The sequence below is a fragment of the Lepidothrix coronata genome, unplaced genomic scaffold (genome assembly GCF_001604755.1).
Source record: "Lepidothrix coronata isolate B3197 unplaced genomic scaffold, Lepidothrix_coronata-1.0 Scaffold113, whole genome shotgun sequence".
NCBI lineage: Eukaryota > Metazoa > Chordata > Aves > Passeriformes > Pipridae > Lepidothrix > Lepidothrix coronata.
In genome coordinates this window covers 595787-667875 of record NW_016690293.1, presented here as the reverse complement: position 1 = coordinate 667875, position 72089 = coordinate 595787, and positions in this window count along the sequence as shown.

Genomic DNA, 72089 nt, shown 5'->3' with positions numbered 1-72089 from the left:
CCCACTGCAAATCTGAGTAACTGTGCCACATTTGCCTGCCTTCCCTCTTTCTCTTTTCTGGACATTGTTGGATATGCACAGTAATTTTATCATATCTAGAGGACATAATTATTCCAAAAGCATGGATTGTCAGTAATAGACCTAATACCTTGACCAAAAACACTGAGCACTCTTTTGGATAAAACAGTTTAAAATAGATTTCCCATTTTATTGTGGTTTTATCATTTTTGTGGTGCAATTTTGTTAATTGTCACTAATGACTGGAAAACCCATGACAAATTACTGAACTGCAAAGCAGCAATAAAGTGGATAAATGTAATAAAAATGAGGTAATGGATCACAAAATGTACTTTGTGTATTTATTTGGACAACTGTAGTTTAGTTTAATTTTTTAATGATACTCTATTGTATCCAGTAAATGCTTCTAAGATCTGGTTTGTGAGCAATAATAAAACTTTGGTAGCACAAGTTCTCAAGGCATTCCTTCCTAAGGGAGGAGGCAGATGGATCGCATTTTTTGTCATGGCTGTTCTGTTTCATTTTGTATAGAGTAGCAAACACAGCACTTTGAAGGAAAATGGAAAAAAAACAAAGAATGATTTTTTCTTACACTGAGGTCCACTTACATTATCCCAGCAGTGTGAAGTGTTCTTATAAACTAAATGCAAAGAGACCTTAATTTATTATCAAATCCAGTGTAATTATTATGAGATGCCTATGAATGAACCCAAAATGCAGGGAAAATTACAAGTGTAAAACACAGAAAAAATTTAAATGGATTTGGGGTCGTAGGGAAGGGGGAGAGCCAGCTAGTACATGGCATGTAAAATGACAGGGACAGGAGAAAGAAAATTCTCATCGGCTCTGGGCAGAAGTTCTGTTTTGAGGTCGATTCCTACTGTCTTTAATTCCTGAGGCAAAGACGACTGCTGTTAAGGAGCGCAGGGTTGGTTCCCTTTTGAAGAACATTATGAAATATTTAATGTTCACAGAGTGCATCACTGGCCCCAGGAGAAAAGGTCTGAAAAAGGGGCCTGAAAATTCAGCAGTTTCTTTAAGGTCAGCCTGTTCAAGGTGAGGGGTTTCCTGCCAGTGCTGCGGGCAGGCAATGAGTCTCCACATCCATCAGAGAAATCCCCAGAAAAAAGAATTTCATGGATCTGAGAATATCCATGGGGGGCTCAGTCTTTTAATCTAAACTGTTTTTCTTTTAGAATTTTCCTGTTTTTTCCTGACAACCGAGGTATTATGTAAGTGCAGTAAACATGTAAGAATGTGAAGTTATGCTTTCCATATGAATGTAATAAAAACATTGAAATTTCTTACTAAAATCTTCAGATATCCTTTGAATGTTGTATGGGAAATATGCAGCCCTGGGAAAGAAATGTGATTAAAATGTACTTACTGCTGGGTTCTGATAAGATAACACACAACTTAGTGTTCATCCCATTGCAGTATGCATGATTGTATTACTTAGTCTATTATGTTTTGCCTAGCATTTATGCACAGTTACATATAGTTTTATACACACACACATCTCTACACACAAATATATGTATATATGTGCATGAATTAGAAACACGCTCTTTGGAATTATGGAGAACTCTACCAAGAGATCAGTCTCCTGCTTCCGTCCCCAAGCCCATGTATATCCACACAGCTTTATGAACAGAAGTTATCTTGCTGACTTATTCTGTGTAAAGCCATGCTTAAATGGAACCACAGCTAAGAAGTGAGAGGGTCTGAGAGGAATGCAAGACTGTTTTCTTTTAGTTTATCACATTAATGATATAATGGGAGCATATTTAGAAAGATTTTGAGTTTTACGATCAAAACTAGAGTTAAAAAAACTTTTTTTTTTTTTAATAAAAGAGGTATAATCACAATCCTGGTATTTTGGAAGAAATATTTGCTGTTAATGGGGCATGTTAACTCTCTCTCCAACAAGAGATGTAAATTTTATACTAAATTGTGCCTTTTGTCTGGGAACATAGAAAGAAGAAGGTTTTCTTGTTTTCTGGTTCATGATATTTGCACTGGACAATATCTACCCTTTTTTTCTTTTTTTTTAAACTCAGAATGGCATTATTTATGCAGGTTAGGACAGGTGAGAGGAGCAGAGATTTGCAATTCCAGCACCATACCCAAAAAAAAGACTGTTAAGCAGGATGAGATGAATGATTTCCAGTGATATATCCAAATCATGTGCAGGTCATGGCTGGCTTTCTAAATTAAGAGATTCCTGAGGGAGAAAATGATTACCTGTAAACCCACTTAACCTCCTGGGCTGGAAAACCACAGCTACATCCTGTTATATTGTTTGGGCTGAGAACCATTTTATCACAAAAGCTTTTAAAAATTTAGTTGCAACTAGCATGAAACTGTTCTGGTCACTTTAAAACTATGTAAAACACCAAATGTCCAGACAGAGGGCCAAGACCATGATTGCTGTCCATTACATTATTTCCTCTTGCTCAAATAACCAAACCTCTGGCATGCATCCAGCAGAAAATGTGACCCTCAGAAAGTGAAGCCAAATAAAAAATATACTCCTGTACTAAGAAAATTTGGGAAACATGAGGAATGGATATCTGATGGAAACATGCCTTAGAAATGTATTACAATACCTCCATTTCTTTACTGGATAAAGAAGACATATAACTAGATCACACGCTAGGAAAATATGCTATGACGAAAACTGGACTCACAAGGGTAGCATAAAACAATTAGTCATGTATAACAAAAGAGCAACACTAAAATTTAAAGAATTTTATATGAAAATAAACATAGTCTGTTTATTTTCTCTGAGAATACGATTATCCATTGAGAGTGGGATTAGACATTTATGAGACTGAATGATGAAAGCTATTGCACCATCTTGGAATAGTCTCTTTTTTTTATCTTTAATGACATATTTTTGCAACATTCTTGAAGTAGTAAATTGCTCTTGTAAATGCTCCTTTTGATTTCATGTTGCTCCAGTAAACTCCCACACAAAATTTTTGCATTTTAAAAAAGAAGTGGTCATCTCCTGGTTGATAAAAATCTGTGATACACTTATCTATTTCTAACATGATCTGTTTTCTAACCCTGTCACTGACACAGAGGTCAAATCTGGGGGTTTACTGACAGTAACAAGACAACAAGGACCTCTCCGTTGTCCAAAAGGCAATGACATGTTTGAACAGTTTGTTTGGTGGGATGTAGCATTAAAAAAAACGCGATGGACCAAGGAGAAAGCAGAGGGCATATATCAAATACCCTCCTTGAGCCTGAAGGATTTCAGAAATATCCACTAGCAACCTGATTTTGAAAAATTAGGCTTGGTCTGAGTGTGGAATAACTGCTGGCAGGAATAATAGGGAAAAGAGAAAGCAAAGATCTGAGACTGCAATTTAATCCTGTGGGAATGGCAGTGGAGGAAAGCTTTCAGAAAACACCCCAGGCAAAATCCATGCTTTTTGGGACACACTCCCACTCCCTCTGAGCCCCCACGTTGCAGGGCACCAAAGGGAGAGGTGCACAGGTGAGGACAGTATGTGAGGTTCTATGTTTACATCTGTGGTGCCTGTTCAGTGGGGATTTTAGCCCTTTCTCGAGACCAGACTTACACACCAAAAAGCTGTTAAAGCACAAAAAAGCTGCTAACCTTCAAGTCTGCACCATGTGAACACCAGCCATCCAACACACAATACCTGCTGGTGGTTCCCCAGGCCCTTTGGTCAGTTCACCTTTGTTCAAGCAGCTTGAACATTTCAGCTCAGGCTGAAGCTGAAGAAATAGCCAGAGGACTGGACAAATAATGCACAGATCACCCAGCTCAGAATACTCAGGCTTGTTCTCAAGACTACTCCTCACATTTCAGTGTTTTAGCTTGCCTTTTATCTCTTAGGGACCAGCCTGTAAAAGTGCAAAATGACTTCTATTATCCTACAGAAGTCAATATAAAAGGACGATCATCGATATGTTTGAAGTTACACTGAAGTACCTAGACCATTATTAAGTGACACATTATTCCCTTTTTATTCACGTTTTCTTAAACTCACTGTTGTTATTTGGGTTTATGATGCAAGTAAATATCTTAGGCAATATAAGCTTCCTAGTGATGCTGTTAAAAGGTAATAGTTTGGGAAAGATTCACACAGCCTAACTATCCTAAACTAGGAAGCTAATTCCTCTAAACTAATGAAACATAGACCCCAAAGGGACCTCTAAAGGAGCCTAGGTGTCTCATTGGTCTATAAGAAGCCTGGAATGGATGCCTGAAGTCAGGCAGTGTGAATCACCTCCTCATCTCTACCCCCCTCTCATTCTTTCTCAAGATGCCTCAATCTGTCCTTTTAGCACTGGGAAGCTTCTCACAGTGCTTTTTTTTCTTTGCTTTTATTTCTGTAATTTAGTTCTCAGTGTACTTCAAGACGAGCACTGTCTCCTCTGACAGAAAGGGAGAGGGACTTTTGTTCATAAGAGATCAGCATGCAGTGCTCTCTTGCAAAACGTGATGTTTTGTTTAAGTATCACTGCTGGACCTTGCACAGCTTGCAAATATTTCCCGCTGTCTATGCAGCTCAGATTTCACTGTTGTCTCAGGATTGCCCTTCGTGCTGAACCTAATGGGAGCACTTAGACTAATAGGGGAAAGCAAGCATATACACTCAATATCATCAGATACAGAGCAATGGGTAGTCTTCCTTTGATTTCTCAGGTAGGAAAATTGGTCAAATTTTATCTGTATTCAGTAGGTGAAGAGTCTATCTTGNTCATTGTACCCTGGGATAGGTATGGTTGACTTGCTTATCTGTAACTGGTGGTTGTTTTCTTTCTCCAATCTGTAGATTAATCTTGCTATACATGCAAACCCTGAAACTGGCTTATTGGCATCTACAAAAATGATGCTGTGTGAACCTTGACCTCCTTACCCCACAAATAGCTCTGAGGTCTAGATTCATAGAACATATATGTATGTATATGTGTTTTTTAGTTTTTCTTTACAAAGCGTGGAGATGTCTTAAGTGAAACAGGAGTTCCATGAATGTCTTGTCATGATGGTAGCAAAAACACAAGAGAAGCAAGATTAAGAGACATCCAAGTGGCTTCACATGGGTGTTCTTCACTAGAACAGAGGCAGTTGCTCACTTTTTTGGCTTTCTCAGGCCTAGTTGATCAGACTAAATGTCAAAAGTTAGGCAACATAAGATGCTCTGGTGACCTGAAAATAGAAGCTGTTAAAGTATTGTATTATTGGCATGGTTGACTTAGTAAAGTTGAATTTTAGCTAAACATTATTTGTATTACAAATAAAAATGTCAAGCAAAACAAGAGACAAATACGTGAATATATACAGAGAGAGACTCACTGCAGAGAATTTATGAGAACAGATAAACGATGAAAAAATAGGCAAAAATGCATCACAGACTAAGTGCCTTGCCAGAAACTTCAGGGGAAACCATTTTTAGGGTGAAAACTTCCACAGAGCTGGGAACTGACCCCACATCCCTTGAGTTTTAGCCTAGAGCCTTCACTGCAGTGTTGTGTACACAGAGGTAAAGGCCATGTACAGCTATGGCTTTTGGCAGTTCAAATATGTGCAGAATCCCGGCCCAGCTAAAGTCAAGAAGTGTTTTACTCCTGACCACAGTGAGGTCAGAGTCCCTCTGACCCAGAGGAGCCTGAGGTGTCAAAGAGGTGTCAAAGCTTGCTGTTGGTGGCCACCACTGTCTGCTGACAGGCTCTTCACATACCCTTAAAAGCTCCCAGTGCCCCGAGGTATCATAGTGGGTTAAAGACCCAACAGCCTTGCTCCTTCAATTCTCCCGGCCTTCATCAAGGACATAAAAATAATGAGGATATAGCCAACTCACAACTCACACTTTTTCTGGTTTTTTTTAATCCTTATATAGAAGTTTTATAGGAAGCACACTTCAGTCACAGAGAAGGAATGTGTCAAGCTTTTCAAGGAAAACAGAAACATCCATGACTTTTGTTCTTGACACTGACTATATGAAACTCTCTTCTTGATCATGCACAGTGACCTCAGCATTCAACTGGCTGTGAGAGATGCCATTTCAGCTCTTTCTCTAGTCTTTTGGACATCTGAACTCATGGCTCTTGTCTCCCACCAGAAAACTGAAAATAAGGAGGCTAAAAAGAATGGAAATCTGTGAGTCAAGGAAATTCTCTCATTTTTTACTTCACAGGTTTTTCATAGGACAAAAAGATATTATAGGCTGATATGCAATCACAAAATTTAATGGTTTGAGGGCTCACCACATTTCCTTCATTCATGCCAAGGATGTGTCTATATTTTACGTAATTCTTTAAATCAAGGATTGACTTTAAGATCTCCCTTTAACACTATGAAATCCCTTATCACTACACTCAAAGTCACGTTTATGCTTTGTCATCCTTACTAAACCTTGAACCATCTCAGAGTATCAGAAATGCTTTAAACTAGAGAGGGTGGAGAATAATGGCTGAGGAACTTCTGGAATTCCCCAAAATTTTCTCAAAAGCAAAAGCTTGGTTAGGAATTTTAAAAGTTGTTTAGAGAAAGCAGCTCATGTCAACACAGAGCTCATGATTCAGTTTTTAAGTTTATTCAGAACTACTAAACTTTTATCTGATGAAGTCAGTGGCTCACAGTATGTGCAAAGCATGCTGCTGGCCTTCAAAGCTCTGGTCAGTTGGCAAGCTGATCTGATCACTGCAGGACAGCCTCACTCTTGCATCAAAGCAAGAATTTTATTTTTTTTTTTTTTTAGAACTTTCTCAACTCTTCTACAGAAATTTTTCTTACCTTAACATAGGCAGGACTTGCACCTTTAATAAATATGGGTATTGAATACTGAATTCAATTCAAGAAGGCAGTTACTGATAACAAATTGAAATAGATGACCCATATTTTCATGCTTGCATGATCATTTGTCTGAAAAGATCACATGTGACAATTTGAACCTGACTTTACAGCCAGGTTGAGGCTTTCATACACACTGTGGCAAACACACACTCTGTTCTGTTTCACTCATCTCGCTTCCTGAGTCTGAAGATCTAAATTATTCTTTTCAATTGTACCACAGAGTAACTTTTAGAAGCTTATTGTCAGACTACTCATTAATGGATTACTTTTAAAATATGGAGGCCATAGTAACTATTGTTGGTGACAAGACACTGCCTGCTAGAATAGCTCATACATGAATTGTATGGCAGATCTACAGAACAAAAAGGCCAGCTTATTAGTAAATCCACATACTTTCTTTGAGTAATTCTTCTAAATCTGGACACACATAAATAACAAGTATTGGAGTAACATAAAGTGAAAACAATATTTTGGTTCTACTACCACTCACCAATGAAAATTGAGCTAGGCTTTAAAGAAGTTGTTCTGGTGTTGAAACAATTATGTTAGGAATTGTTGAGCTCTAGCTCTAATTTATCTGAAACCAGGAGTCACTGACTTAATTTTGAAACATTTTGTTTGAAAATAGTAGCAGTATAAGAACAGCTGCACCTACACACACAAAAACTCATCCTGTGTTTAAAGTCTCTAATGCTTGCCATGCGTTGAGCTGGCATCTCTATTTAAACAGCCAGTTAAATACCGACAGCTGTTTTGACCAGTGGTTTATGTGGATGGATAGAGAACAAGATAGTGAAATTATTAACAATGGTACAATAGACAAGAAACAGATTCATCAGATCTTATAGATATTACATTAGCAAATTATCACTATGAATCCTATGTATCAGGAAGATATTAAAAATAAAAGAAAATATCAAGGTTTTAATTCTAAATCAGGAAAGACTTTCTAGTCAAGAGTGGAAGGAAAAAGCCAGAAGTACTGGTACTGGAAGAAAAAACTCCCTTACTTCAGGAAAAAAGGCCAAACATTTCTGTTAGAAGACAAAAGTGAACAGATTTTTACTGCTCTGAGAGAATATATCATTCTCCATTTCCTAACACTATGTTGAAGTAATGGGTCAATGCTTATTGAGGAAAGTAATGCCCCTTTTTGAATTATTAGACCTAGTTTTGAAGTACATAACTTCTCTTATATAGATACTATGTTCATGCCAATCTGATTTAGCTCTGTTTAGCTGTGGAGCTCAAAATGGTGTTGTTCCATGAAATCAAAGTTTCCTTTCTTATCCCCTGGGAGGGCAGATTCACTAGCAGTAAGGGAAACAAAAGAAAAACCACCAAAATTCATTCAATTGAGGTAAAACTGGACCTATACTTAGTCTTATGCTTCCCTGGAACTTACAATATTGTAAAATAGGAAAGTTTAACATTTATTGTTGCAAACGTCCAAGTGGATCAAATTGGAAACAATCACTGGGTATCAAACTCCAAGTAAGTATAGTTTGACTGCCAGATCTAATGACCTTACACCAACTTGGAGCTAAGATCATAAAGTTTTATTTTATCCTGTATTTCGGCCACAAACAGTCTTCATTAGCAAAGGCATGGAAATAAAAACGTGGCTGTAAAACCTTGGAATGAAACATGAAATTTAAGTCTAAAAACAAAGATAAATGTAGTAAATAGTGTTGTAAATGATGCCAGTTTTCCTGATTACCTAATCCTATGTAGTATATTATTAATTAATAGCCAAACAATTAGAGATGAATGCAATGGGAGAAGAAAAGCACAGAGTTAGCAGAGAAATATAAATCTCCTGTTGCATATCAGGCGGAAAAGGGGTAAATATATGCAGCTGCATGTACTTCAAAGGCATGTCAGCTGCATGCTTATTCAGGGAACAAGAGGCCCATAAAGTGACGTTTCCATAGCTTTGCAGAGACAAAATCCAGCTCAACCACCTAACAGTTACTAATCCCAGGTCCCAGGCAGAGCAGCGACAGGCAGAGCTGACCTGCGCCGGGCTCTGCGTTCCATCTGCTCTCCAGTGCTCCCTCGACTTTCCTCTGAGGAAAGGATGGGTGTGTCCACACCTTTGGCATGTTTCGTCATCAATGTGAGAACTCTACACCTGCATAGCAGAACTTTTCCATTTGAAATATGACTTGTGCCTAGAAAAATTGTGGCTGTCCCATCCCTGGAAGTGTTCAAGGCCAGGTTAGAGGGGACTTTCAGCAACCTGGTCTAGTGAAAGGTGTCCCTGCCCACGGCAGCGGGTTTGGAACAAGTTGACCTTTAAGGTTCCTTCCAACCCAAACCATTCTGTGATTCTATGATTTGGTAATTTTTATGGAGACAATTAGACCAGTGTTCTGCAGAGTATTTTTATGTCATTCTTAACCATGGTGGTATAGATAGAAGTGTAAGAGAAGGCCTGCACTCCCTCTTGTTCCTGTATCACAGGACCAGTGAATAGGACTCAGCTCACCTTTAGACATCAGTGACTCAGATATATACCTCTGGACTAGTCATCCAGCTCCCTTTTTAGCCAGCAGAGAGAAGTGGCCGCTACTGGCACTCTGTGCTATTCTCAATGCCAGCTTTGGGATTAGGTGCGCTATTCTATAAAAATGCCTGTTTTTTCTTTCCCTCTCCCACAAACCCTCTCTTCATTCAACAACAGCTGCCCCCATCAACAAAACAAGGAACAAAACATAAGAAAGGAATATTATAAATAAACTTTTATGTGAAATTTTACTTCAGTGTCACCCATCTTTAATAACACAATATACAGAGATGTGAGAGCCTAAAACAAATTGATGAAAACCTTTTTTGCATTATGTAAGGAACATTACATCATTTTAAAAAGAATTAAAGTATTTCCAAGTCAAATATTTTAAAACTTCTAATTTTTAAGAAAGCTTTTTGGTAGCATAAAAAAGGAAAAATATTCCCATTCTCTAACAGCTCTTCTTAATGCAATTTCAGTACATTGCACCTCAAAAAAGCAAAAGGTGGGGGAAAATCCATTCCAACAGTTGTGTCAATTTATTTATTTGGGGAGTGTTTGAAAAGAAAAATAAAACCAGCTGTAATATGTCTTCCGATCACTTTACCTTAAGCTGTTTTGAAGAACTGAATTTGTACCTTAATACTGAACCCAGGTCAGCTCATTCATAGATATGATCATCCTTGTTCTCCTTGTCTGTGTATACTCCAGACATTCTCTTCTCTTTCTTAGATCAGAACAACATGCTATTATCAAGATGTGGGAATATGATTTTAGGCTATCACTTTTTTCTACTTTATTCTTAGATAATTTCTAAAAAATTTTCTCTGCACATTGCATTTTTTAAGTTCTACTGAGGTAAAAGTGGGTATTGACAGAACTAACTTTAAGATCTCTTTCTTCAAAGCTGCTACTAGTATCTCGTCTAGAGCATGAGTAGCATAAGCAAAGTTAGGGTTGTACAGTTAGGTGATAATCAGTATCTGCCACACTTAATTATTTTAATAACTAATTTATTTTCAACTAACTCCACATTCCTTAAGCTCTCCTTCTTTAAAAGAAATGTAATTATACTAAGCTTTTGAGTGGTTTGATTGTTTTTGGTTTGGGGGTTTTTTTTTGTTGTTTTGTTTTGTTGCGGTTTTTTGTTGCAAAAATGCTAAATAAAAGTTCTAAAAATCTATTAGTTATTAGGACAGAAAAGCACAGTTAATCTGAGATCTGTATCATCTTTTGCTAGGGCTCATCTGTCTCTGTTTATTACAAAGGTAGTTTAAGAAAGCTAAAATCCTAATGCAGAAATGTCAAAGAAGTTATTAAACTTAGAGTGAATTGAACTAATACATTGTTATATGTCAGTCTGACCATCTTTAGAATTAGTTGATTAACAAAGATGCTGTTGTGATGGATGTTTTAAAATGAAAAATTTTTTAAAAGAAATTATAAATCTCTTTTCTAGATTTTTTTTGTGGTTTCCATTCCTAAAAGAAGCACAAGAGGAACATAATAAGCCATCAAAAAAAGTGAAGGAAGGTGAAGAAAATTCACTCTTGGGAGTTTATTTTTTCTCTTTGGAAATTGATTTTTTTTCCTATCCCATTTTTTCCTTTTTTCAGTTAACAAAACTACAACCGTGTGAATGAATGTCTATACTTTTTGATTTGAAAATGTGAAGAATTTTTTTAATCTTAGACCTTAATAAATAAACCTTTTCATGCATTTTGTCAAAAAAAACAAAAAAAAGAAACAGTGAATTTTTAATTTTTTTTAATGTTTCCTATGATTCTTTCTGTTTATTTCTTTATGTCTCTAATTATTCCACTGAAGTTGGGGAGCTAGGAAGGTGCATAAGTAAGAAGGAATGTAGAAAAGCAGGAAACCATGAAGAAAGGAAAAGGTTTGATTTTTTTTAAGCTGAAGAATTTCAAAATGTCAATATTTCAGTCTTTTCTAAAAGATAAAACATCTTTCTAGACGTTTCAATTTTATATACCTATACAGATTTTTCTTAACTTTTTTTCTGAGAGCAAACCTCCGGCCTAAATTTGGCTCTTTCTCACTTGCTGTAGAAGCTTCTGTACATTCATAAATGTATGTGCATGTGTGTGTGTGTAAAACCAACCGTGGAGCACTGATGCATTTACAGTACTTTTATAATTAAGTCCATGTTCCTGCACGCTAAGAAATCACCCTATTAAATATTGTCATACAAGCAGTAGGTGGGCTTAAAGTTTATATTTTCTTCCTTATTTAAATGTATGTATTAATGTTTGGAAATTCCCATTCGGCATACGTAGTGCATTGAGACCAAGGCCAGGAGCATAAAACCACTGCCAACAAAAACTGAATATGTAAAACAGGTTCAGTTAATTCTACATCAAAGTTTTCTGTCGCTTCGTAAAAGAAATCTACAACAATAGCAGGAAATTGTAACAAATATGTAATGGGGGAGGGGATAGCTTGTAAACCTAATCTCATTCCCATTTAAATTAATATATATTGTAATAGTCTAGGGGCACTTGCATATCATTAGTCACATGTTTCAGAACAGAGCAGCCTTCCTTCCAAAACCAGAAGGGAAAGCAGTGAGGGCCACCTGCGGAGGATCAAGAGGGGCAGCTTGTCTCAGTGGTCTCCGTGGGAAGAAGAGGGAGGGGATTTCACAGATGACAGCACATTTTGCCATCTATAGGCTAAGTGCAATGAATTCCAAAAACATTATGAAAATGTGTGAAGTTTTAGGCTGTTTGGAAGACCTTGACTGTCCCACGACTGAGTTTCGTGGTGCAAATGGCCATATCCAAGACTCCCACGCGTGCATTGATCCTTAATGAACAGTCCTGCAACACTGTTGCCATTCATGACCTACATGTAAATACTTGTAGAGTAGTTCTAGGACTTTTCATTAATAAAAGGTATGTTACACTTCTGGAAATCGTGGGCAAACCAAGTAGCTTTTCGAAAACCACCCACACGCGATTTGTAGATTGAACTAAAAAAAAGTGACACTAAATGTACTGGGACAGGAATAGACTAGCGCTAAAGGAGCATTTGGTGTTTATGATCAGCAGAGAGGAAGATATAAAAATGAAACCTTGAGGAAGTGTTGGCCTTCCAAGGTTCAGATTGGTGCTGGGGGATACTATCTGACTCCTCCATGATGCCAATGACAAATAAGATATCACTGTATCTCCTGGTGTGAACATTACTATTAAACCTTTTGGACAAGGGTGAAATACCCTTGAAATACACTGCTCTTTTGTGTTTCCACTTCTGGGATGGGAACTTCATGTTGACACTCTTCCTCTCTCTCATCTTGCAGACTTACAAGTTAGTTGCACACTAATAAACTAAATGCAGACAGGGATCACTCCCAGGCACTGGCACATAATCATCTGTACTGTTAAATTGTGAAGTGCCCTTGGAACATTTTGTGCACTTGCCAACTAGTGTTCTTACAAACAATACCCAAACACGGTTTAGAAGTTAGCATGATCCAGGGACCTTTCCCAGAAAGGAATAAACACATGAGCACAGCTGGCTCATGTTCAACTTGTTGTCCATCAGGACCCCCAAGTCCTTTTCTGCAAAGCTGCTTTTTCTCCAGTTGGCCTCCACCCTGCACTGCTGCATGGGGTGAACTCATCCTAAATGCAGGATTTTCATTTGCCTTTTTTTAACTTCTAACATTCTCTGTTGAAGTCCTTCTGACCAGCAGCTCTGCCCACCAGTGTATTGATTGCTCCTCCCAACTAGGTATGGACTGCAAATTTCCTGAGGATGTACCCCATCACAGCAATCAGCTCAATAATGAAGATATCAAATGTTTCTGGGCCCAATATCAATCCCTGTGGGACATCACTAGTAACCACCACCAGCTGGACTTCATTCCACTAATCACAACCCCTTGAGCAGTGGTACAACCAATCTTTCACCTGCATGACCATCCATTTATACAGTCCATATTTGACAAGTTTGGTTATTGTGATGCTGTGGAAATCTGTGTCAAAGTCACTCCTGGATTCAAGCTAAACAACATCCATTTTTCTGTCCTTGTCCACCAAGTCACTGGAGGCAATTAGGGCTGTCAGGTATAATTCCCCCCTTTGTAAATTCCCACTACTACTGTTCTTCTGTGCTGTTGGAACAAAAATATCACCAGAGAGCATTGCCCTAGCTCTAGAGAGAAGAACAGATATGAAGGTGAGTGCTGGAGCTACATGTCCAGGCAGCAAAGAGAGGGAGGGACTGAGATAGGAAGAGCACAGCAATGTAAAAATGCAGTATCAAGAGAAGTATGAGTAAACAAGAAGCAGATTCGTAGAACAGTGTAGGTTTGAAACAACCCTTAAGAACATTGAATCCAACTGTAAACCTGAAACTGCCAAGTCCACCTCACAACCATGTCCCTAAGCATCACGTCTACATGTCTTTCAAATACCTCCAGGGTTGGTGACTCCGTCACTTCCCTGAGCAGCCTGTTCCAGTGCTTGGCAATCATTTCAGTGAAGAAATTTTTCCTAATATCCAAACTAAACCTCCCTTCATGCAAGTTGAGTCCTATCACTTGTTGCTTGGGAGAAGAGGCCAACCCCCACCCCAGGGAGTTGTAGAAAGCAGTAAGGTCTCCCTGGAGACCCCTTTTCTCCAGACTGAACAATCCTAGATCCCTTAGTCTCCCCTCACAAGACTGGTTCTCTAGGCACAAGTAGCTGCATTATCTCTTCATACAATGTAAAATTAGAACCATAACACTGCAGTGATGTGACTATGTTGTCTGTCATTAGCTCAGAAACACAGAACATCTTGGTACCTCTGACTTTCATTGTAAACTGCATAGCTAAGATAGAAATCCTGGTCACAGACTCAGACCCTGGTGATTGTAGCTCCAGATCTTGCACAAAGAATCCTATGAATACAAGAAATGACAGTAACTATATTCTATTGGCTTTTAGTGGAGACAAGACACTATGTGTTTACCATTTCATGCAGTATTAGAGCATGAGTGTCCTTGAGAGACAAGCAAAAGAGATAAGAAATCATTTTTAATGGAATTTAAATGTCACAGTAAGTATAAAGGTTTCACATGTACAAGCATGACTTGGAAGCACAAATCTGATATATGCGTGTCATTTAGGCACAAAGGAGTCCAAGTCTTACTGTTTTCACTGGGGTTGTCAGTTGACATGGCAATCTAAGACTGTTACATTGGTGGGGCTGGGGAGAAAAATCTTTGTCTAAACTGCAGAAGTTACTCTTTCCAAACAGGTGAAAGACAAAGGGAAAAAGTACAGGAAGAAGAGAAGATTTTTAAGGAATTCAGAAAACAAACATTCATTCTGCACCTTCATGCAGTCAACTGAGAGAAGGAAAATAATCTAATGGCATACTAAAAAGGGGCTCATCTTTCCAAAAAGAAGCTGCTTTTTGTAACATGACCTTTGAGTGACCCATAATATCCCAGTCTGTGGTCTCTATAATAAAATAAAAAGATAGGGGATGCTACATAAAGCTGTGACATATCCCTGCTGGCTCAGAGACGCTACATTGTGCTGATTATGTTGATGCTTCCTTCGTATTGCTGTACTTGGCTCAGGATCACAATGAGAGGCTGAAGCACTATTTTTTGCTGGCATAGAGCCACAGCAATAGTAAGGAATAGGACAGAGGAATGCTCTGAGATATCTGTAGTCCTTTTAAAGAAGAAAAGAATAGAACAATGCCTAAATGTTGCAAATCCCCCTCTTTCCGCCCAAGGAAATTAACCTCATTAGGACTGCAAGGTCACTAGGGCAAGTATTCTGCTTTAAACACTAGCAAACGTCACCAGCAAAATGAGCATCTGATAGGTTACTGCCTTCCCTCAGCACTGCTAGAGCAGTATGTCCTAGCTCCTGCAAGCCTTTGCCTCTAGGGTAAAGAGATTTTGTCCCCCACCTATGCATGCAATGCCGTATGTTTCAAGTACTGTTGCAAGCATGGTTTTGGAGTTGTGTTTTACAGCTCTGCTTCTTGGACTGGGAGCTGGTGTTCTTTTCTCCTTTGCTTCGTGCTGCACAGCACCATTGGGAAAGCAGAGTTCTTGTGGTTGAGGGATTTGAACTTATATCCTTCTCATCAGAGGTTTTGCTTTACGTTGGTCTCAAGACTGCAAGGTCTGAGGTGAGGTAGCTCAAAGTGAACTTTTGCAAACTCTCCAGAGGTTGAGAGCTGCTGTTCCACAGCTGAGATTTCCTATGAAGTCATTCCATCAGATTGAAACATGGCGTTTTGTTTGTTTGGATTTTTTTCTAAGAAGCAGAGCTGAACTTTCTCCAAAGCACATGTGTATGGTTCCCTGGGTACTCTCAGAGCGACTACCAGTATGTTATAAAGGGAAAGGATTATATGTTCAGGTTCCTGTAACACTCAGAGGGTCACTAAGAGGTCCCTTGCAGCCTGATGTCCTTATTTATTATGGTCTATGTTTTTATCACTTTTTCTGCAGCACATAAAAGTTTTCCATCAGTTAAAATTCACCAATAAGAATAATTATTTTTATTATGATACCACCCACTAGCTTGTCATAGCTACAGCCCAATTAAAATTAGTTTTAAAGAGTTAAGATTTTGCACTAGGACCTTGTGAAACTTGAAGGGCATATAGTGATAAGACAAGTGGAAATGGCTTTAAACTGAAAGGTGGTAGGTTTAAATTGGATATTAGAAATAAATTCTTTACTCGGGAGGTGGTGAAGCCTGTAACAGGTTGCCCAGGGAAGTTGCGGATGCCACATCCTTGGAAGAGTTCCAGGCTGTGTTGGATGGGTCTTTAAGCAACCTGGTCTAGTGAAAGGTTCCTGTCCATGTCAGGGGGCCTGGAACTAGATGACCTTTTAGGTCTGTCTAACCCAAACCATTCTATGATTCAATGAAAACTGGATGGAATATTCAATGCAATAAATCTGGTGTGTCAAATGCATGTTACTCAGTAACTTGTTTCAAAACACTTTTTCCACTTCTTTTAAAGCCAAATGGAGTCCTCAAGGACAGGACTGCAATGTTTGTCTGGTTCATACAGGGGCATAATGCAAATCGGTCATGATCTATACCCATCATGTCTTTGAGGAACAGCAGTATTGAAAATAAACAACAGTATTAAGGAGAAATTATAAGCAACATCTTCTCTCAATGTTAATAGTTACCACATATGAAAAAACACGCAATAGTGAATATCAGCTAATCAGGATATGTTTTTCAGCTGGTTTGAAGTTTTAGAAAAGTTATGTGTCAGTATGAAGCACAAATACCTGAACAGTGTAAACATTGAAAAAGGTTGCATTAAAAGTCATTGGTTCCCTATATGGTGCTATTCCTGTTCAGAAAAGGATGAGCTCACATCAAACTCGCAGTGGGAATATTTAGGTTTCCACATCCCTGTAGTTCTTGTATCTTTTCTTTGAAACAAAATTTAGCTCTACTGTAGACCATGAATACTGTGGCATGATACTTATACATATCACATAGAATCACCTCCCTTCCCAAAAAATAATATCAGTGGTAAATTTCTTTCTTTATATTTCCTTTACGCAAGGCAATCTCAAAGGGTTCATTTGCTATTTCTGATTATATACCTGTCTGTTATTGGTGATAAGCACTCAAAATATGTTATTTTTTCCTCTCTAATATTGTGTGTGATTAAGTACCTGAATTAACAATAAATGTTAAGATCTTACAGAGGTCTTATTAACAAGATTTTCTAAAGTATTTGCACATCAAGGTTGTATCTTTGGACACTCAGTTTTATAGGTTCTATGGACTTTGGTTAGAATTGTTCTAGAGTTGAAGAGGGGCTGAACTGGGCTGTTGTCCAATCTAGTAAAAAAATCTTGTTTATAAATTCTGGCAAAAAGGGGAGAAACTACCAACTTGACAAAATGCTTTGGGTAGAGAATATGTTTGTTAGCAAAATGAAAGCAAGACATCATCTCCACATGGTTTGGCAGTTTATGAAACAAGCCAAAGGAAGCTGCGTGTGGCCTGAGCCATGCTAAAGAAAGCTCTATAAGCAGGCAGTTATGGGCGGTTTCAACACAAGGAGTCAAATGGCTATTCCTAGGACTAGGCCTTTTTTAATAAACAAAAACCAAATGAAAATGTCCCAGTTATTAACGTTGGAAGAGTTGGCTACTGTGCACATACAGTATATTTCCATTACATTTTAAAATCAATTCATAAAGCTGCAGGCCAACATTCCATAGAAGTACTGCTGGCCATGAATGACGTCCCGATTGTGAAATGGGATGGAAAATGCACTCCTAAATGCACAGTGGACACATTTTCCTAAATGCTAACAACTGGGACATTTTAATTTGTTTTTGCTTATTACAAAAATAAACAAAGTAAACAAAAGGCATGAGTGCAAAGCAAGGGAGTTATTGAAAAGAGCCTTTCACTTAAGTCCTTTTGGCTTAACCATCTTCTGTACAATTTAATTTCTAGAGGGTATTCTCTCAGCTGGTTCTATTTAATTTTGACTACCAGATGTGAGCATGGGTCCGTTCCTTGGCTTAAAGAGACAGCAATGTAGGCAATTAGAGAACTCTCAAATCTTTAAAGCATTGTTTTGCTATTGTAAGAAACCTTTTTTTTTTTAAATTAAGGCAGTTTTGGGAACATGCTGCCTAGTGAAGAGCTGGGTTCGTGGCTGAAGTAGTCATCTCTTATAGGTGTGAGACAAACATTTCCCTTCATAAATACTCAGCTCAAATTGCCAGCTTAAAGGCAGTGACCTGCAGAGTTTAACTGTGCAAAGCCTGCTTGCTCTATGGGAACAGGACAGTTGGGGGGCTGGAGAGGAGGGGAAATCTGTAAAGTATGATCTGTCCTATAAGGAATACCAGAGAGAGGAGCAGCTTCTTCCCATCATTTATAATTACATATGACAGTCTGACCATATAATTACATATGAACAGAGCCAGAATGATTCAGAGATTTAAAGTACAAAGATATTCATTTACAAGGAAATCCAGGTCTCCTGAGCAGCTGTATGGAACAGAGGAATTTAGAACAGCAAAGGATTTTCAGATTTTACAATTTGTCCTCATTCGCGTTTGGAAAGAAACCTAGTTATTTCAAAGGACTCCACGAAAGACAATGAGAATGGTTTGAGGTCAGTCAAAGCATTGTATTACAGTTTTGAGTTTTGTATTATATAATATACTATATATTAAAAATGAATCAAGCAAAGAGTCAAGCCTAAAATCAAAACAGCTTGTTCTGGAAAGCTGTAGCGGGAGGCTTTGGCTGTGTCCACATGAGCAAGTCGTGCAGCCCAGGAGTGGGTCTGAGTGAGAAGCTGTTGGTGTTGAGGACCTGACATCTGTACTAGACACGCTTTTGGGGGTTTTGCTTCACACTAGCTTCAGTCTGTTCCCATGGTTTAAACATTTGTAACTGGAGTACATTAGCTGTGCTTCTGGAGCACATCTTCCAGTTGAATTTAATCTGAAAGGAATCCAGTTCACTCACTCAGAGACCACTCCGTGATGTGAACCGGAGTGTGGTAAGTGGGAACAAACAGGGGATTTGTTTCAAAAGTGCACTTGAGAGCCGAATGAACATGTTGAAGCAGACTCTCCCTTTTTCTATCTTTTTAAGGCCAAATTTCAGAGAAGAGGACATTTTTTCTTCCAGCTTTTCAACCCTAAGAGAAATATTCTTTCTGACAGAAAGCTGTTGGGAGTTCTTTTTGCCCGTTTTATTTAATGCTTCTCCTTTCAGTGGGAAATCAAACAAGAAGCAGGCATCCATTTCAATACCCTACCCCACCCCAACCCTATCGAGGGCAGGATGACTTCTTCAGGCCTCGAATCGCTCTGCAGCAATGTCACCAGATCCTGCTGTATCTGACAAATACTCAGGGCAAACATATGGGAAGCATGTGTTGTGTCTTGGGGCGGGGGTTATTATTTTCTTAATCACTGCCACAACTGTGCTCCGTGTTTTTTTTTTTCCCTGAAATGCCACTGGATTCAGTTGGAACACAAGTGTTACTCCTCCTTGCCCTTCTGCTTCTCGCCTTGGAAACTCTTTCACACAAAGGCTCTGCTTCACTCAAGTGACATAGAAAGAAGATGAACTCGCTGAGAGACTACACCATGTAGGAAGCTAAATTGTTTTGCGCTATCTGTTCCTCATTTGTCTTTTTCCTTTAAAAAAATTAGTAAAAGACCCTTTTCCATTCCCCAGTAGCCTTTTAGAGCTTCTATATCAGCTAGTTACAAACTCACTCCCCTTGTTTTTCCAGATATTTTAATTTTTCAGGTACAAGAATCCATCGAACATATGACCAATATCAAAGAGGCGGGAACGGAATTTCCCAATACTAAGAAGTTTATTTAACTGGATTTTGTTTCAGGTCCATTCCTTTACATTTCCAACTAAAATAATTGGTTTTGGTGCAAGTGGCAGATGGATTATGATTATTTTTTATTATACAAATAAAGATTTTTCTGGAGTATTTTGGGTGCAAAACACTACAAGGACCCTATTAGGAACTTCAGAAACACATTCCTGCTTGGCTTTCAGAAGTTTAAATTTGAATTAGTGTTTAGCTAACTAGAAAAACTTAGAATTAGTGCTTACTGAAATCCCCACCGGAATTTTAACTGATTTTAAGCCAATCCAAAAATTTTAGCTCATATGTCCTTTCAAGCAATAACACATTATTGTATTAGAATACAGAAGGGGGATTTTGATGCCAGCTCCAAATCATGATACAGATTGTGACAGAAGTACCTTGACTGTGTGGAAATCTGCCTGTATATATTTATAAATGTCCTTTTTTGTTCCTGGTTTCCTTTTCCAATTCTCTTTCAGAGTGGATTTGGTCCCTATTTTGTAGAAGTGGATTTTGGTCCCCCTTTGCCTGTACAAGGTAGTTTCTGTTGTCCCAGATACCTGCAAATATTCAAACACAGAGAAAGGTCAATGAAGTTCTAGGTAGAACCTGGGGCACAATTTCCTGAAAACCAGGATAGCTAGAGTGCAAATTTACACACAAGGAGAGTATCTGGAACTGGTACACTCCATGTTCTGGAAGGTTGGAGGAAAATAGCACTGGGAGCAGAAGCATGGTGTTCAGCTGCAGAGCAATTCAGCCAAGAATATAGCAATTATTATTAAATATTATTGTGTCTTTTAGTCTTTATTTTTTTTCCTAAATGACCTTATTGTTTAAATAAGGGCATTCACTGGGCTAAGGTCTTGACCCGAGATAATCCTTTTGGCTGTGGATATTAAGATAGAAATAACCATAGCAACCATAGAAAATTTCATAAAACATTTGTTTGCTTCTGTTTAGCTAGAAAAGTCCAAATAAAAAATGTCATATATATCTGGTGTGTGTTATACATTGTACCATAAATGTCATTTGTTAGTTGTTTCTCTTTTTGTGGTTTGGGAGGAAATTCCAAATGTAGCTGAGGGAATCTGGCTTTAAACATACAGAGAGCCCTCATTCTCTATTGAAATGCATTCTGGGAGGACTGCAAGATGTTTTCTGCAAGCAAAATTTGCCTGCACATGATAAGAGATATTTTAGGAAAGCAAAGTAGAATCAGAGCAACTGTGAAAACATAAAGACTGAGTTTCTTAAAGGGGTGTGCTTATCACAATCCAGAAAAAGATGTAATTTCATTGATGTATTTACAATTGGAAAAATTCCTGGTGTCTCAGAAAGACAGAGATCACAAAACTTTTTTCTATAGAATAAATTTCTTTGTAAGCTTTGTCCCCAGCAAGGCTTTGTCTAAAGAGATATTCCCCAGAGGACTTCCCAAGAGACCTATGGATGGTATCATGTTCCAAACACTATTTAAGGCTACATTTTATCTTGTTTGATTTGTGACATGAAACATAAAATAAACATAGCACAGAATAATCCTAGTTTGAGACTAGGTTAATTTACCCCATACCCAAAAGGAATGTAACTGTCCAGACTGGAATTATCTTCAAGCAGTGACAAGGCAATGTTAATGACCATAGCTAGTAAAAATCTGATTTTGTATCTCATCTGGAAAACAGCACTTACAGTAGCATATTATGGCATTACGGTGCAGTGCTGGGTCACTGGAAGAAAGAGAGATCCCCTCAGTGAGTAACCCTGAGGTTTTGAAAAACCCTGTTTTTACAATCTTTCTATAAATTTGAGGATTTGGTCAGTCCTACAGGATTTGTCCAGAGGGGAAAATATGCATAATTTTAGTGAACTACAGGTCTACTTAAGGCATTCCCCCCTCACCTCCTCAGGCATTATGTTCCAGTAAGAGTCCGGGGAGACACCAAATTCAGTTATGTTCAAAATAAAGCTTGGTAAGCTTAGTAGAGCTGTACAACATGGTGGCTCATGACCATCTGCTGATCCAGGAGGTTACTTTTGCATTATATTCTGTGCTTGTCACTTAGAAAAAGTACTTTTATACTTGAGATGGGATTAGGATGAAGCTTCTCTCACCTGACAAGGTTTTAGGAAGAGAGTGAGAGGGTCTTCTGGACCAGAGACTCCAGCTGTATGAGACAATTAGGCAGGTTGCCACAGAGAAGTTCTCTTGACAGGATAGGTCACAAGGACATCTTTGACTCATTTCATGCCTGGAAATTTCTCTAAACTGCAGATATAACGTGAACTTTGATTAAGCTCAAAAAACGAAAAACGAAAATTAGTTTTTTTTAATTTGATCTCAGTACCCGTAGAACCCAGTAAAAGCCAGCTGCCTGTGAAGCTGACTTCCTGATGCTTTCATTGTTTGCTATAAGTGCAAGTTGCTCTTTAAAAGGAGAGAGAGTGGCCCAGGTACTGGAAATTCACAGTGCAAAATGCAGTCAAAAAAAAGAAGCAGGAGTTAATCTCGTTCTGGAGATACGCCAAGCACTGCTTAAATCAGGAGCTGAGTCAAAGGAACTGAAGACATTTTGACATCTTGATCCAAGTAGGAAGAAGCCTTCAAAGGCAGCTTGAGGCAAAATTCACTGGCTGCACACATTGGAGTACTATCAAAGAAATCTTTGAGGTAACCCAGCCAGCATCATGAAGAGAAAACCTCAAGTCTCTCTGCACTTCAAGGCTCACCATAAGTCATGCTTATTTTCAGAATGGCTGGTTCCTCACATTATGCATGGCCCAACCATTTCTGCTCTATATTCTATTGTTGTAGACTTACATGACAGCTCAGTGACCTTTCCAAAAGTGCAAGTATCTGGTATTGCTTTCTGCAATGTAGTATCGGATGTGAGTCCAGGCTGACCACGGGAGCAGTGGAAAAAAATTGAAATGGGTCCTGAATGTATTTTGACAAACATAAACCCTATCTAATAATGATTTGATAATATGTGCTTACTAGGGAGAAGAATTGTCTTTTCTTGTTTCTTTTGTGGGAGTCATTGCCTACACCACAGGTGTCAACAGACTGATTATATAACATGAATCTCAGAAGTGCAAAAAAATTCAAACAAAAAACCCCCATTATATGACCAACATTTAATGGGTTTGGGCCTTTGTAAAATTAAAATGAAGCACTGTGAGGTACTGTAAGAATGCTAAATAGATGACAAATAATATATACTAATTCAGAATAAATAACACACTGATTTGCAGTGCAATTGGACAAGAGTGAAGTATTCACACACAGATTCCAGGGTGTTTTCCAAGAAGGATGAACACGTGGTGCTTCTGCAGATATTCACAGTATTTTATCTTTACCAGAAATATTTACAGCATAAAGCACAAAAGCCACCTCTCAGTTTATATTACAAAGCCAAGTCCAAGAAAAAAGTTCGGATTTTAGACTGGAAAGAGAAGCTAAGAGATCTCAACAACTGTGAACCTTCCTTCAATGCCAGGATGTATTTATTTTAGTCTATGTTAGTAAGATAATAAAATTGCTATAGTCTTGCCAAAGTAGCATATATTGAGGATGTTTGTTTTCAGTTGCTTAAATACAATCAATTGATATAAAAATTTAGTGCTGTTAATTGCATTCTTTACATGCTGCTAATAGAAGCTGCAATTACTTTAAAGTAAATATTGTCTTTAAGGTACATTCTTCTACTCCTCTGCAAGTCAAGACCAGCAGATCAATTAACAGCTATTACCTGTTAACTTCTTCATCTCTGAACTGACTGTTATTGAATCCTAATCCCACACAAGGATTTCAGTTGATTCTGTATGGCCATGAAAGCTGTGGGAAATGCTCAGTACTTTGAAGATGGGTAACATTGAGGCAGAATCTTATGATGGAGCCTTTTCATATTATCCACAGATATCTGAAAAGACTTTAGTGGTTCAATGCATTATAGAATAAATAAAAATATTTGCTGCTGAATATTACACCAACCCATATAACTATTGAATGGAAAATGGTGTGACATTTATGTCATGCCACTGATTTTAAAGATATATCACTCTAATATATTCCTAACACGTTTGCATGCTCAAGCAATAAGAAATAATAGATGATTACTCATGAATACCAACATCATTGTGGCTATTTTAAGTAGTCAGATCTACAGGTGTTTTTCTCAGGAAAGGAAGATTTGTGATTTCTGCTATGCCATAATAACCTGACTCAAGTGCCAAGTGTCACATCCTAATAAATGCATGGACTTGAAAAATCTATTGTTAGACTCAAAAAAATAAACAAACAATTTCTTCAACAGCTTATATTTCTGTTTTATTATTTACTATTCTTTAAAAAGGATTGAATCTCTTAAATGCTGCATAAAGAACTTTACTTTGCTTCAAGGAGAAACATTCACTCTACCTTAACCTCATCCACCTAAGTTGTTGCTGTGAATTCTCCTGGGGATGTACCCTACTTTTTCTTGTGACCAGACACCAAATTTACACTTATAAATTTTGGCTACTGAACTCAGGTTAGATTCCTAACGTGAACAGCACAGTACATTTGTAAGTTGTTATTTTAATCTTTGAGTTAGTAACATGAGAAAACTATTACCTCTATCATGATATTGCTTAAAACCAGGTTGGCCTCAATATGTCTGTTTATATATAACTATGATCATCTCAAATCTCATGAGATTGAGACTAGTCTCAACAGACAGCTGAAGGGCTTTCTTTGTGGAGAAAAGAGACTGCTTTTCTTGTCCGTTTTCCACAGCCTTGCTGTAGTCTTGAATAAACAGTTCAGCTGTCCCAGGACTGGATTCTCAGTTATTGTCAGTTTTAACTTCCATACTCTAGCAGCTGTGATAGGTTCCTTAGGCTGAAGACAGGTCCAGTGGTTCATCTGAGGGGATCAATTAAGGGTACTTAATGCCAATTTTTAATTGGTGGAGGGGGTGTGGTGGTGTAAGATTTATTTTTATTTTTTTTAAAGGGAATGTTGTATCAGTGTTATCTTTATGCACACATTTTTCATCTAATTGTATACCGAAGTATTCACTCCTGTCTGAACTCTATGAATACCAGGTAATGCATAAAGGTAGAGGTACATCTCGCTTGAGAAAGTTCTCTGCTCAGATGGAACATAGTGGACAAAGAAAAAGATCCTATTATTTAACTTTTGGGCTGGTGTAAATGTATAAATTTTATCTTTAGGACATTAGTCACTCAATATTATTGCTTTATGATCTTAGATTTCAACTAACTACCATTATGTTTGAAATATTTGAAAATGTTTTTAAACAAAATATATCATTCTTTTCTTTTTCTGCCTATCATGAAATACTGAGATGAAAGAATCACAGATGAATCGATGGAAAAGAAACAATTATAGCACCTGAGTGAGGTTTTCAGCCTAGTGGGCAAATGTTTCCCGAGTTCTTGCTTTCACTGGGTATAATTTCATTTTCACTGGTGAGAGAAAAGGACATACCACCTAAGCTGTTCTAAACTAATAACTGTGATTATTAGTTAAAAATTCAACATTTTCTGGTCCATTTCCCTCAAGGTGAAATTGATATATTTGTTCTATGATATTACCATCATCAAAACTGTGGCTAGAAGTGTTCCTTCGGGAAAGGGTCCCACCAGTAGAATGAATTCTCCTGTGCAAAAGAAGAAATTACATTGAAATATGGAGCTATTTCATGCCAAGGAAAAGAAAACATTGCTTAACATGGGAAGAGGGGCTCAAAACCGTGGCTGCAGAGAAGAAAGCCTGACAAGTTGCTTTGAATTGGCAGAGGCTTTGTGTACAACTAAATCTTTACTCTTGAAAGCAAGTTTATTTCCTTTTTTATTGTTCTCCTTTAAACAGTTACACAGGTTTCCTTCTGCATTCTTAATATATCAAAAGAAAACAAGTCCTGTAATACGAAACATGAAGCAGATTTGATCAAATTGTGAGAATCTGAGTATCCTTGACTCATCCAGTCCTTCAAAAATCCAGATTATGCAATATATATTACATCATTCCTCCCACTACAAGGTTTCAAGCTTACTTGAAGAAGATTAAGATCATTAAAGTAATGGAGAAGAAATACACCATAAGGGGAAGATCCTACACACCTGGATTCCTTTTGCAAGTATGTCATCTTTACTAGACATGAGTGACAATGACAGTGATAACAACCAGACTTGAATGGGTTAATGGGTGAATGGGACAAATTAATTGCATCAAAATGCATCACAGGATATAAGCAAGGTGAGATTTATAGACTACCTTTCTTTAGACCATTGATAAAGATGTAAAGCCACACAAACCGTTTGGCACACTGGTACCAGACTAGGTCTAAGATGTAAAGCCTCAGTTTCAGGCATGAATAAGACTTTCCATGCCCAAAACCTTTGTCTTTATTTTCATGATTTGTTGCTCTAGTTTTTCCAGAGGTTCTAGGTAAATTATTCTTTCAATGAAATTAAAAATATCAGGCTTTCCTGAGACTATGTTAAGTTAGCAGATCCCAGACTGGAGTCTGAAACCTTATGCTGATTTGTGGAATTAAAAAATTAGGGTTCTTGACTTGTAGTAGAAAAGGTTTTGGAAGTATTGATTTGGACCATCATGCCACTTAAAGGATACAAGGAACTATCCAGTATTCTAAAGCTAATGGATCCAACTAGCTGACCCTTGCACTATTAACTCTTTTTCATCCAAACAGGGCCATGTAGTTGCCATACACCTCAGCTATCCTTCTTTCATCTATGTTCAGTCCAGAGAAGAAGATGCCTCTAAAATATTGGCAGGCATATGAGGAATAAAAATTTCTATTAAAAATGGATTTATTTTGGATGCCATTAAGACATGGAAATATTTGGCATCTGTGGCACCTGATGGACTTGCTGTCTATTCTGTTTGTGCTGTTTCCCCTTCATCGTAAGCTTTTATAAGACAGTATTGAGTCTTTTATATTTAATTAGAACCTTATTTGATTCTCTTTCTGGATCTGGCTCTGCTAATCATGGTCTGAATCTTTTTCTGTTCTCCATACCCAGTAAAAATATTATTAGATAGCTCTTTGTTGTGGTATTTCACAATCTAAAATGTATGCTTCTCATTTGAAAATATTATACACATCACTTTAGCACGGTATTTCAGAGAGAACCATAGTTGGGCTGGGGAAATTAATAATTCTCATGTGAAGTGCATTCTTTAAATAAATATTTTAATACTGTGTTTATTCAGAAGCAACTTCATGGATTTCTACTCACTATGAGCAAAATAGTAGACTTTTCCTCACTGATGTTTCCATTGTCTTGGGAATACTTAACCAAGATATTACCGACCACGAGTACTTGGGAAAATTTTGTTCCAGTGAGTTACCTCTGTAGGGGTAAACTGTAGGAGGATACTGGCTTGAGCACTGGAAAACTATAATGTGAGTGGAAAACAAGAGTTTGAGTATGTAGACAGAAGCTATGCAGGTCCAACCAATAGGCCTGACCCATAATAATAATAATGGCCAGTCTTCGCGAGCGAAGATTTGGGAAAGGTCATTAACCCTTCAAGCCTGCGCAGTGGATTTTTTTTAGGTGAGACACAGCGTGCGCTGAACTGAGCCCACCCTTTAATCCTGAGGTTCATCTGGTGGGTCCGAGCAAGCTTGGACAGTGGCAGTGAGGGTCTCAGAACGTAGGTTTGTTTAGAGTGACCTTCTCTTAGATGGATTGCCTCACAGGGCTAACGAGCTCCATCTGCCCGGGGGGCCGGGAATCGAACCCGGGTCGCAGCGGTGAGAGTCCTGCACCCTAACCACTAGACCACCAGAGGCCCCAGGCCTGACCCATACTAGTAAGTGTAATAGCAACATAGCTCTATTCTATCTTATCAAATATAGTATTTAGATTTGTTTTCATTTTTATTTATATATTGCCATGTTCTATTTTACTGATCTTCAGCACATTAGCCTAAGAAAACTTTTTTTTACTTTGAGGTATAGATAGGTGTCTTAATTTGAGTGTGGAAGATGGTGCTCCCTGATGTTTGCCTAGGACCATTAACAGATGAATCTCAGCAAAGACTTAGATACAGAATTACTAAGGAAATATGTTTTTCTAATGAGAACATTTAGTCAAAAGCAAGCCTAGCATATTTTGGTTGCAATTTTAAATACTTCAGTGATAAAATGTTAAATCATTGCCATACATTCCTCTTTTTGTGTATAGGTTGGGTTCTGTTCCTCGATGTCAAATACTGTTCTATTCAATAGGACCACTCACATGACCCTGGGATTTTGCAGCACTTGACAGCTTAAGAAGCCACACAGAGAGTGGAAGCTTGTGTACAGGCCCTGATACATTTTAATTTCCAATCTACTTGTTTGATGGATTCTCAACTTGCTATGAATAGTTTATGATTAAATGCAATTTGTTTATTACCTGGTAACACTCAGCCTCAGATGATGGTGCTATACCTAGAAAAATGCAGAAACCACCAATGCCAGCACTGTTTCCAAGTTCTTTTTTTAAAGAATTTCCACTTAAGAGCTAGAAGAACCAGAATCCTGAACCAAACTTAATGGATCTACAAATGTAGGAGTCTCCACTTAAATAAAAATATACATTCCAGGAGAGATGATCCATCCCCCAAATTCACAAAAATCTAAACAATGTATGGGTTGGAAAAAGAAAGCATTGTCATTACCATTTCACAAAACATATTTCTGTGCTTATGAGGACAGAGAAATCCGTGTCATTAACTCCGTGTGAGTCTGTCTCATCCTACTACTTTGCCTGATGGGGATCAACCAGTAGTAGCAATGAAACTCACCTTCTGCAAAAATACTGTCAATTGTCTACCATTGAAATAAAACTTAGGGTTACAATGTGTCTTAAAATTTTTAAGAATAATTCAGTTTTGATTTTTCTTTTTGCCATTGTTATCTCTATAACCGTGAAGCTATGTTTGCCACCCCTACATTAAGGCTACTGAGTCATGAACTCTTTAAAAACAAGGATGTAAAACCACGGAATTCACTCATGTCATACCTGGGGTTATATCTTCGATTTTTGGCACCACCCCAAGCAATGCAGGATTTTAGGCACAGTAATGTAGTATTTGCATATGAGCCAAAAGATTTTTTTTTTGTCTCTGGCCTGTCTTTATTTACCTTATAGCTTAGGCATTCTTAAAATGCATTTGTGTTGACGAGCTAGCGCAAAGGAGATTATTAGTGCTTTTTGAGCAATGAAAACAAGCAAGCTAAGCAAAAACCACTTTTGAATTTTTCTAGCCTTACGTTGTAGGTTCACGGCTCCTTCCACATTGTGCTGTCAGCGTATTTTACTAGCCTATATCATTTTTATAGATCATGAACAGTAGAGGCCTAAATTTTGACCCCTGTTGGGCCCCAGTAAATCTAGTTTTCCACAATCTAACATAGCTTCTCTGTTTTCTGTTTTTCCATCAGCACTCTATCCACTCCCATGTACTTCCCTAGATCCTGGCAACTTTTAGCTTAAACAGAGACCTGTAGTATGGAACTTTGTCAAAATGTTCTGAAGATCCAAATAAATTATACTGAGTTTTATCAGCTTTGTCTGCAGCCTCCTGAAGCACCAAGTTAGCCAAGACCTTTTCTTTCTAAATCATTCTTGTTATCTCTGTTAGTTTAGTGCTATGTATTTACTTTTATAACATGTCCTTTACTATACTTTGTATTAAATACCATAGTGATGGGACTGCAGTTCCTTGAGAATGCCCTTTTCAACTTTGTGCAGAGCTGTGCTGTATTATCCATTCATTTCATTTGTGTTATGTTAACTGAATAAAACAAGCTTTCCAGTACTCTACTGCAAGGCAACCCCGAGTGCTTCATGAATCCTAGTGCCTTTTTTTTCCTCAGATTTCTATTTAATGCTCCACAGTTCCTCAAATGTTTCCACTGCTGCTCCATAAAGTTTGTACAGATTCATCTTTGTACATTTATACTGAATATCGTGATGCCAATAAAGTTTTTACAGCAGAAATTTCAAAATGTGTTCAGTAATGTATAAAACCTTTGAAAGATAGTTGAAATATTGTAGGCTATTATTTTGTTGTCAGAGGACCTCTATGCCATGAGTGCAATCAGTTTCCATTCCAACTTGGATTTCCAAATTTTGTAATGATTTTTGATTAGCCATCATTTATAGAGGGAGTTTTTGCTGGGATAAAAATTATTTTTATAATGCTTAAAACTGGTTATTTTGTGAATCTCAGTGACTTAACATGAAGCCAATTTTTGAAAAACAATAGAACAGTTCAGTTTTCCAAATGTATATAGGAGGAAAACTTCTGTTATTAGAAATACCTTCATGGACCTAATTTAAAAATACTTACGTATTTTTCATGTTTTAACTTTGAAACTGTCAATTTCTTTAGGCTCGCTTTTCACATCTAAACCAGGGAATTGCTAAGGTAAAGTATGATTAACAGTTCAATTACATCTCTTTTTTTTTGAATCATTGGCACTACTTGCAGATTTAGCACGTTTCCTCTTTTTATAAACCAGTTGCAGACATAATGGTCAGAATAAACTTTTCTTAAGTCAGTATTATCAGTGACATTAATGTGTCAAGTCAAACTAAGCCTGAAGCTACATTCCTGTTAACTCTCAGAAGGCAGCAGAGGTTCCTTTATTAAATAAAGGACATTGGTTTTGCTTAGAAGGCTCAATTTAGTTGCAACATGCAGGTTTCCATTTGAGAAGATTCAGGATGCCCTAGATGACCTCCAGAAAAAATCCTGCATAGAAGGATATAGGTCTCTTGTGTTTTTTATGGTATGCCTACCAGACCTTTGCAGAAGTCTTAGGCAATCTGCTGTATCCAAAATAGCATGAGCTAATTGAATTAAAATTAAAGTTCTAAAGACTCCTACCTGTAGATTAACTTTTTGTCTGATCTAGTTACCTTAGATTGTTTCTATGGTCTACTGAGAAATAGACTCTTCTAGTGTGGAGCTTATCTTAACCTATTTTAGGAATCATAGAGAAATCCATCATGTAATAACTGAATCCATCATCAAGGCAGTTAATGCAGCACATAAGACACAGTGTAGCTCTTTAGCAGGAATATGACAGTTCTCTAGATTCCTGTTAACGAACTTACCTGTGTGACCATCCAGGAGCCCCTCTGGCAGTCACACCAGCACCCACCTGAGCTGGGACTGAAGCCCCTTTGCTCCAGAGACCTGATGGGTGCCCTGCTTCAATGTCAAGCAACAGAACATGCTTTTGAATGGAGGCTTCTTATGTAGCAGAAGAGCTGGGAAATAACCTATTTATGTTCACATGTTTCTCGTCCAAGGTACTAAACTCTGATGAGGAGGTCCATTTTGGTCCATCAAAATAGGTGTACATGGGGAAGTACCACTGTACTAAACTCTTTTTGTTTTAAAAATTACTATCCGTACTGAAGGTACTTGGAGGACAAATGTCTTAGTGATAATTCTCTTTCTAAACAGAAAATGGATTTGAACCCATGGTTAGACTATATTAATTCTTGGGCTGTTTTTCCTCCTGGAACTTGTACTGCAATATTACAGTCTACAAAGCAAACTTTATAGAACTATATAAACAAAAGAGAATTTAGATGTGCTGCTTACTTTAAGTGTATTCAAAGGAGCAGCAGCTGCAACACTTAAAAGCAAAATATAAATTGATCTAAATCCCTGATCAATTCACACTGATCTTTCCTGTAGTACTGTATTTCATGGCATTGCTCAGCATTACAGTCCTCTTTTAAGAAAAAATCTTGAGATTACCGGCTAAACTTCTGGCCTTTTGCTAACTTACTATGATGTCCAAACTGCTATTTAAATGTTATCATCCAAGCCAACATCCAAAAGGAAAAAAATAAAAGAGTGGGGGAAAGGTGCTCAAGACAAGAATGGGAAAAAAAGGAAAGAAAACTGATTCAGTTCAATATCCCACATGGTCATTAGCTGTAACATTTTATTTTGGTTTTCGTGTGTGTGTGTGTGTGTGAGAAAGTGTAATAAGCCTGCATTGATCTATGGACCTTATTCTTTTGGGAAATATGAGTCACAGATGCATGCTTTGGAGACGCTCTTAAAAATATTATCTCTCAAGTGTTGTGTGAAGCTTTACAGACTTCTTCCTGCAAATCTTCTATGTCACTGTAAGAACCAAGTCCAAAATATTTACATCTAAACAACTTATGGCATCTATCAATAAAAATTCAGTCTGGTCCAAAACATTTCTAAGTGCAACATTTAAAACTGCATAAACAGGAGTGAACTAGTAGCAGTCTAAAGTTGTCATCATTGACAGTTATGATTTATCTTAACTCTCCCTAGCCATTTGGCTAAAGTTTTAAGTAAACACTTTCAGTCTTCCTCATGTTCTCTTTACTGCCACCTCCCACTAATAAGAGATGTTGCCAAGAAAAGCAGCCAGACAGTTCATTTACCTCCCAAACTTGCCTGAAAGTAGCTCGCCTGGTTTAGACAAGGGTCGAAACTACTACTGCACATTTTCAACAGATGGAACAATGCTTCACAAATTATTTACATTGAAGTTATTTGCTTTCAGGATGTGTGTTTAACGAATGGTTAGTTGAATGAAATATTGCAGCTCAGACAGAGAATGCAAGCAATTCAAGCAAGCCATTTATGGTGATAGATGTAGCTGTGATCCTTAATTTTCTACAAAGCGATGTAGCATTTTGTCCTCATTCTTCACTAGCTCCTTGAATCTGACAAAAGTATGGTTTCTATTTTCACCCTCTTCCTCCTCTACCCCCTCCTCTGAAGGCACAGTTCCATTAATCAGCTGTGTTGCAATAATACCTTACACTGATAAGACATTCTCTCATTAGCAGATCTTCAGAGATCTTCAGAGATATGATGAACTCATCATTATCCTCATTTAAAAAATGAAGACATAAGGGCATTACAAAGTTTAATGTGTTAATTGAAGCCAGTCAACCAAATACAGACATGAAAGATGAAAACCCAGCTCCTCCTTCTCTGTTCAGTCTCATGTACTGTGCTATTTTTCTTAAGAAAGCATTTGAATTAACGCCACTGCTGCTAGCTACCATCACTAGGGTTCTGAAGCTTTAAACTGGAGAAAGAATTACATAGGAAATTCATTTCTAGTAGTTGCTAAAGAAGAAAATCCATATGCAGTTTCTCCTGTCATGATCAGCTTGAATTGGACAGCATATGACTGCTACATAATATTTCCTCAAAACATTTATGAAAATAACAGAACCCAGCCATTGAATGGACTTAGGTAATTGTTAGGTAGACTGGCTTGTTGCAAGAAAAATGGAGAGTAACTTCAAAAAGAAGGAGTACTTTACCTTGAAATATTTTCTGTTCCAAATCAAGACAAATCAAAATAATTCTCCCAACTCACTTATGTTTGTGACAGAAAGGTGCCTGCAATATTCTATTTGTCAGTAGATTAATAAATAATTTGTCTAACAAACCAGGCCCCTAATGTAATTAGGAAAAGTTTTATCTCAATCCATTGAAAACAATAGGAATGTTCCTGGCATCAGTAGGCTCCTGTTTTGACCTGCAGTGAGGGGAGACATGAAGGAAAATCTAAAATAAATGTTTAGCATTCTGCAGAATGAACAAGTAACAAGAAAGGGTTTTCCTCAATTGTGGGTTACCTCATTTATTTCTGCTCTTCCAAGAAGAACACGAGATAACACTTGCCAGGAGGACCTTCTGTCCTTTCATTGAAACTTCATGGTTCTGTCACACTTGTAGGGTACATGAGGTGAAAGCTAAATTCCCCAAGATTTCCCTGTGCTGTGGACATCGAAAGGGCTTGCCTGAAACATCTATTTTATCTGGTGTCTTAAAGTTTTATTCTTCATGCTTTCGAAATTATCCCCAAATAATTTTACATCCAAGACAAATTTATAACAGAAAAAAATAGTTGCTTTTTTTAACCAAAGAAAAAGGTTAAGTTCTTCATGACAGACTTTGAAACATCTATAAAAGCATAGAAATAAAAAGCCTCATCCCAGAGTAATTTTAAAATAACCTAGCTGCTCCAATGTCTGAGCTTGTTTTGCACCCTGTACCCTTCCTTTCGTAAGGACAGTGTCTTTGCTTCCTTCTTCTTCTCTTTCACCAGAGTACTCTTTTATGACCCTTTATTTAGTAAGAATTCAATTTAACTATGAAGACTTATTTATTGTATGTGTCCTTTTTCCATTATTTCAGCTTGAGCTGGGGTTTTCTTCTTCCTTGGTTTGTTCTGAAATTATATTTATTCAAAGTTTTATTCCTAACTAGCATATTACTTTGTCATTTTAGTGATCATTTTGTAGTATATAACAATTTACAGGTGGCTGTTAAACTTTATAAATCATATCTGAAAAAGTTTCACAGTATGCTTATTTTATCAAGCCTGTAGGACTAATTCACATGAGCTAGCTTTCGGCAAAAAGTGCTAATCCCTTTAGGCTCCCTATATAACGAATGGGGAGAGCTAGACCCCTCTATAGAGAAATTTTGTGTATGGAACTCAGTGGGATGTAAATCCATAAAGCTTCTTAGTGGAACTTGCTTAATGCACCCTGGCAGTGATGAAAGCTAGCAGCATATAGGGTTGTATCAACAGCAGCATAGCCAAAAGGTTGAGAGAAGTGATTATTCTCCTATTTGGCACTCATTAGACCACATCTGGAATACCGCATCCAGTTTTGTGCCTCCCCAGCTTAAAAGGCATCAATAAATTTGTGAGAGTACAGTGGAGAGCCACCAAGGTGGTCAGGGCTGGAGCACGTGACTTAGGAGAAAAGCTGAGGGAACTGGGGCTGCTCCTCTTGGAGAAGAAATTACTTTGAGGAGCTAAAAGAGCAGCCTACCCATATCTACAGGAGGATCAGGCACTCCACTAAAGTGTGTGGTGGGAGGATGAAAGATAATAGACATAAACTGAAACATGGTAGCTTTTGACTAGCATTAAAAAACGCAGTGTTTCCAATATGAGGATGGTCCAGCACTGGAACCAGAACCCGGAGAGGTTGTGCAGGTTCCATTCTTGTAGGTTTTCTAGATATAGCTGGGAAAAGTCCTGAGAAACCTGACATAACATCTAACACTGCTCTGAGTGGGGCACTGAACTGGAAACCTCAGGAGGTCCTTTCCAATGTGAATGATTTTATTATTCTACAAAATTAAACAGGAAAGAAATCTCTGGTTTCAATTCATAAAAAATGGGATCAAATACAGTTTTAAAGCCCAAATGTCTTTTGTCTTCCATCAATGTAAGTTGAGACATAACTGAAGTGCATGGCTACACAACAGAACAAAAATGCTATAAGTGAAATGGAAATAGGTCACTGGGGTTTATGTTGTGAGGACTATTTCAATCTAGTGTTCCTAACACTAAAGTGAATACCTCCTTCTTGTGCTCCCTGCCACACCAGAGGACATCATACCTATTTCCTAGCATATGTGCTGGGGCACTTCGTGTTCGTTTTCTGTGTAACATCAGGCTCAAATACAAATAATATAAAAACATTTATCCAGTGATACATATGGCATGGAGAATGAAGCATTTTTAGCTACTAAGATAGTGGAAAAAATGAAACAGAGAGGGAGTGCAAGAACAAAAATAAACACAAAACAATTTAAACACATACTCATTTAAGTATATCAGGATCTGTGCTCAAAAATGCCCTGAGTGTTAAGGTGTGAATGTGAAGGATAGAAATGAAAATACAATTAAAAATTTAATTTACACTTATCTGCAACTCTTCTTCTGGCTGAGAGGTTTACATGGTCTTGAGAGTTATTCTAGTGATCCTAATGAATAGTTCAAAAGTGGAGAGAAAAAGACTCCTCAGAAAAAAATATAAAAATGCTAGAAGTCCTAGCAATTGAGAAGAGAGGGCAGGGAATTCTGTCTGGGTACCCATTCAAAGGAAGGACAGCTTGATCACCACCAGTTAACATCACTAATTAAGAAGAAATACTTCAGTTCTCCAACAGCAGCAACCGTATTGGTTAGAAGCCCAAGGACAGAGGATGTAGGAAACACAAGGACAAGAAGGAGGAATTTGATTCACACCTGAAAAAATTTCCATGAGTTTCCATATAGAATCAAACAGAAACATCCTTCCATCATTTCAGGAGGCATTTCTTGAGAGGGAACTGAAAGTAAATTGAATAATAGGAAAAGTGTTTGGCTGAGAGTGTTTGGAGTTTGCAATATTGTCCCCAGCAATGAAAAAATAACCACCAGTAGGCAATAAAGTCTGAATTATCCCTTCTTTCTGCATAGATCATGTCTCAAACCTGAGGGTGTTATGCATATTAGATCACATTTATGAAATGTTAATATAACATAATGTGTCATATGTACCTTAATAGCATCCAGAGTGTGCTGAATAAAATTAAATTGAAAGTAATAATTTTATATTGTTCAATATTTAATATATTGCAACTATTCTAAGTATGCAGAAACTCTTTTATAAAAAATGTCTGTTCATGTTATTCAGAGAACTCAGAAGTATATTCTGTATTTTATACCATGACACATATAGGAAAAAATGACTGTGATTCTGACTCATTTTATCACAAACTCAATATTTACCCATCTTCAGATGCATCTACTTTCTTACAGAAAAATGGAGGAACTCACACTCATTACTTAGCTTTGGAAATCACAGCTCCATCCAGCTCTGCAAGTTCTATCAGCGAGACTTGGTTTTAGCAGGAAGGCATCATATTTTGGAGTAAAAAGGCAGAAAATTCAGTTGTGGATCTCATTGCAGATACCTTCAATTTAATTAACTGATTTTGCCAAGGAGGCTGTCCTCCTGCCTGAACACAGACATACTAATTGGGATCGGTGTCACAGCTGAATTATGCCAGTGCAAATCAGCTAAACAAAACCACACAAACACCATGCAACAGCACCTCAATAAATCTGGAAAGGAATGGAAGCCAAAGCTACTCCAGGTGCCAACACTGGAACCTTATAAAACAGAAACACAACCATTTACTAAAATTAAGTAAAATCAGGTGGGAAAGGGATTTGATATGATTCAAGTTGTCATGAGAAATTAAAACAGTTAGCAGCAATTTATGATAGCACCTTTTAAAAAAAATTACTGATATTATGTAATGAAACATTTTATTGAGAACTGATTAAACATATGTACTTGCAAGGACGCAATATCTAAACACTGATCCTGTTCTTACATATTTTATAACAGTTATGTAATCTTGAAAACAAATTACAAACATTTGAAACTTTTTGGGGGGGATAATGTCTATATCTGATAGACTGTGGTCATTACTGTTGAAGTGTTTGGCCATGAATCACACATTTCAAATAGTGCATGCTGACTTGCCATTGCTAAATCTTGTAGACCATTTTCCCCTCTTTGTATTTTTCCTTGCATTTTTCAAGATGACACATGCTGGGATGAGACAGCAAGCCAATAGTTAATTTGTCCATTTGTTTTGTCCATGTGAACAATGAAAACCACTGAAAAAGTGCAGAATATCAATTTGGATAAGAATACTGTAGTTTCAGCCCAGTTTTTATATTTTATCTTTGACTCACAATAACATTATTAACAACATGGTTTTGCAGTTTATTGTGTGACTGTTATTATTTATATAGTATCATAAATGTACACCAAGGTTTAAAACAATGATCCATAAACTGTAACTAAAGGAAAACGGGACAGAAATCAGTCCCGGCATCTGAGCTGCTCTGAGCTTTGGAGAAATGCTGCTGTAAATACAATGTTATTGGGGAACTTGTTTTTTGGACAGTCTGGATCAGACCCACAAACCTGAACTGTCGTAAGGTCTGGATCCACACCTCAACTTTTGAGCTCTGGTTCTCACTGCAGTTAATTCTGTAATACATGGTTACCAGAGGTGGTGTCAGAAAACCTCCACTACTTTTCAGCTGTGTGCATTCTGCAGAGATGAAGCATTAATATGCTGGTAAGTTCCATTATTATGGTCTTTTCAGGAACAAGTACTGAAATCCATGTCTGTTGGCACAAAGTGTTGAAATAAACACGTATGAAATCATTAATAACTAAACATAACAGTATCATCTTGGCTGCCTCTAGAGGGTTCAGTGTGGTGTGGGATACAAGTGATGTCCCTTGTTTTATTCCTCTGATGACTCTAAATCTGGCCACTCTGAGGCAAGCTGGGCAGATGCAACACCCACACACAAGTTCTGGAATTAAATTTTCCAGCAGTTAGAAAATGAACTGGCACATTTGCTTGTCTGGTTCTAATAAAGTAATTTCTGGGCCAGGTCTAGAACAACCTGTGAGACTGTTTCACAGCCAGGCTGCTGATGGACTCTTTTATTTTAACATACCACTATATTATGACAGAATTTTCCTGGTTTTGTATGTCAAAGGATGAAAAGTGGTTAAAAGGCAGAATGAATTGAATCTTCAAAATTCTTCACGGCTTTGAGGGAAAAGTGGCACAGATAGTTTTAATCTGTTTTCCTACAATACATTTTTAAGTGAAGACATTTTATACTCTATAAGATGAATAGTTGCCTAATGAAATGACTCTGTAGATTTTAAAGAACTGGAATCAAGTTTTCTACAGAAATATGCTAAGTTTCTGTTTCAAAATTGCTTGAAATAGGAATGTATGAATAATCAGATATTTAAAATATAGCTTAATTATATACAAGAGGAGTTTTATGTGATGATTGCTTTGATAAAAGTGCTGAGAGGATATTGTCTAATACTGTGTTTTCTATTGAAGTCTATCAATGTTTCCATAAATTTCTAACAAGAAAGGCACTTGCCTTTTTTCCTCCCTTGAAAACCAACCAAAACTTTCATTTAGTTAGAAATAAGGGGATCCATGCCTCAGAAACAAATCACTTTTTGGGTTTCATAGAATCATAGAATCAGACAGGTTGGAAAGGACCTCTGAGATCATCAGGTCCAACCCTTGATCCACTACCACCACATTCGCTAGACCATGGCACTAAGTGCCACGTCCAGCCTCATCTTAAAAACCTCCAGGGACGGAGAATCCACAGCTTCCCTGGGCAACCCATTCCAGTGGCTGATTACCCTCTCTGTAAAGAATTTCTTTCTAATATCTAACCTAAACCTCCCCTGGTGCAGCTTAAGGCCATGCCCTCATAAAATCAGAAATGCTAAAATGGAGTAAATAAGAATAATTTACTTTCACTGTCTGGTAAAATCCTGCCTCAAATTAAAATAATTACAAAAGTAGTAGAAACAACTTTCTCAAGAAGTATGTTGTACTATGATTAGCATGTTTGTAGACTGTCTCAATCTATGATGTTTAGCAGTTTTCTTACAGACCAGATACCAGCATTTTATATAAATATTTTAAAATATTTGCTAAAGAACAAAACCATATTGAAGACATATTTTAAAACTTACTTTAGACTGACTTTAGTCTTTGCATAGCTACTGATGTTTATCCTTTGATCTGACACAGAAAAACTAGATCTTAAGCATTTTCCATCACCAGAGGTCACTTGAGCCATCCATACAGTAAATCTCAGCTTTTGCCAAGTCTCCAGTTGCTTAGTGGTGATAAAAGCAACAGAGAGGGTAAAGAAGGCCCAAGAAAATCTGAGCTTTCCCTGTTGGCCTTCCTTGTTAATGTTCATCAATTCAGGGCAAAATACATCACCTCTAAAGCAGCTGGGAACTGGAGATGCATGAAGGAGAAAATCCTGCCCTGAAGAAGAGCAAGTGTGTGATCATCTTGTTAGGTGTCCTTCTCACTTGCTGAGGGGGTGACTGCATTGTTCCCACAAGATTTCCTGGATTTGTCTGTTTGTTGTTTGTCATTTTTCTCTTTGAGGTCTAGCTCCTGGAGTTCTGAGAAAGTGTTTCAATTTAAAAGGGAAAGGGAAGGAAGGACACGTCAAGTTCCAGATTGTGAAGAAATGGTAAAAAAGTGTGACACCAGTCTAATCTAATGACAAGAAAACAGATGGCTCAGGTTTTAATTTTTTTTTTAACAAAAAATATTGGGTTTTGCATGACTCGTGGTTCCTAAATGATTGAGGCCAGACACGCTTGTTGTATTGCCCCTCTGCAATTCCTTCATCCATCTGCACTGTATTTTTCAGTCTAGACTTATAAGCACAGTTTTGATCTTGCAAGAACCTCCTTGTTAATATCTATTGGATTTATCAGTAATTGAACAGGATCTAAAGGGCTTTCTGATCATGCTTCCACATCCTATTCCCAAAACCCTTCAGCTCTAACCTTAAAGAATTAGAAAGTCAGGCCTACAGAAAGACTTATTTTTCAGTGTTTTGCTTTCATTTAAATTAGATCAATATTTCAAAATTTTTTGGCGCTTCCGCAAGTCATTCTTCCCTGGGCAAGAAATTTCTGGAGAGTTTTGGTCTTAAATAGCTAAGCTGTGATATACAATTCCAGGGATAAACAGGGATTCACCTTCCCGTAAAAGCAGTCTTATCCTTCTCAATCTTAGTATATGTTACTAATTATTAATTCCATTCAGTAATGTGTAGTAAATCCTAAACAGTATTAGAGCCCTGATGTACAAGGCACAATTAAATAATGTATAATCTTAGTAGACATTAATATCCAAAATGTTGGCATCTCACCAGTAGCAGGTTTTAAGGATAGAAAAAGCAACAGTAGTCTGACTGAAAATATAAATCTGAATTTCTTCCCAAGCATAAGGGGAAGTGGGAGAGGGTGCAGAGGCGCCTGTGAGATGATGATAAGAACTGGCACCATTAGTGAAGTGATGGTGGAAGTTGACTGAACAACCCGACATTAGATTTGATAGGGAGTATACCAAGGATAAGCCAAGGCCAAGTGTTTGTGAAGAGAGTGGGAAATGGTTCAGACTGGACAAACGCAGAATTTCTAGTTAAATTTAGATTTGTTATGAATTCACTGAAAACTGCAGATTCCATCATACATATGTGTATGTAAGTGTAAAGGTGTCAGTGGAAAATAAAGTGTCATATTTTTATCCAAAATCTTAGAGATAAAACATTTTGGCATGGTCACAAAATATCTTGTTTCAATTCCCTTCACCTGGAAATTTTACTAATACTATAATGCCATCTAAAACACTGCAAAAATGGCAATCTATTGGACATTATAAGATGTACAATGGTGATAAGATAGTTCTAGCTCACAGAGAATAATAAGATATGTCCCAGAGCACAGATCAACACTTCCTGGGTTATGGCTAATTGCTTGTCCAAAAAGTCACTTTTACACTCTTTTTCTCTCTCTTAATGTTCATTTAAATGCTCATAGTGATCTAGCTCCATCATGAGTGATTTCAGCCTCAGTGAAGTTTATTTAGTAATGAATACACCCAGCTGCCTGCTGGTGACTTTGGTTCAAACCCACCCACTTCCAAGTTCAGAACAACATGTCTTCCTCCTACCTGTGGCCTGCAGCTGTATAAAATAAGGTATTTTTCTGGAAGAGGTAAGAGATGGCGATTGATGCCCTGAAGCAAATTAAAGAATTGAGGCATCTCCAGATATCTTGGCTGTATTCTGCAAACTTCTACTACTGAGTAGGAGAGAATTAGTGCTACTCCTTCCATGGGGTTTGACCAATTTAGTCCTCAATTTTTTTATCAGTTGGAAACGGAAACAGTGATTTATTTCACATAAAACCCACCACAATAAACCGACTTATTTTATTTTCTCAATATATCAAGATACGTAAAACCAGCCACATTTCCTTTAATCCCAGTTAGATCAGAAACAGGTTGCCCAGAGAAGTGGTGTAGGCTCCGTCACTGGAGGGTTCCAAGAGCTGGCTGGATAAAGCCCTGAGCAACCTGGTCTTATCTCATAGCTGACCCTGGTGTGAGCAAGTGCCATGACATCCTGAGGTGCCTTCCAACTTACATTATACTATTAGTTAGTCAAAGAAGAAAAAACAATACTTTACACATTTGAATATATACTTAGTTCATTAAATTTAGTCTTCTCTGAGATAATTCAGCAGCTAGTAGGAAGTTTATTTGTTTCCATTTATTTGCTTATTTAGTGATTGACTTTTTTCCATGTAGATTAGATTGGATGACGGGGAATAAAGATCCGCGTTCTGTAGCAGAACTGATGAGTGTCAGCATGATACAAACTAAATAATCAGCATCAGAGAATATCAAAGAAATTATCTACCAATTGCTGATCCTTGACCAAAAAAAACAGTAAAATCAATATTATTCTCTCTAAAGCCTGGTAAACTATAAATTTTCCACATAGTGTTCCTATAAACATAAAAACACAGGTGTAATGAGGTTTAAGTTTCATTTTAACATCCAAAAATTAAATCTAAGCCTATATTTGTATATATATTTATATAAAATCACCAAAGTATCCACCCATTTGCAAATCTTTAAAAAAAAACCTTAGAACATTTATCATGGAAGGCTGTAGGAAAATGTCTAAATGCCATTCCCAAGCGATATGAAGTCATACAAGTTTATTGCCTCTGACTTCAGCTACTATTATGATACACTTTTGAAGTTTTCTGAGATGAATATGAAAAAAATTAAGAAAACCATCCTTTTATGAGATGCTATTTCTGTTCTGAAAAGTTTAGGGCAGAGAAACCATTAAACTAGCCATTCTAACCTTGCTATATAACTAAATTACAGCTTTAAGTTTTTATGTTTAACTAACGCACTCTTTCCAGAAAGACATGATCTGAAGAGCCTAGGAGCTAAAGTATTCATTGATTCTCTGGATCTACAAAAAGTTGATTAGTGATTGGCATTATTTTAACCCATTTGTTTTCCTCAAGCAGTACAATTCCATTGTTTAATATCTTTCTTCTATATAAAGCTTAAAATCTTGACTTCCCTATTAATTTAATGTAAATTTCTGAAATTAATCTGTAAATAATTCTAAAATCATATAATAGTTTTCTTCAATCTGGTAATGAACAGAGCTCGGGACCAACTCCCCTTAAAAGAAAATTACCACAGGGTTGAAATAACGAATCTATTAGATGATGAACTATAATGCCAGTAATGAGAATAAATGAGCTTGAACAGGGTTTTGAGTAACATTAAGATGAAATTAAATGTTAAGATAATAAATGTCATTTGGTCTTTGCCTAATGCTCAGAACTAATTTGTTCAGTCATCTCTGACAAAACACCATGTATTCCTGAACTTATGTGTCCTAGCTCTGTTGTGCTTGGCTATGGCTACAACTGCACTTGGTGTTTTTATCAAGAACACAGTGGACAGTCGTTTGGTCTTTTTCTGTCTCTTTCTCCACATAGAGACAGACATTTTGTTGTTGTTGTTTTGGGATTTTTTTTTTAAATCTTCTCATCGGACCATTTCACAGAGCATATATTCTGTGGTGACTCTCGGGACTCCCAGTCTTAGTATCAGTGTGCCACAGCTCAACTTCATGGTGACACAAAACAGGCTGCACTATTGGAAAGGCATGTGCAACTAGCTGCCACATTTTCTTCTGATAGCCTCTGTTCCATGTACTGATGAAGAAGTCCTGATATCACATCCCCTTCTTTGGGAATTGTACAGAGCAAAATGCCACTCATAAAGACTGGGACAGTGCTTTGAATAACTGATAGGGAAATCCCCTTGAGGGATAACATTCCTGCTTATCCAGCAGCTTCCAAGTTGTATCCAAGGATTTTTATTTTGATTTTTCATACCCTGATATTGCTGTATAAGTAGCTGTATTTAAGTCTTCAAGGCACTTTGAGACAGATGCAACTAAATAACTACAACTAGTCATACAACAAGGATCACAGAAAGTAGATCATTAAGTCAGACACATAATTAATTTTTTCATTAACAGAAAAAATGCTGTGAAAAAGTGTTTTGTGATCTTGTTTGAGAACAAAATTGTTAGATCTTTGTATTTCATATTCATAAAATGTCATTTAAATTCCAGGGAATTTTTAGTTAATTTCCTTTTTGAATGGCTTTAATTTAATATTGGTAAATTTTTTAACTAAATAATTTAGATAGTCAAACATATTGTCAGCTTATTTCTGACTACATAAATTCAGAAAAATCAAGATTTTGGCTGTTGAGGATCTGTATTACACTAAACTGCCTGAAAGAAAAACAAATGATTATACCTATTAGAAAGGTATTTTTATTTTTTCTCTAGAGCAAAAAAACCCCCAACAGTTCAAATTCTGATTATTCCTAAAAGAAACAGAATCACACATTTTCATACAGTTTCCTAACTAACTGGGAGACTTTTCATATGAAAGATAAAACATGCAAAGATGTCTAGAACTTAGAGGGAAGAATCTATGAAATTTGACAGAAGCTTGTCTCTACAGGTCTGTGCAAAATTTGAGTATTGCAGTGACATTTTTTGCTAAAGAAACCTTGAAGATGAAGACACGTTACTTCTTGAAAATCATCTGATTATTTAACTGCAATAACAAAATGCAGATTTTCATCTCGTAAACTTTATATCTGGAACATTGTTAAAATGCAGCAAGCCCAATTAGTTATTAAGAAAGCAATGCAATCAAGACCGAAAACAATAGGTGGCAATATGTCCCAGCGAGCCTAATGTGTAAAGTTCAATGCCATGTGCAATCTGCTGCCATATCCACTATCAATACTTTCCTTCTGAGTCACATGTAAGCACTGAGAACACAGAGTTCGTGTGTCCACAGAACGCAATGTGCATCCAACAGGACGGCATGTGTCCAACCCTATGGAAAGACGGACGTCACCGAGCTCTGCTGAAAGCCATTGGTGCCTCATTCAGACAGGGGCAACTCATGAGCATTCAGGATCTATGGCAGGCAAGAATTTGATATCTGTTTTCTTTAAGGAAGTGTTGTTCTAGTTAGTACCACTCTGTTCAGCTGCAGAACCACTTACATAGTCTCTAGCCTGTTCACTTCAATGAAATAGTAAATGAAATAATTTTATATAAACAGTTAATTTATACCAGACCTGTTTCTAGGCTACTTTCTTTCTGCCCTCTGTGTTTTTTTCAGCTGACTGACTCATTTGGGAAAGGATACACCAATGCAATGCACTCAGTGCTAGTAGCAGCACAGAGGTTCCTGGGAGACAACAAACCCAGATTTTATTCCTGTTTTTTTCACTGAGTTTATCTTTTTTGAGGCCTCCAACACATTTTCTGGTCTATTTAGAATATGATTCCTCTGAGCTAGGGTTTTGGGGTTTGCTCTTTTTACTACATGCCTGCACAGGGCCTCCTGCAGAAGGGTCCTGATTGTGGCCAAAGTGTTTATTAACTCCTGGAAGGCAACTCAGGGAAACCTCACTGCCTTTGTGTTCCTGGAAGGCAGGATCTTTCTTCAAATAGCAGTGAAATATGGGAAAGCAAATGTCACGCCTCATCTTCCTTTCTTGCTCATTGAATTTTACTGCACTTGAAGAAGTGACTATGCAAAGGACACTGTAGTAAAGGAATCAGATAGACCTCTCTGGACTTTTCATTCTAATCTAAACATGGAGTAAGGAATTGTGGTACAGAAAACAGCACTATCTCCTTGCAGTTTAGCTTTTGATCTGGCTGATAAAGCATTTTCTGGGGAGAGAGGCGATATGTACTAAAGTAAGAAAAGAACATGGGGACATGATTGTCCCTCTACATATATCTCTGCAGCTTTGAAGCAGACTCTTAAGTTACCTTCAGACATAAGAGGATTTTCCAGCATGACCTATTCCTTTGTTCCTGACTGGCTGTTTTGTTTTGGTTTGTTTTATTTTTAAAAAAGCTGTTTTAAATGCTGCTTTTTAAGGGATATATTTTCTGAGCTGACTAATTCTTCAGGACACTTTGTGGAATGTGATCGGAGTTGATCGTTCTATTGAAGAATTGCCATCCTCCTGCCTTGTGCAGTTGTTTGTGTGTCTATCATAGAATGGCCACAGATGGATAAAGTTATACACCTGTTTTTCAAACTTAAACTACTGAATCAGTCTCCCATTTCGAGTTTGAACTTTGATCTTTCATTTACAGATTTTTACCTTTCCCTCTCTCTTTAAAATGTAGTCTAGTGCAAGCTGCGATTGAAGGATATGATTTCCAGGAATATTCCTCAAGATCACTAGTTTCCAGAAAACTAATTCAGATATCAGCACTCAGTGCTTGCAAAAATCCTTTAAATTAGTTAACTGAAATGAAATTATTTAGGCTATCAAATGACTGTAGTAAAGAAAAGAACTCCTCAAAATGTACTTCATTTAATCATTTAATCAGACCATGTTATGGTGGCACTACTGCCACTACAATTCAGGTCTGAGAATCACAGATTCCTTTTCACATCAGCTCTGTTGATATTCACTCGATGCTACAATGTGACTTCAGTTTTTATTCTCTTTATTTGTTCTGAAAAGAGTTGACGTGTTTTGAAAAAAAATGGTGCTAAACCAAGACAAGTCTTGTGAAATCAGAAATGGAGGGAAATGAGATTAAAATATGCATGTACTCACTACTTTAAAGTGTTATAGTAGATAAAATGTCTACAAAGTACACATGGAAAAATAACCCTTCTTTCCTAGGGAGACACGCATGAGTTTAAGAGTACGTTTTAAAAGAACAGATCCAGAAAACAATGGGTGTTTGGATTCCTGTATTGCACAGGAGACTGGATTAGAAGATGGTAATAATACCACAATGCTTCGAGGCTGAACTTTTTCCTATTTCACTGTCCTTAAGAACAACCTTGAGAAATACATTAAGAGATCATTCTCCATGTTTCTACTGCATCATCTGCTAATATTAAAACATACTACAAGCTGCATAGCAGAGGCTGGAGCTGACATATCCCTGACAACTTTAACCTAGTTAGTATGAACCCAGTGGAGACTCTCAAACAGTACCTGCACTCCTAACCCTTGTCACAGCCAATGACTTCATTGCCACTGTTACCCTTGCTTGCTACATGAAAGTAATCATCCCTGAGTCTAGCCTATAATTATAGCCAGGCCTTCATCTGATTACCCAGGGGTATCTCAAGAGTGGCTTCATTAATGAAAACAGGCTGCTCTGTGTCCTTGAGACAAGTGCAAACTTATTTGGTCTCCGTTTGGAGATGTGGTCAAGCTTGGACAAAAACTGCAATCAGTTTTGGCTTTTGTTGTATGAGAAGGAAAGAAAGATCTGAAGCGTAATGGTAAATCTTTTCTTCTTCTTCCCCTTTTTTTTTAATAGTTATAGTTCATGTGTAATGTTTGCATTATCAGCTACTTCATATCTTTAATCAGTGACTGGTTAAAGAAGACTGTGAAGACTTCTTACCAGTGAATGGTGAGAAGAAATGTGTTAAATGAATTGTCCAAATCTCACTGAAATCAAGCTTCAATTGAGCGATCAAATCTCTTAAGTTCCAGTGAAAACCCAGCTCTTAAGTTTCTTGGGAAAGTTGCTGTGCAACTTGAATAAGAAAAGGAAATGGGCCTGGGGGGATTCATGGGGTGGGGACATAATAAAGGAAATTAAAAACTGAATGGTTTTCTTTCTGTAGCTTCACAAACATTTGTTAGATATTTAATTAACTTCATATTTGGTTTTGCAGGCCGGATCCCACACTAGTAGCTTCAGTTGCTAAATATGTAAAATCCGAACAGTTATTACTGTTTTAATCAACAAAATTGTTAGCTGTGTTCTCTTGGTGTTGGTTTAGGGAGGCCCCATAAACTGGCACACAAACATCCAGTGTCCTGCCAGTTTTGTTTTCTATTTTGGCTGATTAATTCAGACACAGAAAGGGGATTAACTTCCTTGCTTTTAATGAATTATTGGTGTAATGTTGAGTACTGATACCATCCTCAGTCATGAGCAGACTGCAAGCACTCACTTGTACTTGTTACATTTTTTTTTTTCATAAAACTTATTTTCTTTTTCCACAACACTGTTCTTACCTCAGGGGACAGAGCAGATCCATGACCTACAGTGTATGCTGGCACCCACCCAGTTGGTCTGCAGGGAAAAGGGGTCACCTACTTCTGAATCTCTAGGAGATAGTTTGTGGGGTTTGTTGCCTTTTTTAGCTCTATCTCTATGATTTATGAAATAATCATGTCAACTTTCTACAATATAGGAATTCGTTACAGATTAACACTCGGTTATCAGATCCAAATGGGGGAAAGGCGAACAGTTAATGCTGCCTAACTTGGAGAAATATCTAAAGAACTGAGCCTGTAGAGAGGATTAGAAACCTGCAAAGCTTCCCAGTAAAAAGCATAACCTTTGAATTATTAAAAATAAGGGTTCACTTTTATTTACTGCATGCTACAGCTTACTCGCTGGTACCTCTCCTTTACTTTTGGATTTTGTTTCAGAAGCTGAAGGAACAGGGTTCTTATCTTTACTTCAATTTATGTATATTTGAATACCAAAATATCTTTATCTCTCACCGCTCACTGATTTGTCCATTTGAGCTTCAAGTAATAAGACTGCTCTATAAAGAACCAAATCCATGCTTCAGTCAAAGGTGACCCCATTCTCTCTGCAAATGGAACAGAAATGTTAAATTTGCTCCAAACTCAAACATTCAGTTTACCTCTCAATACAAGTACAGATGTTTGTATGCAGATTTTACACAATGCAGCTAGGAGTGGCTTTGATAACTTCAAGGCTTTAGATGTCATTGAAAAATTCACTTTAATAAATTATTTCTTGCAAAAAAATTTCATAAAAGGTATCCTGTTATAAGAATAGCAGTCAGAACAACAAATAGATATAGTGCTAAAAAGTATTGGTTTGTATAAAATGGGCTTAATTTATGACTTTATAGTTTCATGCTGCAGAAGCTCTTTGCCTGACAGGACTTGGACGAACCTTAGACCATGTTATGAAAGATTGGGAGAGATATGGGAAATGGTTAAGCTGCCATTTTACTACTTTGATTAGTTAAGTGTCTAAATCATACTGTGACTTACATATGATTTTTATACAGTTGTCTAATTATCATTTAAAATTGTAAATATAAATCCCTAGAGTATTTTTATGTAAATAAAATAAGTCTACATGGAGTAAAACTCATATGTTCTTACCACTTTTTTTGCTTTTATGCTTCTCTCTGCTGGTACAGGGAATATTTCTGCCCCCACCATAAAGTAAGTTAAAACATTTGGACATCTTTGTTGTGGAGAAGTAGTTAGTATTTTAAAAAGCTCTATACTGGAATTTATCTCCTTTTTACTTACCAGTTCCTCAATCTGTATTTTATATTTGTTCGTAAAGCCCAAATGCACTGCCTGTGCTGTCTACCAGGGTTCTTTTAGGAACAGGGACATATCTAGTGTTCCTTGTCCATCTAAAACTCTTTTGTCAGTAGAAGGACTGGGAATATAGAAATGGATCCCAGGAGGGACATATAGTAGCTATGAATAGTATGTTAGCTGACCACAAAGCAGAGCTGTTACTGGCACAAAACAGAGACAGCTCATTAGAGGAAAGAATATTGTAGTAGTGGAAGAAGTTTTGCTTCAAATTGCTTTCCAAATGTGGCAGTCAGAAATGAGATGGACTACAACACCCAAAAAGGATGGGTGATCTTGAGATTAAATTATGGGATTTTAATTCCAGGAGAGATTTTTGCCAGCGAGATTTGTGATAATGGACATGCTACAGGCTCTGTCTATGCCCTTGGTTTTTTTCTAAATGGAAGTTATTCCACATGGGGGTACAGACTTTTTCTTCACTCCAAAGCCCTTAAATGGATTGTAAGATAGAGCTTCATGTACTTTTCTGTCTTCAAAGGAAAGAGTGAGCCATGTAAAACTGGACAAAGATTCTTTACCTGGCATGTGAAAATATTTGTGCAGTAACATTTTACAGGGAGGTTTAAAAATGTGTTTGTTCTGTTGAAAAGAATAAAAAAAATTTACAGCATTTTTCTGTTTTCAGAAACAACAGTCCTTTCGTATTTCCCAGGCCTTGCTACAGAACATAATGTGGCTAACTCGGTCACACAAAATTTCACAACATAGATCCAGGAGCTCAAGAGATGTCAGTATTTCAATAAAGAGTCTGCCTAGTTCCTGAACAAAACATAAACTTACCCATCCTTCCTGCCTCAGACACAAAAGGATAGATTATACCTTCTTATGACAATGTGAACTACCTGTGACATTTACATGATTACTTAATGTGCTATAAACTACTTCACATATCATATAAAATGATTCTATTTGCCATTGTTTCCTCTTTCATTGTATCTTACAATAATATAAAAATTCAGTCACCTAAGTGTTGGACTTGATCCAAGTTCAAATTAAATTTTTTAAACACTTTGTACGCCCCCTCATTAAGGATATCATAATCCCTTCTACTATGGCAGGCAACTGTAGATAATAACTAGAAATACTACATTTCTAAAAGCTACTTTTTTATGGTTCTAGTGTGTTTTGCAAATCTTTGGTAGGGTCAATCTCATTTATGAGCTTCTTTAACTGCATTTTCCTCATACCTTTTAAAATTCATGCTTTATGTAGTACACAGTAGGTCAGCTTTGTGTAACCCACCAGAAATATTTGAACTGGGTCACAAGAGGCTCAGTCTAAATTGTTTAGCTTTTCCTTATCTCATAAGCCTGTCTTTTCTCTAACTCTAAGTCTAGAGTCCTTTCTTTTGATGATCACTTTGTTGCATTTCAAAGTTTAAGTTATTTTTTCCTTCCTTTTACATTTTATAATGTTTGCAATGTTGAGATTAGTACCAGAGGACCACAATATCAACCCTTTTTGGTTCAGACCCAGGGTCCATCTCCTCAAACATTTGTCTCCAACAATGTCCATAAGCAGATAGATCAAAAAATAATACAAGGCTTGGCTTTATCCAGTCTCACTAAAACAATGATATGTGGGGTAAATAAATTTTGTACTTTGCTAACTGTAATAGATTGAACAAATGGGATTCAATCACCTAACTATAAACATCTCCAGTCTAGACACGTACATCTGAGCTTATCACTTTAGGCCCTTTATAGTCAGTGGAGAGAAATAGACCCTGCTAAAGTGCAACTCAGTTTATCCTAAAGTCAATGTCTAAAATGCCTAAGATGAATTGTACTAAAACATCTATTTTGCTCTATTGAGTCTGAAGAGAGCTTGGGCTAAGATACAGCCAGAATGCATTTACTTTTGGTTAGACAAGTCTCACTTGAGGTTCCAAAGCTTATTTTGTAATGTGTCATCTGAAGCTTGTTACTGATACTGCATTTTTTAAGACTTAAATGTAAGTCATACTGCTATGGAAATAAGACAAAACCTTGACTTTTCAGAGGTAAAACAAAATGGCTTTAGGTGAGCATCCTATTTTATTGGAACATCTTTAAATGGCAGGAATGTGGGAGTGTGCTGATCTCCTTTTTCTTATACATTTACGATACCTTTACAAGAGCTTATGTTGTCCAGGAGTACCCTGAATCAATAGATTTCCTCACAATCAGGCATCTTGTTTTCATAAGTTCTTTCCAAGTAACCTGGGTGTCTGAGATGGTCAGACTGCTCCAAGGTTTGCCTTCTTTGCCTGAGTTGGTCACAGCTATGAAATCATGATGGTTAAAATACTAGCTTGAATCTACATACAAGTCCTTTCTCTACCCATCTCAAGCTAATGTCTGTACACAGTCACACTCTGGCACTGTCTGAAAATTTCATTGCAATTAATAGATCTCTTCCAAGAAATTTGCCTTATATAAAACAGCATAGATGAGAAAAATTAACACTTGTCAAAAATCTCAGATGACACGTCTGTTTGACCGGCAAGTCGTATGGGTGAGCTAGCACACTGACATGCATACCATGGTGCAGTAGGCAACAGAGGTTGGGTGCCTCACAACAGTGTTTATGAAAATCCCTCTGCATATATTTTGATAACTGATTAATTATTTGCTGATGTTGATTTTGTGCCATCACAGTCTAAAGATCCAAGTCTCAGAGAGGTTAGACATCTCACGTCTGTGGGAGCTCAGTGCCACAGAGAGTCTGAGCCCAGATACACGGTCCAAAGCTGTCAGGGTGACTGAAATGCCTCCAAGTGAGACTGAGGATAAATAACTCAGTCCTTCTCTAGCTCCAGTGATGTCAAAGTTTGGCTGGCTGAATCCATACCTCACTAGCATGCAACCAAACTCAATGGCTAGAGAGTCCCGTGATGCTGCCATCAGCCAGCAATGCCCAACAGCCAACTAGAACCACTCTGTGCTGTAAACCTTTCCAATGAAATATGAGGGGGGGAAAAAGGTTTATTGGATATGTTAATCCATGTAAAAGAAAGATGAGAACTATTCTTTCTTCCCTCTGGAATTGTATTTAGAATATTTTACATCAGAATTGTAGTAATGTGTAGCAATTTAGCATCTTTTACCTTGGTAGACCACATATGTATTTTCAGTGGAATAAGTGGCAAATACAACAAGGAATTCTGAAACATGAGATGGTCTTTTCCAACCTAAAATGATTTTTTGATTCTGTGTGTTCAGGCTGCTGGTGGCTGCAAGTGAGCAGTGGAAAATCTATGCAAACTCTTTCCAGCATAATGTTCCGAATGCACAAACCTGCAGAAATACTTAAATGTGAGTGCAGAAAATTACATTTAAATGCATCAGTTAAAATATTTTATTATTATTTCATCATTATTTTATAATCTGAGTTACTAAACGGTGTAGTAGAGAAAAGATCTAGTTCAGTTCTTCTACAATGTTAGTCAATGAAAATAGGGGTTTAGTTACATAAACAGAAGGTAGCAATTTCTCTCACAGTTATATGATTGTATAGACATTCATATGGTGCAGAAAAACAATATTTTTCTTATAACTAGATTTTTCAGGCAAAACATGTTTTAATTTTGTGAGAACTTTAGAAATATAAATACTTTAATTTCTCTTTAATTTCTTTATGTGGAAATTAAAATATTTTAGCAAAGAAGATATTTAAGTGTAGCTTATGTTTTAGTGGAAATAACTATGTGAGACAGCAGATTTAAGGGGCAATTAAACAGGTCTGCATGAACTGTCAGCTAAAAAAAGCAATAAAATAAAAATAGTACTTTTGGCAACACTTTAAAAAAGGATGTCATTGCAAAATTATTTGGTAATAAATAATCTCAGGAAACTGAGTTCTATGAGCCTAGTGAGGCTCTTCTCCAGGTACGTTGGTGGGATTTCCACACCTAAATTTGGGTGACAATTAACCTAAGGCTTCAAATTAGTATTTATTTTTTACTAATTGCTTCTTCCTCATTTCCTGTACTGTATAACTGTTGATCGTGGGTTTATCCTTATTTAATGATATATACCAATGGATGGAGAGGGTTCCTCATTGTGCAGGACTCAGGGGTACCCCTAAGGAAAATATTACGGATGGTCTATGAGATCAATAGCAAGGATAATAGGAAACATAGCAGCTATCACATATTTCTGAAAACAGCTAAGAATAGTGTTCTACACTTTGGGAAAATTAGTCAGTGAATGATAGTGATGATGAGGTGATGTAACTCAGCTTTCTGCCTCTTCATTTTCATGATAATATTCTTCTGGAACCAGGCAGAACTGGATTGCTCATACCTCAAGCTGCTTGTACAGTATCAGTTTCTGTTCATTCAGCTGAAATACCTTCTTCCCTTGAGAAGAGCCATTACCGTTCTTTTTTAGCTCAGACTCACAAGTGCTGTGAGGGATTGTTTGGAGTCTTAACAGTTAGAGTCCACATGTGAGGAAAAACTAGTTCCCTCCAAACAAACTCATAGTTCCCTGGAGATTATACCCTGGATCCAGATTACTAACAGTGGGAGGAAGGCCAACACAAAGGCATAAAATATAATGGAATTACTAAAACAATGTGGCATAGTTCTTAGGGTGAATTTCCATAACCCACTATTCATGGAGTTTGACTGTTTGTTGCACAAGATGTGGTATAAGAAGTTAATTATTTTATTTATAATTGTTGAAAATATTCAATTAAATTTCAAAATAAATGTGTTTATTCCTTTTTGGTTTGTTCCTGACTTCCACTGTCAGAATTAATTTATTCATGTATGTGCTCTCTCCTACTTGTTCCAAGAGTAGATTTTCAAAGTTCTGTATCAAAACCAAGACCTTCTATAACATACACCAGCACAGTGTTGTAGCTGGACAAACCATAGCTCTGCACAGTTCTGTTATAGACAATAAAATTACACATTATAATGAAATATGCATTATATATATTGAGATATATATAGTGGAATACTTGATATTGATACTTATAAGTTTGAGTAGATAGGAATTGGAACACATCAGTTGTCTAATTGAGCTAAATAATTAAATTTAGTTTGGGTTTCTGTAGAACATTTTTATTTCGTCAACCTAAAATCGCTCATTCACAATGCTTCTGTATTCTCTGTGCTATTATTTTTGCACATACAGTAAAAGAATAAGCTCCTTAAAATATGAGTTATACCGTGACAGAGAATTGTTCATTTGCAGTCTCTGAAGTTTAAAGGTGGCAGTAACGTGGCTTTACAACTCAATATGTCAGGGAATTCATATCTTGTGTATGTTTTTCAACAGAAAATAATATAATTATTTGCCACAAAGTACAGGTTCATCTGCACCGTTAACTTACTATCAGTGTTTATTTCAGTCTACTCAAAAGCAGAGAGATTATATAATTGTGACTGGGGACACATGTCTGAATTTCTTTTTTAAATAATATTTCCTTTAAATTCTAAGACTATATACTGTATCTTTCATTTATAACATAAAAAACAGGAGTGGAAATAGGAGAGATGGATTTACTTGGAAGTGGATTCCTTCATCCTGAGCACCTTCATGGACATGCAAGAACAAGCTCTGGTGATAACATCAGGCAAATACAGAGAAATGATTTCTGCACTCCCTCTGTCTGGGTGAAGCGGGCGACTTCAGATTAATATAAATATCTAAAACCAAATTATGGTCCAAAAATGGCAGTCCACTTACAGTTCTCTTATGAGGGCACAAGTGCTTTGGTGTTGTGTCAGATCAGAGAACTCATTAAGAGAAAAGCCAGATATTTTCTTGATCTGTTTGGGAGTCTGCTATTCATCTGGATCAGCAGCTTGGAGACAAGAACAACTACACATGCTGATTCTTTCACTTCCCTTCGGGAGCTGAAAGAGGGAACAGGCAAGAACAACTTTGTAATGCCCTTGAGTAGCAGGTTCAGGAAGCGACTGTGAATCTGTAACTTCATTCAAGGAGATTTTTGTTTCAAAATTCAGTGACTTTTGATGTAGCAAGGCCTGGGCTTCCAGAGCCTAGCTACTAGTTCCTGGATCTGAGCTCTGTAACAGAGAACCTGACTTGAGTTTTACTGCCCAAGTTTATCTCAAACAAGGGGAGTTTCTCATGTAAATATGGAGACCTCTTGGTGATGCCACAGACCAGAGAAAGAGTGCTACAATAGTATGGACTGGTTACAACTCCACAAGAGTTTATATACAACCTCATTGTCCCACAGGCAAGTCAGGGACTAAAGGGTCAGTAGAAATTTAGAAACCTCCATGCCCTTTGAAGAACTCTGTGAAAACTGAGCATTCAAAAAGCATTGAAATTGCAGTTTATTTGTTGAACAGTGGTGGGGAGATGGGCACCTGACCACTGGGAACAGCACTGGCACTGATGTCAGTGACTCCTTCCATAAAACTTGAGAGGTTTCAGACAGAAATACCCTGAGATAAACGTTCACTTTCTTCCTAAATCCAAAACTGCACCATGTTTAGTGAGGGACTCAGAGGTGGACCTGAGCCTTTGCTGTTTGGACTGGTCTCCAGTAGAAACACTTCGTGTCTGTGACCAAAGCTGGACAAGAATCAGAAGAAAATAGATTAGTAAAATCTAAAGATTTCATTACCAATTCCTTGAACCATCCAATCCCTTTTGAACCAAGTTTTCTGCCAGTTTTCTCCCAGCTGACATTGTTTTGTCCCAGTGTTCAAGTTATTTAAGGAGCACCTCTTTAAATACATGCATGAGAAATACAAACTTTTTAAGGTAAAGTTCAAATTTTCTCTTACTTTTTTGAAAGTTATAAGGAAAAAAAAAAGCAACTTAGACCCCTTCTATGCCAACAGAAAGACAAGAATTTTCCACTTTGCTGCTTAATTGGCAATATAATAGTTTAAAATGTATTTTTAAGAGGTTTGGACACACTAGCTGACATTATACCATCCAAATGGCATTAGTGCTTTGTTAACACTCACTTATACTGCATTTGACATGCAAGAAACCTTCTTGCTGCTATATCATAAGGCTAATTTCTAAAATGTCTCCAAAACGATAAACTGTCACTTAGATAAAGGCATATGTTATGCATCTGAAGTTACTAAATAATCTGAAATAAAATATAAATTATTATTCTATAAAATATTACTTTTTTTTTTTCTAGCAGAGATTGCATTTTTTTCCATTCTGGCTTCATCAAGGTGTAGTTGAGCACATTCTGGCTGTAAATGATGTTCCCAAGTTCTTCACGTGATGAATTTGCAAGCTCTAAGTGTGCAGGCGTGAAATCTGGCACCTTCCAGGCTGCACATTTGTACTTACAAATTCACTCAAGATTTACAGTCGTTACTTACAGATGATGTCATCAGCCATTGCACATATTCCCTACCTCATTTTCCCAAGGTAGGATTTAAATTTTTTGAGGAATGAGGAACTGGCAATGAACACTGATAATGACCTACAAATAGCAGGGACAGCTTCAAACTATTTTTAATACCAGAACACAATTCTTTTGTGGCTAATATTCTGCAAAATGTTAATGCATCAGCAATTTTGTTGCCATGTAAATGCATTTCCCACAAAATTAGAGGGTTTTTCTCATACTAATTTCAAAATAGCTAATGTGGCAAAAAGGTGACCAGCTCAGAAAAGCTACCCTCCAGAGAATGGACATAAAATCAAATCCTACCTTAATCAGACAAAAATACTTTTAAGATTACTAGAAACTTCTATATGAGTTGGTCAGGTAGGTCTAGGCCTATTTTCACTCTAAATAAATACAATTTAGCCATTAATTTATGGTAATGGGCTAAATTCTGCTGGGTAGGGTTGGGGTAAATCTGGAGTAACTGTATGGCTATCAGTAGGCTTTTCTCTGGAAAGTTACCAGTGCAAATAGGAGTAGAAGAATCTGGCTCTTTGCATAAGGTTGCTATTTATTCAAAATATTCTCCTGCAGGCTGTTCACATTCTTTCTGCAAATATTTTAGTTGTGACTCAGGGCTATGGATTCAATGTGAATCACAAAAATATCAGACTTCTAATGAACAATACCTTAAGAAAAGATGAAATACTCATTGAATAGTGATTTCAAAAAAGGGCAGATACATTTTTGCTGTCCATAAAGGGCAGTCATGAATCATGTATTACTCTATACCTTGTCCGTGACTTATGGAAAGTTTCTTTCTTATAGTGAACTGAAGAAACATTTCATGGGAAAACTATTGACATATGCCAGCATTTTTTATGGCAAGATGTTGTTGCCCAGCAGTAGAAGAACAGCAGCTGTTGTACAGCAATAGGTGTGCCAAGTACTATACAAAGCATTTCCACCATGGAACACTGCTTCTGCCATCAGATAGTACAGAGCTATGACTAGTAGTAAAGAAGATGTGCTACTTCAGGCAATTGAAGCTAACTATATTCTATTTGAGATGACTTTGCTGTTTTTCTTCCTGGAAATCATGAAAACATCTCAGTTTTTATCTGCTCCTGCAATTTAATTAATTTGCTTATCAACTTAATTAGGCAAGGAGAGTGTGAGTTTGTCACAATAAAAACGCACTATATTTTGTCATAGGAGCCTGTTCTTCCCAAAGACTCTATTTTGGATACACATCATTTGTGTGTAGTTTCTACATTAACCTTAAACTGGATTAGGTCCTTGTTCTGAGCTAGCAGCAATGTTGAAGTAGTTCTCAGTAACTTCTTTGTTTTAAATAATGTATTAAATAAATTTATCTCTTATTCTGCTTACTGATGGTCCAGTGATAGATTTAAAAAAAATACATGTATTTTTCATCTGTAAAATAACTCTCAGTGTCTAGCTTTAAAATTTTTAGTACTGAAAACCTAAATACTGATTTAAAGGGAGAAAGCTTCTACAGAGCTATTTTGATTTTGCAACCATACTGAAAGACCATGACTTACTGGCTTACCTCATTCAATGTTATGCCTCAGTGACAGCAGAATAGCACTTCAAAGTCAATATATTCCTGGAACTGACCTCTGGAGATGTCCAGTTTCTCCATTGACTATAGAAGGGGATCAGAATGATTCCATTTGTACCACAGTAAGTACTTAAATTTGCTGGAATGAACTGCAACCATAGTGTCTGAAACCAAATTTTATTTATACTGGAAATGCCTATGCTTACAGATAGCGATATTTATAGACATACAAAACTACCACTTCAGAGAAGTGTCATCATCTTTTTAAATCACACCTACATATTTCCATAATTTACTATTTCAGCTCATCAAAATAAAGCATTATGGTTTGTCACATGAGATATTATCTGGTTAGGAAACTGAGAGTCGTACAAGTAGTATGGCTTAGGTCTCAGAAGCATGCAGGTGTTTCTGGATAGAAATGCTCACTCTTCACCCAAAGGTGGGGGGTTTTTGTTTCGTTTTGTTTTGTTTCAGTGAGGGTTTTTTTGCTTTTCTATTTGCAGTGAAAATTCAAAAGACATTAATCAAAAATTCCTTCTGGGAATATTTTTTCCAACTAACTCTATAAATAAATAGGAGATTTGGCTTTTTCCCATGTAGCACATTAAAACTTATCAAACATAACGAGGATGACATACCCAACACTAACCATGGAGTCTAAGGTCTCTGAAGTATGACACATCTTACTGTGTCTGAATCATCAGTTCTCTTCTGGTAAAACTGGTTGCAACACAAATGCTGTTAATTAAAATATCAAAGTCATGGGTCAGATAGTCGGATGCTGTGAGCCATTTGAGACTCAGATATTTAAACAGTCTCAGGAAAGGGACCTGCTTTATAATTGCTTTCACTGTGACCCCTTACGACTCTAGTTGTTAAAATTCTGCAAAAATAATTACTCGGAACCTCGCATTCATTCTTTCTTTGTTTCTTTCTTTCTTTCTGAAACCGGACTTCTTTACTGCAGAAATCATCCATAAGGCACAGCTTGTGCGATTGCTTCAGTTCAGAAGATCAGAAATGCACAGCAGTCAGCTCAGGCTTCAGGCTTTCTATCTGGTCCTCATATTACATCTTTTTTTTCTGCGCACATCTGGTAAGATAGTTTGCTAAATTTGTCACTATTAGAGTAATGCAAAGTATTTATGAGAAGATATCCAAAACACATGGAACTCACCTGCTTCCATGTTTCATTATGGATATGAAATTCAGGCCAGTTTCATCAAATATTTTACAAAGTTAACAAATCTTTCAAATACACCTGGCTGAGGTGTATTTCTGTATTTAAGTTATCCAAAGCCCACAGTGCATATGAAGTCGAAGGAACCTCTTTAGTTTTTGCTTTTTAATTCAATTTTGTTCTCTACTGGCTCAGCTTCTTCAGGCTCCAAATTTGAAATAAAACTTTTCCTTCTCCTCGAACTTTCACCCAGCTCTCCTCTGTCTGCCAAAAATGTGATCAACAAGAATAACTCTAAAGATCTCACCTCAGGCAAAGCTCCCATTTCTATATTCCTCCAGGGAAGCTTGATCTGGCTAAGAGGACCGATAATGAGCAAGAAATAGTGGGGCAGCCTCAAGTATTTTAACACCAGAATGCTACTCCTGTGTAGTCAGCAGCCTGCTGTGAAATGCATCAGCAATTTTGAAACTGTGAAAAAGATGCTTCCCAACGAAAAATCAGTTACCATTTACTGTTTGTTTATCATGACTTGCTCAGCACGGTAAAAGGCGCAAGTAAAAGTAACCTCTAACCACTCAGTCAGAGCACAGACTAATATAACAATAATTTTATCTGAAAAATTAGTGTGTTCAGGTTGGTCTGGCAGGGAACAGACCTAGCAAATTCAATTTCTGTGTGTCCTAAAATACCACACTAAAATATAGATTCTATTCTATTCTATTTCTATTCCATTCAGCCCTAGGGAGAATCTTATACCTCTTAATATCCCAATGCCTTTCTAAAGAGCATGATGTCATGCAACTAATAGCTGTCATATGCAGTTTATCTTTCTGCAGTGCGAGGAGATACTCTATGCATATCATTGCATTTGGGTAACAGTTTTGGGGAGGAGGAGTGGGAGAGCTGAGTCATAAATGTATCTAGCAGAAAAGTGGGTCGGATTAACTGCATGTGATAGGCAGGACAACACAAGTTGTTGGGGTTTTTTTTTAACATTTCTTTTCCTGTGAGAATTAATTCCAGAAACTTGGACCAACCTATTGAAAGGAATGTTTTCTCCTCTGCACAGACAAGTGTTACCTTCTGGGTAGGAAGCCTTGCTGTGCCTGGGGAGGGGATTTTGCATCCCAGGTTCCCACCCTGGTGCCAGAGAGATTCTTTGAAAGCCTGTCCACACTGCCAGCTGCAGACAGATCTGCTCCTCCTGTGTTAACCCCAGAACCAGAAGGGCGGTTCTGGATAAACTGCCAAATCAGGCCTGGAAGCAGAATAGTCACGTTCACACACAAAGGGCAGGGTATATTAGCTTGGGCATGGCGCCAAGTACACGCAGCTATACTGCTTCCAGATGAAAACTGGTGAGTCCACAAAGTCCTACTCTTCACTTGCATGGACTCACTAATTTGGATCTCTGGACCGTGGTCTATTTTCCCCTTAGCTATCCTGAGCCTGCGACATTAATCATCTTACAGGAGAGGGGAAAGACCTTCAGCTCATTTCTTTTTTTTTTCCTTCTTAGAGAAAGCCACTGGAGAGGAAGGACATTCTGGGACAGCTACAAAGCTTGTGTTGTTGGGTTATGTTGCTGCATTTAGTTGCAGGTTCCTAGGACAGATGGCTTAAGGCCCAGGTATACCACATTACTGAATTCCGGATGGGAGGTGAGAAAACTTGTATAAACTCAGACCAAGGTCTTTGTCTATTAGGAGAGATGGAATCTACTTGTCAGAAACCAGGAGTAGAGGAAAAGGGAGACCGATTGTACTCTCATTTCTGCATTGAACATTGAAAATTTAGAGGTTATTGGCTAAGAATTGAGCAGAACAGAACAGAGTAGAATAGAATAGAATAGAAAATTTCAGTTGGAAGGGACCTACAACAGTCACCTAGTTCAACTGCCTGACCAGATAGAAGCATAGAATCATTTAGGTTCAAAAGGATCCTTAAGACCATGAACTCAACTGCAAAACTAACACTGCCAAGTTCCCCATTAAACCAACTACACATCTTTTAAATACCTCCAGGGATGGTGACTCAATCATTTCTCTGGGCAGCCTGTTCCAATGCTTGACAACCCTTTCCATGAAGAAATTTTTCCTAGTATCCAAACTAAACCTCCCTTGATGCAATCTGAGGCTGTTTTCTCTCATTCATTTCTTCTGTGATAAAGCTGCTTGGGCCAGAGCTGTTTGGAGTGTATAGTGCTGAGAGCACTGTATTGTGAGAGTGCAGCCTGGTGAGGAAGGAAAAGTGGCATAACATAGAAAATATCAGCTACATTATCTGGAAGAATTACAGAAATTCTACGAAACCTTTGCTTAAAATGATTTTCAGCCAGACCAATTTCCCAAGACACAAAAAGAGGGAAAATGTTTTACCCAAGAGCAAGGAGTGCACAACAAGTCCTGGGTCTCATACTGAGGAAGTGTTAGAGAATTCAGAGCAAACCACTGCCTGTCTGAGCAGAATGATTTCTTTACTCTGCCCCTTCATCTTGACATAAGGAGTTCAAGTTAATGAAAGCCAGTGACATATAATTCAAAACCATGGCTATGTTCTTAATATCCAGGAAGAACCCTAGATGTCAGGGAGTAAGACATGGTTTTATAGAAACAATTAGCTTTTTGTCCGAGAATGGAGCTCTCAAAAAAACCCGATGACAGACAAAACAACAAGCAAGAATTGTTTTCTACTAGGAATTTTCCAAGCTGAATAACCAAAACCAAATCTGAATCTTAAAATCTAACCACCTTTTAGAAATCAGCTTGAAAAGGGATACAACTAATCAGAAAACCACAGATATTGAAAACTGTCCTTTGGGGAATTAGGGTGAAAAAACTGAAAACAATATTCAGAATGTACCACCCGATTTGCAGAAAGATTTTATTGTTCCAATAATCTCTAAAGAGTTCATTGTAATTATGACCTAATAGCAGCTGAAATTATGAAACAAAATTTTTGATATTTTCCATTTTGAAATATTTAAATACAATAGTTTCAAAAGTACTTTTAAAAATCCCATTGTTGTCCAAGTATTAAAAAGTTATTGGAAGTGATCTTTCTCCATAGAAAGTTTCAAACTGAAGATGATAAACACACCAGTGTTTACCACACAGACTAAAATCTGTGTGAAATTCTCCATCAACTGCAGAGGTAGTGGTAGCTAGAGATGCACAGATTATGGTTGTCATCATTGGCTTTCATCTGCAATAGATAGAATTTTAGCTACCTCCTACTAATCCGGTCTTGTCATTACAGTCCCACTGCTTTCTCCAAAGATCAATAAAATAACAGCCATAAGCTTCAGTCCCCAGTGACTGGCAACTCAGAAGCTAGAGCTAAGATTTCATGACAGAAACATTTTCAGCTTTGTGATGAAAATCCTCAGCTACCCTTAAAATGAATTGGAGATTAGAGGAAGGGGAAGCAGATGTGTAACTAAGGGCTTACTCAGGAGAGGAAGGGGAAATCTCCTCTGCCCACAACATCCACCTGCTTATTATTCACTAAGGTGAAAACTCCTCATGCTTTAATCTGCCATAATTATCAAACTGAATGGGAGTTAAGAGCATTTAACTCTACAGAGGACTGAGATGTTAAGAAGTAACATTCATGCCATTCATTTTGTCAACACTAAAAGTAATAACAATCTTCCACTATGTGTGTTTTGTTCTTTACATCTTTAGAGTTTACTTCTTGTTAAAGGTAACCCAACCTACTGGGATTAGAAGGAAGAACTTAAAAATTAATTCATTTTGGGTTAAGGTGAGTGAAAGAAAGGAAATAGGAAAAAATCATTTTAAAAGATAGTTTGTGTAAATGGCTGACAGATAATAGCTCAGAGTTATAGCAAACAATTTAAAACTGACTGAAACTTGCACATAATAGTTTATTATTTTTTCAAAGACACTGTTACTGAAAGCTTAATACGGTTCAGAAAAGGAGTCTAGAGTACATATAAATCTAATAATAAATATTGTAAAAAAGAACTTTATTATGTTCGGAGAAAGCAAACGTACTTTTACTTGAGCTTCATGAATTTTGTGAAATCAAACTAGAGGATCATTCTTGGGCAAAATATCGTCTCTTGTCCTACTATAATGGTCACAGATCTACTTCTCAGGTTCATTTTATTCTGTTTTCATTTTTTCTTCTTCTTTCAAACATATAATACAACTCAAAAGGCACAGCAGTGTCTGTCTTTCATGTAAGTTATTGGTTTTAAAACAGAATAGGATATTGGTTTGGTTTCTCAGGGGAAAGTGTTGTCCTACCATTCAAGTCAGATTCATCATAACACTGGAAAATTTCTGTGGCATCCTCAGGATAACTAGGACCAAGTGGAATTTGAACTGAATCATGACTATTTCGTGGAAAAATCTAGTCCTACCCAAGAACTTTCGGCATGGATTTTGGGAACAATTTTTCTGGTAAGAATTTATCACTACTAGGGATTGAATAGCTGATAGTGAAAAACAAACAACAAAAGTCCCCAAAAGTCCTTAAGTTTTTCTTTTTTTTTTTTTTTGTAATTTTATGGACAAAATATTAGCTTTTTAAGGATTTTAAATAATAATAAAGCCTAGTGCAATGACTTCAGTGTTAACTGAACTACTCATTTTTTTTCATATTTCCCAAAGAGAAAGAAAAGAAATTGAAGAGAAGGGATTTCTTTTGTTTCATCTCTGCCCCCCAGGAGAAAGAGGAGAGAAGATGGTTTTTGGTGCAGGGTGGGGGAGGGGGTGTGGAAATAAGGAACCCAAAAGAAAAAATAAACAAACAAAACCTTAACGCAATAGAGATTTCCAAAACACTGTCAAGGAGAAATTCTGCTAATTATTTTGATCTCCTGAGGTACATCGCACACTGCTACAGCTCTAACTGGGATTTTAGACTATCAATAACAGTAAAGTAGCACCTTAGAAATTGGTGTGAGCACTAAGTTTGTCAATGGAGGAGATGATTGGTAGGGAGGTGTCAGCTGAAGCTCTCTGTGTAGCCTGCAAACACAGCTAACAGGGAGAGGGGTCTTTCAGGGAGAAGTTCACCCCATCTTCAGACATGCTTAAGAGAGGTGTGCTGAATCAGCTGGGGTGATGCCATTCCTTTCCACACCCTGAAGAGAGGTCTCAGTGTCAAACTGATAGATGTCAAGCTTCTTAATAACTAGTGTTAGAGTAGGATATACTGCTTTCTGTTATAATGATGTTCTGAACTGTGTTTTAAATTACAGAGGACAAAACTTGCAGAGAGCAGAGCTGTTTCTCAAGAAAACCAAACCAGAAAACCTCAGTTTAATTCAGAAGTGTTCACATTTTAATTAGCACTACAAAACTGTTATTTTCCACACATCCACTGCACACTGTATAAGTACACCATAAAAATATTTTCCAGTTATGAGTTTCCATTGTAAGTAAAATACACAAACACAGTTTAATACCTGGGACTTGTCATATTTCTGCGTGGCACAAAGGCTGCCTGAGTTGAAATTGTGAGAACACTTATATCCTGAACCTGAGTTTCTTCTGATGAGGCAAAAATGGCATGATTTTCCAAGTTTTGGTGTTTAAGTGGATTTTTCTTTACATACATTTACACCTGAAACATGGACATATCCATTGACTGGGACCCACTGGTAACTTCTGGACCCGAAGCAGATGAAAAGCCCTAGCCATTTTTTTTTTTTTGATAAATCCCTAATTGAAACGTTTCCCTACAGATTACTCCTTGGGCTCTACAAGAGATAGAGATTAAGCTCATCATCATGACTTCTGTCATTATTGGTAGAGGAAGAATTATGACAACAACTCTGGTGCTTCTTATTTGTAAAAAGTACTAGGGCTACCAAATTCTTTCCTAGGGTACACTGAGAGCTCGTACAATGAAAAAAGAAACATTTTCAAATATCAGACCAAATTTCAAATGGTGCACAGAAGTGTGAGACATTACTATGATTCACAATATTACAATTTTTGTTAGATTTTAATGTGGAATATAATCATAAGACATTGCAAAATAATGTAATAATTAATCAAAATGGCATTGTACTTCCAGAGTTTGATGTCCAATACTTCACAACAATTTTCTAATGATTATGAAACACCAAGGAAGACAAAGAAGTAATAAAAACATCATTGCTTGAATATATTCACCCTGTCATTAATTATTTACCAGTTCTGGCAAAATACTTATAATAGTGAGAAATACAGAGCGTTCAAATTCCCATTGCTGCAAAAGAAATGCCAGGAACACTATGCAATAAGAAGTAGCTGGTTATTAGGGATGGAGTGGGTGTGGGGTTTAAATATAGAGTCAAAAGTGAAAAATAAAGAAAGAGGGAGGAGTATGGACCAAAAAAGTAAGCCAGGCATGACGTGTTCCAAATGTTAACTAATGATGTAATTTTCCATGTGCTTTTTTTTTTTTTCCCCACGAGATGCTAGTTGCAAGGACATTGCATTAAATAAATGTCTGTTAAATCATAGTACAAAGAAGTCTATGTCTCTTGCATGAAGAGCTCAAGCTATAGATGCCAACACCTGTTTATATCTCAAATACCCACCTTAGAATAAACCTAGACTGTTTTCGAGCCTTGGAAATATGAGAGTGTCTCGGGCAAGGCAGTGTTTGGCAGCTCATGAAAGACAGGGAAACCTTTCGGCCACTTGGTCCATCCTGTGCACAAGGGGCAGCCAAGCCCTGCTGTGCAGCAGGCCAGCTCAATTCCTTGGATGTAGTGTACCTGGACACAGCTACAACTGTGTAGGGCTTGTGTAAACCAGATTGCAAAAGGTGAGAGAGCACAGAATGCATGGGAGAAGAATTATGAGGGATATAGCAAAATCGTTTGATGCAACTATACCTTCCATTTTGGTCAAACATATAATGCAAGAAAAAGACACTCAATGAAAGGGAAGTAAATTCAGAACAATAAATTTATTTATTTATTTGTAAAATATAATACTTCCAATCGACTACTGGAATTTACTGATGGGAAAGGCAAAGAGACAAGTGCCATGTTTTAGGCATAAGAATTAGGATGATTTGTTGACAGGTAATCTTTCTCAATGTGCAGTCTTTAATCTTGAAATTTGTTCTGTGGAGCTTAACTGTATGCAGATGTTTGGACACAATTTTTGAAGTAATATATATATGAGGGTCTGAAGCAGGTGCAAACCAATATTGTTCCAGGAATTCAGAGGTGTCCTGGCAGTTTATTACCTTTTTGGATCTTGACAAAGATCTTGCTCTTTTAATATATTTTCAAACACAGGTTATGCAGTTATTCTACAGAAAACAAGTAATAAAGACTGGATCCAGCTTTCAGCTTACGTAAATTTTTATGGCTCCTTGATTTCAGCATACCTTAGCCAGCTTGGTCTGCAAAGGACAGAAGTTAACCTGTGCTGAAACACCGAAAGAAAAAAAATTTCTATGAGCACCTGAAGGATGCTGTCACTTGCTATAGTTTTTCTTTCGGACCATCAATGATAAGCAGTTCCTCAAAATATTATTGGTCTTGAGCAGAAATATGACTAAAAAATCAGGCACCGTTGCAGAAGGCAGACAGCTCAGCTCGGTTTTCCAGTCCTCTTGTAATTTTCTAGTGATTCTAAAGGCCAAATAAGGAGATGCTAGGGGGTGTCTTGAGCTGTTAAAAAGCCATCAAGGATGATTAAATGGCCAAGAAATGGGTGTGGCTGACTACTACATAATTTCACTGATTTCCAGCTGCCTGCGTTGCCCTTGAAGACTGTTTCCTTCTGCTCATAATTTTTATATTTTAGTGCCTTAGGACATTCCAAACTGTGCCAGGAGCCAACTTGTGAAGACAAAAGCATCAGTCTGCAAAGAACCCATCCTTTGTTGCCCTCATCCCACTGCACATCTCAGCCAAACCTGAAATTTGAAAGCAACAGTGAATTCAAACCACAGCACATGGTGAGTTAGGATCTGGGGATGATTCAGCCCACTGTGGAAGACTTAGGGACCACCCACTCCAGTAATGTTATTTATTCCCGCAGAAGTCAGAGGAAAAACTTTAATTTGAGTGAAATTGGATCAAGACTCTTTATCTGTTTCTAACCTAGCTTTTTGGTAATATTTTGAGGAGATAATATTCTAGTGCTTTGGAAATCTCCAGCTATATATGTGTGCATGTATTTGTATTTCTATACATATTACTATTTATATTTCTTTATCAGGCTTCTGAAAGCAGACTCACTGTTAAAAAGGGATACGCCTTCAGCAAGCAGAAGGGAAGACCAGCTGTCCATTCCAACATTCACAGCGTCATGGTCTGTAACTGAGATGTCCTGGCAGCAGTAAAGTTATGCAGGGTTCAGTGACATTTTTTGATCCACTGATCACTGACTGGAGTGGATTTGACTGACCTTGCTCAGGAGAAGAATGTCCTTTTTCCTTATAGAATTAACAAACTGTAAATCTTTCAAATTGGATAGGGCTGAGGTTAAGGGACAAAAGACCACGTGGTGTAATATGAACACCAAGTCCTTTTCCTCCCTTAATAGCCATTTTTGGGTATTTATTACAATGTTTTATTCAGGATGTTGCCATCTAAAGTTATGTCATCACTTCCATTGAAAAGAAAAAAATTCCAGCAATATAATGGGGTTTGAAATTCGTGCCTGCAAAGTCTATCTTTGAAAAGATTTTTTTTTTTAATTGGCACAAACACTTTTGCATTATAAATTTAATTTACAATGAGCAATGTTTTCATTATTTTGTCTTGGTTATATTAGTCCATTTTCATAAAAATAAAAAACTGACAGTCAAACATATGAAAAGTTTGAACCAAACTGAACCAAATCCTAGGAGAAAAGTCTAAGTAGGAAGTTTGCAATCAGGCCATCCATCTGCCTCTGAATCATGTAACTAGAAATAATCTTTAGAGTGGGGTAAATCTAAACTTCAAATCCAAGTCCCTTAAATGAAGGTGCTTCACATTAAAACAATTTTGAATGCTTGAGGTGATGTTGGGATGAAAGTGTTACATACAAATTGTCATCACTTTTTTCCTGTGTGGGTTAAATGTCCATGGATGCCAATGGAATGTGACCCGCAGAACACTTGACAAGCACTCATGCAGCAATTAGGGAGCAGCTCAGGTGGGGTGGCTCATGGTAGGACCAAAAGTCAAAAGCATTGAACTCAATTTCCGATTGCAGCGTGGACAGGTGCTATGGTAATTGCTGCCTTCCAGTTACTAATGAAATTTTTATTTTCTCTATAGTTATAAGCGTAAGGTGTTCACAACATAATGTTGTAAACATGGTGTCTCTCCTTGTAGAATATGATTTTCTGTTGAGACTACCTTTTTTCTTACCTTCACATCAGGTATGAAAGGGGAATTGGAAGACTTCAATAAAATATTCCTGTCCTTTTCTTAAATGATGTTTGAGTTCCTTCCCTTTTGTGCTTCATCTTACACTGTTTGGAAATAAAAAATGCCAGCAGCTTATCCAGCCTGTTGTTCTGCTTCAGGAGTCAAGAATTACTTTAGTGGAATAACAAAAATAAATAATTTCATCCTGTAAGTTTGTGGTACTATTTTTATCCCTCTCCCTTTCCTTTATATTTTACTGCTCTGGAACCGTGAACTGTTAGGAGTCAAGATTGCTATTTATAGATATATGTATTTTATATATGAGACAGCTCCCAGGTTTCCTGACCATCCAAAATAAAACATGTTATGAGTTTTTATGAGGCAATCCTGGGCAATATTACTAGCAATAGTAATGATTTCCCATAAGATCATTCCATTAATATTTTTCAGTGTGCTATTGTGGAGAATCGCAAGTACAGAAAGAAATTTGGGGTGTCCTCTGTTGTCACATAGACGTTCTTTTGTGGTGTATTCTTATAATGCTTCTGGACCTCTCTAACAAGACAGCTGTGATCATCTGCTTTCTTTAAATCATATGAAATCTGTCTTTTGCACAACAAAAGAATAAATTGGAAATAACAGACCACAGGATTTTTTTTTTTATTAAGAAAAGTCCTATCTAATTGCTCTATGAAAAAACATGATTCACTTGTATTTCCATTTTGTGGGAAATCTTGATGCTCTTCCACCCTTCTTACATTAAATCCCAGATCTTTTCCTCAAGGAGACAATGATCTGCAGAGGCTACAAGAGAGTCAGTAGATCATTCCCCTAGCTAAAGAGTTATGTTTTGTTCAGTGACTTGAATATATCTCATGATACCCCAGAGATGGGGAAGTATGTAGCTCATCCTCCCCAGATAATCTCAGGTGCCACAGTACAGATTTGATATTTGAATGATCATCAAACTGTTGAGCTTAGCTCAGTCTCTGGATCCTCTCTTTCTCAAAGACAACTTAATTTCAGGTCAGCCCTCATCTTTCTTTCTGCCTTCAAAAGTACCAAATCCTTGACCTTTTCTTCATTTTTAGGAAGTATGGTTTCATGAGGCAAAAAGTTGCAACTGACAGGAGATAAATGATTAGCTGGACCACAGCCAGGGTTTGTGGGCAAGGAAAGAGATTTCACCCAAAGTACACACAACACAGACCATGGTGTTCTAATGCTCCCTTTTGCTGCTACATCTCCTACCACTGTTTGAGTATCTTGGCAACATGGGCATAAGATCTCCAGACTTTCATCCTTGTTATCACTTTACATATTAAGTCTGTGGAGAGACTGACTGCTAAAGCAAGGAGATCATAGACTTTGTAAATGAACTTCTTAAAATCTCCTGTTTTGGGGGCTTTTCAGTACTTAAAGAGGGTTGAAAGAGGGAGACTGACTCTTTATGTGTATAAATAGGGAATGGACAAGGGGGAATGTTTTTAAATTAAAAGGGGAGAGATCTAGATCAGATGTTACAAAACAATTCCTTACTCAGAGGGTGGTGAGGCACTGGAACAGGTTGCCCAGAGAAGCTGTGGATGGCTCATCCCTGGAAGTGCTTAAGGCCAGGTTGGATGAGGCTTTGAGTAACCTGGTCTAGTGGAAGATGTTGAGTACTGTTATGTCATTATTTTGGGGTCATCCATTCAAAAAAAAAGGATCAAAAAAATCTTCCTTTTCCCTGCTTCTCATTAAAATTGTTGACATAGAATTACTGGCCTTGGTCGACAACAATCAGTAAGAGGCCTGTATTTAAATCTGGAGGAAGGAAGAATCACCACCAACTGTTTTTGCCGTACAAAACATGCTACACCAATAATCGTTAACAGAAAGAGTGGGAGAGGAGACATGCATTATAAATTATATCCTTTACTATGACACTTTCAAGGGTACTTCTTTTCACCCTTTGGAATATCAACAGGGTTGCATCAATAGCAACCCTCTGACAAAATGCAGCTTCATGCTTGATTTTTACTATGTGAGGGTACAATGAACTTAAATGTGTTAGCTTTCATACACAGCCAAACGTAAACCAGTCCAGTACATAAGTGCGTCCCATCTCTTTTCTCCTTCCTTTTACATTTTTGATTCTAGTCTATTTAAGAGTTATAGACAGATATATTCTGGGACTGTAACAACTGCTTAAGACAATACATTTTTTTTGTGATAAGATGGGTAGGACTCACCTCCTTGAACTTTCTACTTTGGTGTCTACAGTGTGGACGTTTCACTAAACTCCCTTTGAAACATGTGGAGAGAAATAAGAACTATGAGAATGGCTATTCAGCTGGTTAGTTCTAGATATCACATTTAACCTGAGATAAATCAAAGTCTGAAAGTGTCCTTTTTCTTTCCACTGGATACAGCGAGAGTTTATAAGGACCAGTTTAGATGCAAATATCTATATTTGGCCAGATGGAGCCCATCTGGCTCTCTTTATTTCTATGTATTGTCCAGAAGGCATCTAATTTCAGATGTTAAGCAACTAACAATAGTAACAAATTCTTTACAGAGACTATAGCAGCAACAGGCTGTTTTTTGGACACAGTGATGCGTGTTGACACTGGTCACAAGTCCCTACACACACAAAAAAAAGAAATCAAACCTGTATGAGTTCCTGGAAAGCCAAATGAGGTTTTTGCCCTCAAATGTTAATTGATAAGTGAAAATTCTGTAAGAAATCAAAAGGTTTTTTTTTTTTTCACCTACATACCACAATTTCTCACATTTTTAATGGTTTAAAAAAAAAAACATGCTACAATCGCTTTGGCAATGAACTCTGTGTTGTGCTATTCAGGAGGAAAGAGAGGATGATCACATTGGCACACAAGCTTCGAAATTAGTCTGTGCAGAGTAAGCAAAGAGCATTCCCCTTGGGATGGTATGATTTTGTTAACAAGACTGGGGATGCAATCCCAATCCCAGCTCTATGCTTTCATTGCACAGCCAGCACTGCACCTGTATTCTCAAACCACAGAAGCTGCCTGTGTCTATCTTGACTCACTGGCCTGATATGTGAATTCTTTCAAAATCTGAGACAATTTCTGAGACAATTTAAATCTTTCAGAGACAATTTAAATCTTTCATCATCAAGAGAGCTACTCCTTATTGGACTGAGCCTCAGTGCAACTTCTCTGACAAAATTGCTCCAACAAAGAGGTTTTGTGCTGGGTGTCTGTGAGAGGTATTTATTTCTTGAGGCCATACAGTCTTTTACAGGCCAACATACGCTCTCATTGTTTTATGTGAAGAAAAAGGTTACGCAATGCTGGGTTGGAAGCTCCTTGGAAGCAAATAGAGAACTATTGTGTAATAACAGATGGTATTGTATAGCATTTTTCAACATTTACTCTAGAACAGCAAATAAGGACCCACGTTGAATGGGGGGCATTGCATTAAAATGCCTACAAGTCAAGGCTGTGCTTTCTTCCAGTGCTTTTTAATAAAAAGAAAAATTAAATCAAATATCTAACATGGGCAACACTGACAAAGTCACTAAATGGTAATCTAAAGTATTGGTAGTCACTGAATTGCAAAAA